General features: G+C 36.6%; 3 protein-coding genes and 1 long non-coding RNA gene across 4 annotated transcripts; 3 read left to right on the top strand and 1 right to left on the bottom strand.

The window, feature by feature from the left end:
- Positions 1 to 42,398: 42,398 nt before the first annotated feature.
- LOC141640430 (uncharacterized) lies at positions 42,399 to 47,595 on the top strand. Its single transcript, XM_074449234.1, has 8 exons — positions 42,399 to 42,462; positions 44,478 to 44,579; positions 44,676 to 44,798; positions 44,988 to 45,185; positions 45,643 to 45,733; positions 45,862 to 46,182; positions 46,418 to 46,787; positions 46,909 to 47,595. Exons 1-8 carry the CDS (start codon positions 42,399 to 42,401, stop codon positions 47,593 to 47,595), a joined length of 1,956 nt encoding a protein of 651 aa, XP_074305335.1.
- A 768-nt stretch (positions 47,596 to 48,363) lies between these two features.
- LOC141640429 (uncharacterized) lies at positions 48,364 to 49,809 on the top strand. The gene is made up of 4 exons (XM_074449233.1): positions 48,364 to 48,529; positions 48,617 to 48,981; positions 49,081 to 49,218; positions 49,321 to 49,809. The coding sequence occupies exons 1-4, from the start codon at positions 48,364 to 48,366 to the stop codon at positions 49,807 to 49,809; spliced, it is 1,158 nt and encodes a 385-aa protein (XP_074305334.1).
- A 3,123-nt stretch (positions 49,810 to 52,932) lies between these two features.
- Positions 52,933 to 54,908, top strand: LOC141640428 (uncharacterized protein At4g26485-like). Its single transcript, XM_074449232.1, has 3 exons — positions 52,933 to 53,428; positions 54,162 to 54,354; positions 54,611 to 54,908. Exons 1-3 carry the CDS (start codon positions 52,933 to 52,935, stop codon positions 54,882 to 54,884), a joined length of 963 nt encoding a protein of 320 aa, XP_074305333.1. The 3' UTR covers positions 54,885 to 54,908.
- Positions 54,909 to 55,831: 923 nt separating this feature from the next.
- LOC141640398 (uncharacterized) lies at positions 55,832 to 57,860 on the bottom strand. The gene is made up of 3 exons (XR_012542986.1): positions 57,676 to 57,860; positions 56,454 to 56,574; positions 55,832 to 56,039 (listed from the first exon to the last, which is right to left on the bottom strand). It is a non-coding gene; the product is annotated as an uncharacterized LOC141640398 (long non-coding RNA).
- Positions 57,861 to 72,089: the final 14,229 nt, after the last annotated feature.

Raw genomic sequence — 72,089 nt, 5'->3', positions numbered from 1 at the left:
AGTTGGAATAGGGATCGTAGTATAGGGGTGTCAATTCGCTTTCTATGACACTTATGCTTTGGAAGCCCTCAAGCTCATATACTGGATCCGCAAGGACTTGATTGTTTGACTTCTTTTCGATTATTGCCTTGATGGGTGATGAAGTGATCGTCACCACTTTGCCATTTAGTGGGATCTTGATCTTTTGATGAAGGGTGGATGTTACCGCTTTGGAAGCGTGAATCCAAGGTCTTCCTAGAAGTATGTTGAAGGAAGCTTCAATGTCCACTATTTGGAAGTTAACCTTTCGCTCAATTGGCCCTTTGGCTATGGTTAGGTTAACGAGTCCTACTACCTTTCGTCGTGTACCATCATATGCGCGAACACCTTGATTGGTAGGGGTCCAATCCGACTCTTTCATGCCTAATTTGTATGCCGTTTTGAGGGGTATGACGTTGACCGCGGAGCCATCATCTACCAAGGTCATTGGCACATTCTTCTTTAGACAAATGACGGTGATGTAAAGAGCCAAGTTGTGACTAGCGCCAAAGGGTGGCAAATCTTCGTCTGAAAAAGTAATAGGATTACATAGCTTCGGTGATTCTTGGAAGACCAAGTTGACTACATCTTCGGGTGTGGAGTTATGTGCTACATTTAGTTTGGCCAAAGCTTGCAGTAAAGCTTGGCGATGTGGGAATGAGCTTGCTACTAGTTGCCAGACTGAAAAATCAGCCTTGGTCTTCTGTAATTGCTTGAGAAAATGATCAGTGGTGTCATCTTCGTTATCATTTGGTGTGACAACGTTGGTTGGACCATTTTGAGTAGTACTTTGATATGGAGGCCCCGAACGAGCTAGGTGGTCCACATCTTAGTCTTCACCATTTTGGACTATTTCCTTGACTAGGGTGTGTTCAATGAGATACTCGTCTTCATCATCATCGGCCCATACTCCATTGATTGTAGCTAGTTCCCTCATTCTCATGATTCCGTCTTCTAGTCGTGTGATTTGGTCGACTAGTTTATCAACTATGGCGACTATTTCTTGCATAGTGGCATTTTGAGAAAAGATTAATGGCGCATGTTCTTTGGGTGTCGCATTGGGGTTATGTAGAGTTGTCACCATGTTTTCCAATTCCCAAACTTGCCTATCCACACTCCTTGTCCATGTGAGAAATGAGGTGTGAACAATCTAAGGTAGATTCTTCACTTGTGATCACTAGAATCCCAAGAGGGTTCTGAGTGTGGTTGGGTTTGCCTCCCGGCGGTATTGGTAGTCGACCATCCTCTATCATGTCTTGAAGCACATTTTTCAATTTGTAGCATTTTTCTGTGTCATGCCCCTTACCCCTATGGTATTCACAGTACGAGTTTTCGTCCCAGAATTTGGATTTCTTTTCGGGTTCGGGAGTAGGTCCTATGAGTTGGAGTTTACCTTGCTTCATTAACCTCTTTAGAGCGTTGCAGTAAGTGTCTCCAAGATTTGTGAATTTCCTTGGTGAGGTACTCTTCTTGGATGGCTCGAGAAGGTTAACTTCATCGGTCTTGCTAGTGGAGCCGTATGAACGACTTGTTGAGCCTTGATATCCTCGACCTACCGTTTTGGATAAGTGTCCTTTACGGATGTCATCTTTAATTCTCGTCCCTAGTACGGTTAAATCCTTGAAAGTTTTGATGTTTTGGTACCTCAAATGATTGGCATAGATGGGTTTGAGGTTGTCCACGAATTTATCCACAAGGGTAGCCTCATCGGGGCGTTCAACTAGTTGGGTACTAGTCTTCCTCCACCTACTTAGGAAGTCGGTGAATCCTTCTTTGTCGTTTTGGGTAAGAACCTCTAAAGTGCGCATGTTAACTTGGATCTCGGCATTATCCGCATATTCCTTAGAAAACTCGATTGCGGCATCTTCCCAAGTGGCGATCTTCTTGTGTTCTAAAGAGTAGAACCATTGCTTTGGGATGGTGTCAAGAGATGAAGGAAAGATCCTTAAGAACATATCGGGTTTGATGCCTTTGATAGACATGTAATCCTTGAAGGCACGAATGTGGTTCAAAGGGTTTTCGTGCCCCTTGAATTTAGGGATATCCGTCATATTGAAGTTGGTTGGCAATTTGGAATTGACGGCCTCATACTTGCGATTATTCTCCCTATAAATGTCATCCCTTTTAAGGTACATCAATTGCTCCTCTAAGTATTGGAGTCGTTTTTCAGCTGCAGTCACACCCATGGGAGAGCTTTCTTCCCTGAAGTCATCAACGACTTCACTTTCTCGAGGAGGAATCCTCGTTTCTACGGCGTAGATCCGGCCTTCGATGGTGTCAAGGCGATCATACACTTGGTCTTGGGTAACTTGGATTTGAGCTAGGGCGGCTAGGATTCGATCATTACCATCTTGAAGTTGATTGAAGTTCACGTCACTTGTTTCAGGCATCTTGAAAACTGGATAAGAGATCGACGACGAATCAAAACACGATCGACCATCCTAACACACTTACTAAAAGAATAAATGTTTTGACTTGTGAAGTGGGTGTGTGCCACTTGTGTTAGTGAGCTTTGAAGAAAAGACACAAGTTTGAAAATGTGTATCCTAGTCAACTATAGTGTAGTTGTAGGAGTGGACTTGAAGTGAGGTTTAGAAATGGGCTTGGGCCCGAATTTTGACTCGACAAACGGACAGAGTTTCGACTCGGTTTTGAGCTAATTAATGGCCTTTTTCGAAATTTTCATTTAAAAAAGGGGTTTTGATTTTTTTACAAAAATTGTCATGATTTCGTTTAGAAATGGCGATCATGTAAGGTACAAACATTTATACAAGCATTATAACGGGATGCTGAGTGCATTTTAAAAGGGTTTTGGTTTAAAGGGTGGGTTGCCATACCGAACAATCAAACCCGAAGTCTGTGGAGAGGCTCGTACCGAACAAGAGTAAGGCCGATTCCTAGTCCATTTCCTCAAGTAGTGAAGGTCCTTGATACAAACAAGAGTAAGCATCATGGTATGGATGACGTCAATCGCTATCCATCCTTAGGCCCAAATAAGAATTAGGACCGTTTAGACGGGACGATTGGTCGAATGGGTTGGGTTGGGCCTAGGAAGGCCGAATGAAATGATCTAGGAAGACCGAGTTATGAAAACCGACAATTGTCGTGCACAAACTATTACCTAACCTTGTTCAAGTTTCACCCTTTTGGCTACATGTAAGTGTATTATCCCCAGCGGAGTCGCCAAACTGTGGACAATGGGGGCCACGGGGGCGCTTGGGAAACAAGCGTTTGCATTTGTGGAGTCGCCACCAATTTTTATGGGAAATTGGAACCGTTCGAATACCTCGTGTCATGTCAAGACACAAAGTAGTGACATAGACACCAAGAACTCGTTACCCTTAGCATTCTATGTCTAGAATGACTCTCGTGGATGCCAATGAACACGGATGTTCACAGAGATCTGGAGTAAGGGGTGAGGGTACGTATTAAGAAGCTCTTTTGATCGAACACCTAATCCCGCCCGCCTCGATAGCGGCCTCTACTAATGATTAGGGAAATCGTCTATACTTGATATATCGTCGATTGTATGCATGCAATGCAACATCCAAGTTTTAATCCTAACATGTGAAGAATTAGACTAAGTCGGTGAAACATGTAGTTTAATCATACAATTGGGTCAAAGTTGGAATTAGGTTGATTACATGTGAAAACATACAAATGATACAAAATACAATGATAAATACAATAAAGAAAATTACAATAATGAAAATTACAATAATTACAATGGGTTTGGCGATTTATGTCGAAAATACCTTTAAAACGGATAATTTGAGAAAACGAAAGAATAAAGGAATTAACGAACAGAACAGTAGGCGATAATACGGTTAATAGTTAATTATACTTAATTAATAAACTAGGTCAAGGCAACACGGGAGTTCAGAGACAGAAATCAACCTGGAACAAAGCGCAGATCGCGCCCTTTGGAAGAGGCGCAGATTCTTTAAAGGCGTCTGTTCCAAGGGTGAGTTCTGGCTGTGAAGCCGGAACTGCAAATCGTTAATATTCGTTAGTGAATTTAAGGATTGATTAATATATTTAATTGGATAGAAGTGATTTAATGGATTAATTACACATGAATAAGGGTCATAAAAGCAATAAAACACGGATGAAACGGAATTAAGATGAATTATTTACATGAATGAACGATTGATTAGTGACATAGGTGAACTAATTAGGTTAGACATAACGAATTAATGAAAAACTAACGACGAATATGCGATGAACATGACAATCGACAGATGAAAATATATCGAAAGGTCGAATTCCAGAAACTCAATATGAACGAATTGAATTTCTACAACTAGGATTGAATTTAATGACGAAAACCCGCAAATATTGGATTATAAGGGATTCAAGTCGGATTTAATGACGAATTACATGCTAATGAATGATAAATAATATACATGTGAAATCATTATGGTATGTATGTCAAAGAATTAGCAAAAACAAACGAAACAAATAAAGAAGACGAATTACAGAGGACGAAGGAAGAAGAAAGGAAGCAGGAACTGCGGCAGCCTCACGAAGAGGCGCAGCGAGACATCAAGCGCTCCTTCAAGAGGCGCGATTCTTTGCGTCCTTTCTCGACGGTTATCTTCTGGCAATCCGTATAAAGGGTTTAAAACGAGGTTTTATAAATCATTTTTAAGAGATGTTTTCGACATAAATCTTACAATATTAATTACGATAATAAAGAACAATAAACAAAAGAATGATTTACACCCTCAGACTTACATGTTTGACGAAACGAGATGAACTAAGTTAACGATTAGTGATGCTCGACTCGAATGTAACGAAAGTGCCCTCGTAAGAGGAAAACGATTAAGACTAATTAAGTTGTGGAGTTGTGGAGTTGGTCAAATTGGTCGGTCATGCAAACGAGGCTGGTACTCAGAAGGATCCGAGCTTACGTGGTCGAATGTTCAAGCACGTAGACGCCAAAAAGTAAGAACGTGGTCTAGAATGCAAAGGGAGAAGAGAAGGGCAGACACTCGCGTGAGAAATATGAGGAGCGAAGGCTCCTATTTATACTAATCACGTGAAGGAATAGGGTTTCGGAGAGACTTTGGAAGTGAATCTCGAAAAGATATGAAAAAGATACGAAAAATACGCAGAAAAGAACCTGGGAAAAGACGCAGTAGTCACTCCGTCTCTTGGAAGAGGCGCAACACCTGCTGCGTCTGTTCCCATGTGGTTTCCTCCTGCGGAAGAAAGATTTCCGTGTTTAAGTTATGGAATGACGGAATATTTTGGTTTTCCTTAATATTTTGTATGAATATTACGGGAAATTGTTTACTAAAGAATAAAAGATTGTGAAATATTTATAAAATATGGAATAGAAATATCCGGAACATTCCAGAACATTCTGACTCGGGATTTAACGGTTATCAGAAAATGAAGACGGTTTTAGGCTCGGACTCCAAATGTACTCTAATTACTGTCAAAACGACCGTATCGGCGCGTAGATGACAAATAAGAGGTAGACATTAATGTTTGAGCAATCACTTGACGATAAACTTACGAACTGTCATAAATCGTTCCGCGTACCAAACATGCGGCCCAATCATCACCGGGTGGTTTGCGGGAGGTGCAGAAATGAGGTATCTACAGTGTGGCAAGGAAGATTAACTCTATCCTGTCACATTTTTGGTGGGCCGGATGTAAGACAGGTAAACCTATGCACTGGTGTAGTAATAATTTTCTTAGCCTGCCAAAAAGTAATGTTGGGCTTGGGATCCGGAACATTGAATGTTTAAACTAAGCTCTTCTAGCTAAACATGCATGGAAGGTTGTCTCGAACCATGACTCTCTATTCTGTAAGGTCTACAGAGAAAAATTATTTGGTTTGAATGGTGGGATGAATAGTGTAGTCATAAGAAAAAAAGGCGCCAGTTCATGGAGTATAAGAGGTATTAGGTATGGTCTAAATCTCATAATGGAAAATATAGGTTGGAAACCGGGGATATAGTCAGACTTAAGTTTATGGGACTCACGATGGGTAGATGGAAAAGAGCCAGAACCTAGGGATAAGGTACTTACACAAGCATTCCATAAATTGAAAGACCTTAAGATTAGGGATCTACGTTCGAATACAAGCGAACGGCAGAAAGAAATAATCACCCTAGCTTTTAAAGAAGAATATGCAAAAAGAATCATGGCAATGCCTTTTTGTGAATCGAGTGTGGAGGACGAGATTTTTTGGATTCACATGGGAGTGGAGATCACACTGTCAAGTGTGGATATGGTGTGCTTTTTGAAAAATTTATTGAACTAATGGGATCTTCGAAATATAAATCTAGATTAGGCACTATGGGAAAGGGTTTTGTAAGGCATGGTTATAGCAACTACCAGGACCCAAAGGGTGGAGAGTTTTGTTGTGGAAGATCCTTTCAAAGACTTTACCGACGGGGAGTGAACTGGCTAAGAGAAACCTGGGTACGGATCACTCATGTCAACTCTTTGGGCATGAGGGTACAGCACATCAAGAAACTCTAGAACACTTATTTCGGGACTGTAAAGTAGTTGTTAGGATTTGGGCAGGGACGGATTTAGGTATTAATACGAGCCAAGGGTATCAATCAAATATTGAAACTTGGCTCGTAAACTGGATTATTTACTTAGACAAGCTGCATGAGGGGGAGCTTAGGATCATTCAATTTCTAGCTACTTTATAGAGCATATGGTTTCTACGAAACAATATTATGTTTAGAGGCGAAAGCTTCAACCCACAGGGCTTGTTTAAATGCTGGTCTTACCTGGTGGCTACTACTATAAAGGCGCACAATATTACAAAGGAAAGGAAGGGGGTAACGACTGAAAACATGGATGATACAAAAAATAGTGATCTTGGTAGGATCCGAGATAGTTACCCTTTTTTTCTTGTAGGTAATGCTGGGGATTGTAAGCAACTATGGGTAAAAGTGAATGCGGGCTGGCATAGGAATTATGAAACGGCGTTAGGGTGGGTGGCTTACGATGAAAATGGAGGTAGAATCATCGAAGGAGGATTGAAAATTAAAGCGGAATCTGCCCTTCAAGCTGAGGCTATGGGGATTCGGAAAGTTCTTATGTGGGCATGTGAACGTGATATATTACATCTGGATTTATCCTCGGATTATCTGCAATTGGTAACTCAACTTGCAGGTTTAGCAAGACCTAACCATCTAATAGGAGGTTTAACGGAAGATATTTTCCCAATCGGAGCAAGGTTTCATTGCCTCTGTTTTAGTTACTTACCTAGAAAGCTTAATAAGATAGCTCATAGCCTCGCCTATGAGGCTATGAGATTGTAGTAAACCTATCTTGTCTAGTTGCCAAAAAAAAAATATCTATATTAACTAAACAGGCAAATAAACAAACTAACACTACGCCAAATAAGACCTTCAATAACGGTCAAATAATGCAATTACCGTTATTAAATAGAAACACGGAACCGTTATTGCAACGACTGTAGTTAAATATATACCACGGTTGTATGACCGTTACATAACATCAAGAACGGATCTATAATACCGTTATCACTACTCAAGAACTGTTATAAAACTGTTGTTAATGATGTTTATGGCAACGGGTATACTTTTAAGATACCGTTATTAAATATTAATAACGGTTTCAAACGTGTTGTCCTAGTTTACTATTGACAACGGTTTAGTGGTTCCAAAACCGTTGTTAAATATTATCTACGATAACGGTCCATTTCGTTATCTTATTTAATTAAATGTCAAAATTTAACAACGGTTTTATTGCGTGCTAAACCGTTGTTATATTTATCAATTGATGAAACTTTGACAACGGTTCTTCTTAAATAAACCGTTTTTAACATTTTGAAGTCGATAACGGTTATTGTTCGTTATCTTATATTTTTGGCGGTTTGAATGGGAGGAAAAAGATGTCAACGGTTATTTATCTAAATAAAATCGTTGTCAAATAATTGTTTGCAACGAGTTGTTTTTAACCGTTATCGTTTTATTTTATTTAAAAAAAAAAATGATTTTAGCTTGTTCTAGCAGCTGCTGAAATGCTATTTTTTCAGCAGCGTTTGTAGCAGCTGCTGGAATGCTATTTTTCAGCTACTGCTGAAAATAGCATTCCAGCAGCTGTGCACTGCAAAAATTCAATACTGCATCAAAATATTACACCCCGTGATCAACTAAACCCAGTTTCAAAACAGTACAAACAGGATGATCAAAATCCAAAACACAACTTCCTCAAAAAAACAAAAGAAGCCAATACACAATAGCTCTATGTATATATATACACACATGTACATAAGCATGAGCAAACTATTAAGACTCCGCTAATAAAACAACATAACTGGCCCACATATTTCTCATCTGGTTGGTGTCCTCTGGCGAATATTCTAGGGCTTTGTTGAGTATTAGTGGAAACTACAATTCAAAATATACATAATCAAAATAGATATAATACATGGAAGTATACAGAATTGAACTCAATTTATGTCTGAAATAGTTTTTAAGTCACTCTAACCCGTATCGGAATGGTAGATAGTTTTTTGTTGATAACCTCCCCCATGGACTGACAAACGTAAAAGGCGCATTGTTTGTCGTCTGGTGCTTTAGGAGACTATTATATAAATCACACACAAATCAGCTGAATTAGATAATCAACCTCTCGCATAAACATTGATTAAATGATATGAGTAATTATTAAGAATACACTTACTATTGGCGTGATAAAATTGGGATCAGTGTGTGGCTTTCATATTTCCCAAGTGGACATAATCTTTTTTTTTGCTTCAAAAATACTAATTCATAAATATACACACATGCCATTATTATATATATATATATATAGAATGAGGATCAAATGAGTCCACCATCCTTAGATGAGTCCATAAGTCCTTATCTAAGCCGTTATATTAGAACAAAATCAAAGGTTAAGATTAAATCTAAAAATAAAAGACCTATATAAAACACAAAAAAAAACCCTAATCTAAACCATTGCACATTTCACTGCCTCATCTCACTTCTCTCTCTTCCATCTCTCTCTAACTCAACCCACCACCACCGGCTTCTACAACAGCCCCCCGCCACCTCCTCATTTTCTCTTTTCCTTCCATCTTCTTTTTCAGCCACCACCAACATCAAACACCACCGCTCACACCTCCATCGACGACAACCTGCTACACCGCCTTTCTCCTCTCCTCTTCGACCTCCTCGGCACCACCCGACACTGCCACGCCGCCTCTCTCCTTTTTTTTAATTTTTTTTTTAGATTTGATGGTGGTTGTTAATGGTGCTACCGCGCTTTTTTTTGTTGGTGGCGGTTCTGACTGCCGTCTCTTTTGCTTCTCGGTTCTTTTTTTTTTTTTTTCTGATTACGGCCGTGGTTCTGGTGCGTGGTTGGTGGGTCTTGTGGGGGTGTTGGTGGCGGTTGTGGCAGCCCCTTCTCCTTTCTCCGTTTTTTTTCTTTTTCAACGTGCTTTGGTGAGTTGTGGAGGTGTTGGTGGCGGTTTGGCTGCCGCCTCTCTCCCTTCTCTTTTTTTTTCAGATCTAAAGTGGTTGATGTCGTGGCCGTGGCCTTCTATTTTTTTTTTTTTCTCAGATTGGAGATCAGTCATGTGGCGGTGGTGGTTGGTTTCAGTTTGGTGGGACGTGGTGGCGGTTGTTGCAGGGGGAGGTCATGCTGGTGGTCAGAGGCGGTGGTGGGGTGTCGTGGTGGTCTTGGGGTAATGATGTTGGGATATGGATTAAAGTTTCAAAGATATGGATTAAAGTTTCAAAGATATGGACTAAAGTTTTACTGATAGTGACTAAAGTTTCATTCGTAACTTCGAGAAATAACAAATTTTTACATCATTAAATAAATACACACTAAACCATTAAAGTTTCACTCATCACCATTAAAGTTTCACACTTTTAACATTAAAGTTTCATTCATAAATCACTTAAAATTAAATAAATATTAATTAAAGTTTCACTCGTCAAATGGCCTAAAAAAATTAAAGTTTCATTCGTCACCATTAAAGTTCCACTCGTTTAACATTAAAGTTTCATTCATAAATCAATGAAATTAAATAAATTAAAGTTGAACTCGTATACTATTAAAGTTACATTCAAAAATCAGTTAAATTAAATTAATATTAATCACATCATTTCATAAATTCAAATTTTTATATTAAAAATGGCCTAAAAAAATTAAAGTTTCACTTTTAAGCATTAAAGTTTCACTCGTAAAACATTAAAGTTATATTTAAAAATACAAAAATTTAATTTTTTATTTATAAAATGACTTTAAAAAACTAAAGTTTCAATCCTAAAGAATTAAATTTGCTCTCACAGATTAAAGTTTCACTTTTAAAACATTAAAGTTTCATTTCAAAAATTGATTAGAAGTCTCAAATCTCAACCATCAATCTTAGAAGATCAATGGCTTAGATTAGGACTTAGGGACTCAAATATTTAGGTGGACTCATTTGAACTTGACTCTATAAGCCATTGATCTTCTAAGATTGATGGTTGAGATTTGAGACTTCTAATCAATTTTTGAAATGAAACTTTAATGTTTTAAAAGTGAAACTTTAATCTGTGAGAGCAAATTTAATTCTTTACGATTGAAACTTTAGTTTTTTAAAGTCATTTTGTAAATAAAAAATTAAATTTATGTATTTTTAAATATAACTTTAATGTTTTACGAGTGAAACTTTAATGCTTAAAAGTGAAACTTTAATTTTTTTGGGCCATTTTTAATATAAAAATTTGAATTTATGAAATAATGTGATTGTGATTAATATTAATTTAATTTAACTGATTTTTGAATGTAACTTTAATAGTATACGAGTTCAACTTTAATGCTTAAAAGTGAAACTTCAATTTTTTTAGGCCATTTTAATAAAAAAAATTTTAAATTTATGTTATGATGTAATTGTGACTAAAATTTATTTAATTTCATTGATTTATGAATGAAACTTTAATGTTAAACGAGTGGAACTTTAATGGTGACGAATGAAACTTTAATTTTTTAGGCCATTTGACGAGTGAAACTTTAATTAATATTTATTTAATTTTCAATGATTTATGAATGAAACTTTAATGTTAAACGAGTGAAACTTTAATGGTGATGAGTGAAACTTTAATGGTTTTCAGGCCAGTTTCAATATAAAAGTTTGTATTTATATAACGATGTAAAAATTTGTTATTTCTCGAAGTTACGAATGAAACTTTAGTGGTTTACGAGTGAAACTTTAATGGTAAACGAGTAAAACTTTAATTCTTGCGAGTCGAAACTTTAATACGAGTCCTTTGCACGAGTGAAACTTAAATCTGAGAAAGACCACCAGCCACACACCCACGACATAGATCTGAGAGAAAAAAAAAAAAAAAAAAAAGAGAGACCACCAGCCACACACCCACGACGCCACCAGACCCACACCCACGACGCCACCAGACCCACACCCACGACAGCCCCACTACCTGCACGACATAGAGCTGAAAAAAAAAAAGAGAGAAGGGAGATAGGCGGCACACCTAATAACCACCACGGCACAAATCCAAAAAAAAAAAAACGAGTAGAGGCGGCAACAACCACCCCGACAACACAACACCAAACAAAAAAAATAAAAGAACAACCACCCCGACAACATGCCAACTACCGACAAAACCACAACAAAACAACCATCACCACCCCCTAACTGCCACCGTGACAACAACCAACAAAAAAATGAGAAAAGAAAAAAAAAAGAAAAAGGACAAGTGAGAAAGGCCGTAGCCTTCAACAACCACCACAACACCCACCAACCCGCACCTAACCCACCACCAACACCCACCCAAAACACCACAGCTCCACCAACCCACAACATAGATCTGAAAAAAAGGAAAAAAAAAGAAGGGGAAGAGGCGGTTGAAAGGGTGTTGCTGTGAAGGAGAAGGGGCTCGTGGGTTGTCGACGGGTGAGGGAGTGGTGGCGGCGAGGTGGTCATTGAATGGAGGGTTGTGAATGGCGGGAGCGACGGTGGTTCTGGGATATGAGGAGGCGGGATTTCGAAATTCAAATTCGAAATAAGAGAGGCGGGATTTCAGAGGAGGAAGAGAGGGAGGCGACGAGTGGTTGGCGGCAGTGGGGTACGACGTGGCAGTGGGGGTTGTTGTGGTTGTGTGGCTGTTGTTGTTGTCGTTGCTTGAAAACGGTAAGGGAGGGAGGTCAATGACGGTGGTAATGGTGGCTGGTGGTTGGTGGTGGTGAATCTGGTAAGGAGAGGGGCGGCGGTAGTAGTGGTGTGGGGTGGTGGCGGACGGAGGTAGAAGAGGAGAGAAATGGAGAATATGAGAGAAGATTGAATTAGAGAGAGAGTGAAAAAGATGGAGGCAGGGTGACTGAATGAGAGAGTGTGGGTGAATTAGGGTTTTATGTTGTAAGATTTAATCTTAACCCTTCATTTTATTCTAATCTTGACCATTCATTTTTCTAATCTAATGGCTAAGATGAGGACTCATGGACTCACTATATCTAAGAGGACTCACTTGAACCTAATTCTATATATATATATATATATATATATATATATATATATATATATATATATATATATATATATATATATATATATATATATATATATATATATATATATATATATATATATATATATATATATATATATATATGGCTCAAGTCATACAATAACAAATGACATTATTGAAGGTTGTAAACTTACTTAGTTATCATCCTTACACAACTGTCAGAGGGTTTGCCTTCGGGAGAGTCTAACCAGTATACTGTTTTTGTTTCCACTTGGAATGCCAGTAGCACCCAATGCTTCCTATTCATTTTGAGACATTGAACTGCTAGTTCATTTACACGCATTTAAGTATGTTAATAATAAATTTTTAGAACCGTGATTCATTACAATAATCACGTACTATACATACATATTCTCATTGTAGGGGGCAAGCCATAGTTTTTTAGACGACATCAACCGACGAGCGATACTATTGATTTGATCTTTGTATGAAATTCTGTGCACAAAGAACGCCTTAGGACTCAAGAATCCGTAGGCGTGACTAGAGACCTTCCACTCAGCGAACTGATTATTGAGGTACCTATTACGCCATATGGAATGAAGATTGTTATTGTAATTGATAATTTTAACAAGCATCAGTATTCGTAAATAGAAATGACTAAATAGTTATATTAATAAAATTTACTTCATCCAAATCAAAATGTGAACAACATCTAAATTGTCAAGGTCGACAAATTCCATCAGTTGCTTCGGGTTCGGTATGGCTATATCAGCTGCGCCCATAACTTCCTTTTAAATGTTAATCATGACTACATCACCTGTAGGTGACCTCTTTACAGCCAGGATGTGCAAAGCCTTCAGCGAAGCAGTTTTCATCTTTCACTTATATTCACACGATTCATAATAAGAATCATAAGCATGCTTGCCTGCAACAACTTTCGTTAACGTAGTAGTAATTCCTTTAGCTGCCATCATGGCTTTGCTTAAGTTCTACAAATGTAAAGAATAAAGTACTTACGATATGTTAATATTCGTACCCTAATATATTTAAAGAACAAGTAATAATTAACGTCTGCATATAGGTACCTCAGGGATGACAACATTGATGAGTTCGTCAGGCCATTACACATAAGAGCTCAGGGCTTCTTTCAAATAAGTGACCTCCTCAGTAGGAAATGGTACTTTCACTTCCCCATACTCGTCTTTATATAATTGGGACACTTTCACTTTCCTGTAATTGTGACGAAGGGGTATACCATGAACCTTAACTTGCTGAAGTCGATCGTAATTGAACATGTATCCCTTGGCAACAACAACTTTCTGTTTCCCCTCTAAATAGGACAGACGACAAGCCACCTTGTAATCGCCCTTCACGTCCGCTTTAATCAATTAGTTCATATACATTCACTACCTTTAATAAATTTCCTAAGTAAAAAACGTGTATGATATGAATAATTATAAACTAGCAGCTATTACCTTTTTAGATGTTGAGAAGAACATCTGATCATCAACTACCTCCACTTCATCCTGTGTCACGGCCTTCTGTGGACATGGCCCACCTTCACGCCAGGCCAAACTGTGGACATGCAGCGGTCTCTTGAAAGCCACGCTCAACGGCGTAAAAATGCTTTCGACCGGATCTCTATAGATCGGTCGGTTTCGTCTCGGCAAGGGCCGCGAAACGATGCAGAGATGATCGGAGTCGCCACCAAGCATTTGTGGGATGCTTGGAACCCGTTCGAATCCACTTTATACCTCGGTCAAACGAAGCACAAAGCAGTGTTTGACATAGGTACTAAAGATAAGGACTCGTCCCCCTTTTAACATTCTATGCCTAAAATGACTCTCGTGCGCCCTGGATAAGGCCATCCACTATCCAAAGGTTCTGAGTAAGGGGTGAGGGTACGTATTGGGAAGCCCTTTAATCGGACACCCAATCCCGACCGCGTTAGCGGCCTCTACTGATCGATCGTGGTTGTTTAACTGCAAGAGTTGATAAAACGGTGTAAATACATGAATGCACATCCAAAAGTGTTAACCTAACATGTGAGCTTTCAAAGTCAGTTTGTTAATCCAAATATCAAGCATAAGATGTCAAGTTGGATTTATGGTTGATTTGCATGTGAGAACGGAAATTAAACATCCATTTACCAAATTCGGGTTATGATGCTTAACACAATCCATTTATTGAAAAAGGGTGTCAAATGACAAAGTGTAAAAAACGTAAGCTGTCAATCTGATCCGTCACTTATACGGATGAACCGTAATCGGGATAGTCCTAGACAAGTGCTAAAAACGAGGCAGAACAGCGTCGGGCAGCCCCTTTGGGGCGCGAGCCTATTGGCGATGGAAGGGGCTCTGCCCTGGTTTTGAAATGTGAAAACAGGCGGTCCCTTGGGGCGCGAGCCATGAGCCGACCCAAGGGGGGCGTCTCCTGGTTTTTGAAAAGGTTGTTTAAAACCGTATTTATGATGAAAGATTTGCAAATATGATTTCCATGATTCGGAATAATTACTATTATGTTAGTAATATTCGTTGTCGGATTTGCATGTTTGAAAAGCATAATTTACAAATAAAAATGTAAAATGTGTAAAAGGAAAGTATTTGATTTGAACTAATTATGTTAAGTTCAATTATTTGTAATTAGTCAAGTTTGTCATCGTACTCGGATTAAACCGACATGGTATAAATAACCAAGGATGATTATGAATTATGACTAATATAGTTACAAATGTAAACAAATGAGAAAAATGGTAAGTAAAATAAAAGGGTGTTAAAGTACTCATTAAAATGTAATTAACCAATAATATCATCGGGTCACGGAATAAACCGTCATGGTATAAGGAACCAAGGATGATTTTTGTAATGGTAAAAAAGTTTGTCATAAAAATGAATTAAAACATTTGAAATGGTAAAAACCGATTACAAATAAAAAAATGAAGTAAAGGGGAAAGACGAGAACAATCACGGTTGAGTTCTGACCTGGGCACCTAATTGAGGCACGAGCCTGTGTGCACCATAAGGGGCTTCTACCTCAGGCCAAAACTCAGTTTTGGCTCGTCTAACCCATGTTTTGGATCGTGTTATGCATTGTTCATGCATGTAAACTCATGAAAACAGTAAGGACATGAAATAAAGTGAGATATTTACACCCTCAAACTTACGTGTATTGATGTTTGCGACGTAGACGACTTTAGAGACGGTTTGCTCGTTGCGACTACTCACGATCAAAGAAGTTTAAAAAGAGTGCCTTAAAAAAGGATTTTGTTTTGAAAATACGTTGAAAGTATGTTAATTAAAACATGTTGATTAATGTTGATTTGGTCGAATGAGTCGGTCGAATGCACGGCGACGGTACCAAACAATATGTGTAAGGCTTGTGTTTACGATCGGTAGGTCGTAAACACGTGTCGATTTTGTGACTTAGGAAGTCGAGTATAGAAGTTTAAGGGAGATGTGAGGGGGCGGACTCTCGCGTGAGTATTATGGTGTGTGATGGTGGGTATTTATAGAGAAATGTGGGATGGTAGGTCGGTTGTGTTTGCTTAGAGGCTGAGCAGACAGCCTAAAGAGGCGTGAGCCAGCCCGTGACTCAATGGGGTGTGTTGTCGCTTTCGCAAATTTGGATTTTGCATTTGTTCTAACCAATGTTTTGTTGGTTGTGATTTGTGGTCTTTGAGGTTTGCTTAGCCGTGTAAGCTTCCTCTTAGGTGATATTTGGGGTAGGTATTTTGTCTCTTTGACTCGGGTTTGACCCGTGTGAGTCGGGATTTGAATTTCGAGTCGGTTTTTGGCTCGGTGTCGGTTTTGACTCTAATTAGGGTCATTTTAATGGAAATGACATGATGAAAACATTCATGGCATTATTTTTGACATTCGAGATTTGGGTTGACTCGGGTTGACTCAGGTTGACTCGAGTTGCGGGTTTCTGAGTCGGTTTTTGGCTCGGTGTCGGTTTAGACTCTAAGTAGGGTCATTTTAAAGGAAATGACATGATGAAAACATTCATGGCATTATTTTTGACATTCAAGATTTGGGTTGACTCAGGTTGACTCGAGTTGCGGGTTTCTGAGTCGGTTTTTGGCTCGGTGTCGGTTTAGACTCTAAGTAGGGTCATTTTAATGGAAATGACATGATGAAAACATTCATGGCATTATTTTTGACATTCGAGATTTGGTTTGACTCGGTTTGACTCAGGTTGACTCGAGTTGCGGGTTTCTGAGTCAGTTTTGGGTCCGAAGACGGTTTTAACTCTAAATAGTGTTATTTTAATGCAAATGAAGTTAGAAAACTTTTGAAATCATTTTTCATATCCGAGTAGTGCATTAAACCGTCTCATATATAGCCAATCCACGCACGCATATCAAAAACACGTTATAGTCCGATCATCATCGGGTGGTTTTGGAAGGTGCGAATCTGGTATCTCTGAGCCCCCACTTTGACTGAGGCTTGGACAGGGCGAAAGTCAAAGTATGATCTCCAGGTCAATCGAAGATTACAACCTGAAGACCATTACGACGTCGAGGCGACTCAAAAGGGTTTGAGCCAAGGACCTGCCGTCGGGAACATTTTAGAGTCTGTCGACTTCTGATTCGGGTCGTTAAAAGTCCATTAGACTACGTATAAAGGCTCGCCAGCCATAAGAAGGAATCATACCTGAGGCATCTTCGGGATACGTCCTTCAATCATTTGCGCGCAAAGGCTCGCCAGCCGGTGTTGAAGGTGGTGCATTTTGAAGCTCGCCAGCCATAGGAAGGAGTCATACCTGAGGCATCTTCGGGATATGTCCTTGAGTCGTATCTCGTGTGCGTACAAAAGGCTCGCCAGGCTGATAAGGAGTTGTACCCGAGGCATCTTCGGGATACGTCCTTGAGTTGTACCTTGTTTGCGGACAAAGGCTCGCCAGCTTGTGAAAAGGAGTCGTACCTGAGGCATCTTCGGGATACGTCCTTGAGTTGTATCTTGTTTGCGGACAAAGGCTCGCCAGCCATGGTGGTCGAAAGATCGACTGTGGGAAATAGCATGTGTGACGTCCATTTGAAAATCGGCACTCGCCGGGGAGTTAGAAACTTCTCAGGACTCGCCGGGGATATGAGTTACTGCTCGCTGGGAGTTAGCGTATGCCATGTAATCGACGAGGTTAAAGCCCTTGGACTTGATGGGTCGCCGTTTGTTGGGAAGAACCTAGTACTCAATTGGAGTGAGTTTGTCTTCTCAAGTTATCTGTATGGTTAGTGACCACACAAATCCACAGTCGCATAGACACGCACGTTGAATGCAAGCATATAAGCACGTACGCACATAAGCATGTGAGCATGTGAGCAGTGAGCATATAAGCAACTATCATGTAAGAATATAAGCATATGATCACATAAGCATGTAAGCAATTAGCACGTAATATCTCGCATGAGAGGAGATATGAGTTTTGAAAGTTGTGAAGCTTAAAGACGAGTCTTATTACTCGTAGATCTGTGATTTAATAGATTGGAGACACGTAGCCGTTGGGACATGGACTCACACAGACGCATACTGACAGACTGACAAATGGGCAATCGTGAACGTGATGCTAACTCAGTATTGACACGACACGGGGGTAACTCTGACAGACTTTGCACATGTAAGTGCAACTCCTAGCCAAGAAAGGGTGTCAACGCGCATCAGATCATCGGAGTAGAAGATTCGCTCGGCTGGGGAATAAGAATTGATTATCTTCTCCAGATATCCTCACCACCATTTGCTTGTTTGAGATCTCTTCTCGAGTTTTGATGATTCGGAGAGTGGAACCAAGATCTTGTCATTGTCCGAACCGAGCACTAGGCTATGGGCGGTTTTATTTTGGACTGTAGTTGAGACTCAAAAGATGTTTGAGGATAAAGGATGGGTGGCGTCTTGAAAGAGAAGCCCCCAGAGTGAGAAGGTGGGAACTTGAGAACAAGGAATGGGCGACGTCTTAAGGAAGAAACCCCCAGTAAAGAGGTATAAGATTAATTTTTGCGGCTAGGTGGGCTGCTTTTGAGGATTGATGTTGATGGTTGAGATCGAAAGGGGTATGCGGTTGTGAAAGGAGTATGTGGTTGTGCCCTTGTAATAGGACTGCCTACGTATTCGCGTGTTTGCGAAATCAAACCAGATCGTAGTTCTGAGCTGTGTGTGCAATGGGTTGCAAATTGAAGGTGTGAAAATTGAATGTGTGTGGGGGTGTGGTTGTGTCCTTGTAATAGGACTGCCTACGTATTCGCGTGTTTGCGAAATCAAACCAGATCGTAGTTCTGAATGTGTGCATAAGCGAGATGTTAGGACCTTGAAGTGATTTTGAGGTGTATGGTTGTGTCCATGAAGGACTGCCTACGTATTCACGTGAAGTGAAATCAAACCAGATCGTAGTTCTGAATGTGTTTATGCGCCTAAGCGAGATGTTAGGACCTTTAAGTGTGGAGGTCACGACGGTAAAAGCCGTTTGGTGACTCGAGAAATTGATTTGAGATAAATCCCCTTGATCATGAATCGAAGAGGTGTAATTTGTAAAAATGTTCCTTATCATGTGAGCACACTAAAAAGTGGACCCTAAGGGTAGATTGGGTATGTCCCGTTCTCGGTAGCAAAGCATCCGAAGACTCCGTATCTGGGTCAGGGTGAAAAAGGCTTCGACATTATGGAATGTGGAGCTTGGTAATAATGGTTTGTTTGACAGATAAAAATCTGGAGTTGAGCATCACGACGGAAAATTCCGTTTGGTGACTTGAAGGTTGATTGGAGATAAATACCTCTTGATCATGAATCGAAGAGGTGTAATTTGTGAAAATGTTCCTTATCATTTGAGCACACTAAAAAGTGGACTCTAAGGGTAGATTAGGTATGTCCCGTTCTCAATAGCAAAGCATTCGCGGACTCCGTGGGGTTTGTGGTGAAAAATGGCTTCAACATTAGGGAATGTGGAGCTTGGTAATAATGGGTTTTCTTAACAGATAAAAATCTGGAGCAAGAATTTTGTGGTGTTTAGGCCGAAGGGTAACGGCTTGTAGTGTGGTGCGGAATGGGGTCTCCGGCTTGATGTGGCCTGAGCACGAAATGGTTGGTAAATAAAATGGGATCAGATTTCCATGTCTGGACCTTAATGGTTAAGGTGTGATATTACGAGCTTGAGGGGGAATCCTCAGAAGCCTAGATAGGTCTCCCTGCAATAGTCTCTAGAAGGACTTAGGGGTGAAGCGGTTTGGGCTATGATCTTGAGGGAGTCCCCGGGATCCTAGATAGGTTTCCACTATGTGATCAGTAGAAGGACTTAGGGGTGAAGGAGTTTTGGTTGAGGTTTTAGTGTTTGGTGTTTTGGACTTGTGGGTCCGGGATTTGATGTGTTGGACTCGTTGGTCCAGGCTTTGGACTTGTTGGTCCTGGTCTTGGTATTTTGGACTCACTTGTCCAGGATTTTGTGTGTTGGATGCTTTCTTTGGATTTTGGCCTTTTTGGGAAAAGGGTTTCAATCTTGTTTTGTTTTGATTTTGGCTTGAGTCTTAGCCTTGACGTTGGGTGAGTAGCCTTTGGCTTTGGTTTTTTTTGCTTTTAGCGAATTGATTCCGGCTTCGGTTCTTGCTTTGGCCTTGAACTTTTGGCTTTGGGCGAATGGATATTGTCTTGGGCCTTTGATTTTGGCCTTTCGCTTTGACTTTGGGTGAATGGATATTGGCTTGGGCCTTTGATTTTGGCCTTTCGCTTTGGCTTTGGGTGAATGGATATTGGCTTGGGCCTTTGATTTTGGCCTTTCGCTTTGGCTTTGGGTGAATGGCTGCATTGTTTTTGCCATCCTTCGTTCGAGGAAGATAGAAGTGCAGACGGGGATGTACCCGTTGGTGAGAGGTTGATTCTTCGTGATGGGAAGTTTTTGTGGGGAATGGGCTTGCCTTCTGTCATTGACATGAACAAGGAGACGTTCTTGCTTGTTATCTAGGTTCCCTTTGATCGAGAGCTCGTTCTTAGATCGGGTGCTAATGAAAGGTTTCTATTTCCAGACATGGAATAGGTAAATAAAATGGACACGGAGTTTCGAGTCCTCTGCTTACTCGGTACGGAACGTCACTCGAGTGTACTCACATTGAATTGGGACATGTTGTTCGTTTTAAATCAATTCTCAAATCAATTCTCGTTGTCAACGGGAAATGGTAAAGAGGAGAATATATGATAGCTGGAAATTGTGCTTTTATTTAGATAAATAAGAGGTTAGCACAAACTCGATGGATACATGTGACTCATGGGGACAGCCCCCAGTTGTCATTTAGGGATAAAAGGACAGACGCTAGGATAGATATGAGAAAGCCTAAGACTCGGACTCGGACTCGGACTCAATCGTAGATACGAACTCCTAATCATCATGTTCCTCCTTGAAGGTCTCTTTCGCAGCATCCAGCGGCTTGAATGTCTTGTTTTGAGCATTGACCCACTTGAGCACTTCACTCTCATTTTTTGGCACGCCAGAAAGATGAGGTCCTAGAAGGTTGTCCTGTTTTTGAGGAGTAAGGCGTCCATGGGGACTATTCTTTTCCATTAAATGATTCAGGGTTAATAAAGACAGCCTGCCACCATCGAGCATGTTTTGGATGATATGTTTGAGCTTCCAGCACATCTCTATGTTGTGCCCATTACCCCTATGGAATAGGCAATATTGGGAACCGTCCCAAAACCGGCCTCTTCTCTTGGGTGTAAGATATGGAGTGGGGCCAATCGGTTGGATTAGTCCTTCAGAGACAAGCACTCTAAAAGCAATGGCATAAGGCACGCCTAAGTCTGAAAATTGTCTTTGCGGGTGTGTGGCTCTTTCTGGCAAAGGCTCCACATATTTTACTTCGGTAATGCGGAAGGTTTTATTTTCGAGAGGAGTCGCAGATGTTGAGCCTCCTTTAATGATTTCATCGATGCGAGAAATTTCTGTTGATAGGTCCTCGACGCTTTTGATGTTACAACCCTTCAAACGGGATGCATAATTTGGCTGAAAGCAGTCAATGACATGTTTAACTAAAGCCTCATCTCCTTGCTGATAGAATGGCGTTGAGTCTACCTTTGTCCTTTTTACCAAATGATTAGTTGAATACTCATCTTCTCGATCACTCAAATCGATGAACTTCTTATTAGGCCGCCCAGGTTCTTTATCTGGAGAGGTTAAGAGTAAGGTGGAAAACCTGTCACCCTCAATTCCATCTTGTATGGCGTGCTTGAGCTCATAGCACATTTCAGTTTTATGCCCCTTGCCTCTGTGATATCGACAATATGCGTAGCCATTCCAAAATTGGGTCATGTTTTCTGGTTCTGGATCCGGAGTGGGACCAATAGGTTGTAGTAATCCTTCTGAATAAAGTATCCTCAGAGCGGTGCCATATGTTATTCCCAGATCTGTGAATACCCTTTGATGTTTTCCCCTGATTCCAACATTGGTGTTTTTTGGGATGTTTTTGTGAGTTTTGTTTTTTTTTTGTCAATCCTGGGTGGAAGCAGGATTTGGTCGTTGTCAATGGCCAGTTTTGAGGAAATTGCTTGGTATTTTGAAGGGGAGTTTGGTGAGGGAATTTTATGTTCTTTGTTTGTGGGTTCATGGATGTGGGAACCATCAGATGACTCCTTATTTTCAGCATTTGTTTGTTGGTGAAGGGAGGGTTGGTTTTCTCCATGGTGGTCAGGTTCATTTTCTGTACTACCAAACCTCTTCTCCAAATTAGCTACCCGGGTGTTCAAATCATCGATAGCCACTTGCAGCTTTGAGAATATGTTGTTGATAGAGACGGAGATCATGGGTACATCACTTTGTAGTCCATCTTCATTAATTGTACGAATTTTCTCATCGTCGGGAGGGATGGGATGAGAGCAATCCAAGGAAAGTTCCTGACTGTGCCCCCATAAGGTTTTTTGGAGGGTTGTTTTTGTTGTTGGCAAATAGTCGGCTTTCAAGGAGCTTAACCCTTTGCTCAATATCAGAAGAGGGAAAATTCCCGGTTATCATTTTGTCCTCAACTTGAGAGAGACGAGTGCTCAAGTTTTCCACGGTAGCTAGGAGTCGAAGGACCATGTTGTTGATTTCAGCAGAAGTCATGGCGGATGCAGATTGATCGGCTTCTTGAGTTCATGGTTGGCAATCGATGGCAACCAAGGGATTCCTATTTGACATAACGATAGGCGTTATAACTTGTCTTGGCAAGGAATCGCACAAACAAAGGCAAGTACGACACGTATGTATAAAAGACAAATACGTCGTGAAGACGCAACGGTGTGACTAAGTTATGAGTTCATTAAAGATCGTGAATGACCTCTCGTGTTTGAACTCTTGATGCATGACGCTGAACTTAGACTCGAGTGTCAACTTTGGCATAGTGATACCCAGAGAGACGACTCTTGACTTAGTTTCGATGTGCGTTGATGGCGTGACGTCATTGGACGAGACATGTACACATGCTTGACCTTTGACCCGTAATGTAGGGGAAATGCGGGTTTAAAACCCGTCAGGTTTTGACTCTGCTAAGGCCATTGAGAATGTCGTTTACAATTAGGCGACATGACCTAGACCAGAAGGTAGGTACTGACTTTGGCGGAGACTCGACGCTATCAAGACGACTTGACTTGAAATCGACTGGACTCTAATCGACTCGAGGCTGAATCAGAAAGGTGGACAGAAATTTTCAAAAATAGAAATTTTAAAAAATATTCATTTGTCATTTTATGGACAACTTCCGAAGAGCAGAGATCTCCGAAAGTCGATCAGTTGAAGAGTTGTCTTAAGTTTGTTTTCAAAAGACGGTTTGAGTTGAAATTGCGGCGGCTCTGAAAACAAAGTGTTGTTTCCGAAGACGGTTTTTGAAATTCCGAATCACGGATTTGAAAATCGAGAATCGAAGAATTTGGAATCGTCATCACAATGGCCATGAAAACGGTTAAATTTGTTTTCAAAGGATTTAGAATTGGGTTTAAAATTTGAAAACGGTTAAATTCGTTTTCAAAGATTTGATTTTAGATTGAAATTTGAAAACGGTTAAACTGGTTTTGAAAGATTTGATTTTGAATTGAAATTTGAAAACGGTTAAATTAGTTTTCAAATGATTTGAAATTGGATTTGAAATTTGAAAACGGTTAAATTTGTTTTCAAAGATTTGAGTTTTGATTTGTAATCAAAAACTTGATTAAATTTGTTTTCAAAGATTTGAGTTTTGATTTGAAATCTGAAAACGGTTAAATTCGTTTTCAAATGATTTGAAGTTGAATTTGAAATTTGAAAACGGTTAAATTAGTTTTCAAAGATTTGATTTTGAATTGAAATTTGAAAACGGTTAAATTAGTTTTCAAATATTTGAAATTGGAAATTGTGAGGATTGAATTCGTCATTACGACGGGTTAGAAAACCGTTTTAACCTTTGAAAGACGGTATGCAAATCGAAAATTGTGAGAATTGAAATCGTCATTACGACGGCTTAGAAAAGCCAAATTTGATTTTGAAAACGACATTTGAAATTTTGGAAAGTTGCACGGGTTGAAATCGTCATTACAACGGTTTGAAAAAAAACGTTTTTGTTTAAAAACTGATTTCGAATTTTGAAAACTCGAGGGTAGAATTCGTCATTATGACGGCATAAAAAGGCGCTTTGAGAATGCAACGGTTGGCGGCAGACCGAGTTTTGAAACGGCCATTATGACGACGTAAAAGGGTATTTTGAAATGGTTTGTGAAAACCAAAGTTTGAAATCGTCATTACGACGGTATAAAAAGGTGCATTTGAAATGGTTATAAAAAAAACGGTTCGAAAATCGTCATTACGACGGCCTAGAAAGGCGTGTTGAAATGGTTATAAAAACCGGGTTTTAAAATCGTCATTATGACGGCCTAGAAAGGCGTGTTGAAATGGTTATAAAAACCGGGTTTGATAATCGTCATTACGATGGCCTAGAAAGGCGTGTTGAAATGGTTATAAAAACCGAGTTTTAAAATCGTCATTATGACGGCCTAGAAAGGCGTGTTGAAATGGTTATAAAAAACCGGGTTTGGAAATCGTCATTACGACGGCCTAGAAAGGCGTGCATCGGTCGGCGAAAGACCGAGGTTTGAAATGGCCATTATAACGGCGCAAAAAGGTGATTTTGGAAGTTTGAAAATGACACGGAAGGACTTATGATCAAGTAGCACATAAGCATTCGCAGTTCATTATATTATGCATTATGCTGACACGGGTTTTGGCTTAAAGGGTGGGTTACACACCAAGCAATCAAACCCCGATTTGCGAGAGGGATACCAATCCAAACAAAATTTGTAAGGAGGGTGCCCTAGCCTCGTGCTCGAAGGTGATGAAAGCTCTTTGACGAAACAGAAATGTGTAACGTCAACGGTATGCTTGACTCAATCGGGATTCGAAACGCGGGGATGAAAAAAAACTCACGCCGACGAGACGAGCCAATTGGTCGATAAAGGTTAGGTTGTGGGCCCGGACAAGGAACCCGACTTATGACCGTAATATCAATTAATGCACTTTAACCACGACCTCGTTCGAGTTTCACCTCTAAGGATCACAAAGACACAAGTGTCCTAGTTTTCCCCAGCGGAGTCGCCAAACTGTGGACATGGCCCACCTGCACGCCAGGCCAAACTGTGGACATGCAGCGGTCTCTTGAAAGCCACGCTCGGCGGCGTAAAAATGCTTTCGACCGGATCGCTTTAGATCGGTCGGTTTCGTCTCGGCAAGGGCCGCGAAACGATGCAGAGATGTTCGGAGTCGCCACCAAGCATTTGTGGGATGCTTGGAACCCGTTCGAATCCACTTTATACCTCGGTCAAACGAAGCACAAAGCAGTGTTTGACATAGGTATTAAAGATAAGGACTCGTCCCCCTTTTAGCATTCTATGCCTAAAATGACTCTCGTGCGCCCTGGATAAGGCCATCCACTATCCAAAGGTTCTGAGTAAAGGGTGAGGGTACGTATTGGGAAGCCCTTTAATCGGACACCCAATCCCGCCCGCGTTAGCGGCCTCTACTGATCGATCATGGTTGTTTAAGTGCAAGAGTTGATAAAACGGTGTAAATGCATGAATGCACATCCAAAAGTGTTAACCTAACATGTGAGATTTCTAAGTCAGTTTGCTAATCCAAATATCAAGCATAATATGTCAAGTTGGATTTATGGTTGATTTGCATGTGAGAACGGAAATTAAACATCCATTTACCAAATTCGGGTTATGATGCTTAACACAATCCATTTATTGAAAAAGGGTGTCAAATGACAAAGTGTAAAAAACGTATGCTGTCAATCTGATCCGTCACGTATACAGATGAACCGTAATCGGGATAGTCCTAGACAAGTGCTAAAAACGAGGCAGAACAGCGCCGGGAAGCCCCTTTGGGGCGCGATATTGGCGATGGAAGGGGCTCTGCCCTGGTTTTGAAATGTGAAAACAGGCGATCCCTTGGGGCGCGAGCCATGAGCCGACCCAAGGGGGGCGTCTCATGGTTTTTGAAAAGGTTGTTTAAAACCGTATTTATGATGAAAGATTTGCAAATATGATTTCCATGACTCGGAATAATTATTATTATGTTAGTAATATTCGTTGTCGGATTTGCATGTTTGAAAAGCATAATTTACAAATAAAAATGTAAAATGTGTAAAAGGAAAGTATTTGATTTGAACTAATTATGTTAAGTTCAATTATTTGTAATTAGTCAAGTTTGTCATCGTACTCGGATTAAACCGACATGGTATAAATAACCAAGGATGATTATGAATTATGACTAATATAGTTACAAATGTAAACAAATGAGAAAAATGGTAAGTAAAATAAAAGGGTGTTAAAGTACTCATTAAAATGTAATTAACCAATAATATCATCGGGTCACGGAATAAACCGTCATGGTATAAGGAACCAAGGATGATTTTTGTAATGGTAAAAAAGTTTGTCATAAAAATGAATTAAAACATTTGAAATGGTAAAAACCGATTACAAATAAGAAAATGAATTAAAGGGGAAAGACGAGAACAATCACGGTTGAGTTCTGACCTGGGCACCCCATTGAGGCGCGAGCCTGTGTGCACCATAAGGGGCTTCTACCTCAGGCCAAAACTCAGTTTTGGCTCGTCTAACCCATGTTTTGGATCGTGTTATGCATTGTTCATGCATGTAAACTCATGAAAACAGTAAGGACATGAAATAAAGTGAGATATTTACACCCTCAAACTTACGTGTATTGATGTTTGCGACGTAGACGACTTTAGAGACGCTTTGCTCGTTGCGACTACTCACGATCAAAGAAGTTTAAAAAGAGTGCCTTAAAAAAGGATTTTGTTTTGAAAATATGTTGAAAGTATGTTAATTAAAACATGTTGATTAATGTTGAGTTGGTCGAATGCACGGCGACGGTACCAAACAATATGTGTAAGGCTTGTGTTTACGATCGGTAGGTCGTAAACACGTGTCGATTTTGTGACTTAGGAAGTCGAGTATAGAAGTTTAAGGGAGATGTGAGGGGGCGGACTCTCGCGTGAGTATTATGGTGTTTGATGGTGGGTATTTATAGAGAAATGTGGGATGGTAGGTTGGTTGTGTTTGCTTAGAGGCTAAGCAGACAGCCTAAAGAGGCGCGAGCCAGCCCGTGACTCAATGGGGTGTGTTGCCGCTTTCGCAAATTTGGATTTTGCATTTGTTCTAACCAATGTTTTGTTGGTTGTGATTTGTGGTCTTTGAGGTCTGCTTAGCCATGTAAGCTTCCTCTTAGGTGATATTTGGGGTAGGTATTTTGTGTCTTTGACTCGGGTTTGACCCGTGTGAGTCGGGATTTGAATTTCGAGTCGGTTTTTGGCTCGGTGTCGGTTTTGACTCTAATTAGGGTCATTTTAATGGAAATGACATGATGAAAACATTCATGGTATTATTTTTGACATTCGAGATTTGGGTTGACTCGGGTTGACTCAGGTTGACTCGAGTTGCGGGTTTCTGAGTCGGTTTTTGGCTCGGTGTCGGTTTAGACTCTAAGTAGGGTCATTTTAATGGAAATGACATGATGAAAAAATTCATGGCATTATTTTTGACATTCGAGATTTGGGTTGACTCAGGTTGACTCGAGTTGCGGGTTTCTAAGTCGGTTTTTGACTCGGTGTCGGTTTAGACTCTAAGTAGGGTCATTTTAATGGAAATGACATGATGAAAATATTCATGGCATTATTTTTGACATTCGAGATTTTGTTTGACTCGGTTTGACTCAGGTTGACTCGAGTTGCTGGTTTCTGAGTCGGTTTTGGGTCCGAAGACGGTTTTAACTCTAAATAGTGTTATTTTAATGCAAATGAAGTTAGAAAACTTTTGAAATCATTTTTCATATCCGAGTAGTGCATTAAACCGTCTCATATATAGCCAATCCACGCACGCATATCAAAAACACGTTATAGTCCGATCATCATCGGATGGTTTTTGGAAGGTGCAGATACTGGGTATCTACACCTTCCTGGCATCCTCTTCCTCTTCAACTGCCTGATATCGATCCTCGGCTCCCACTTCAGTCTCCTTTCCCATTTCCTTATCCCTTGTCATGTCATCCTCGGCTTCCTTCTGTACATTAACACTTGTCCATATAACACATACTGATTTTTCAAATCATATAACACACTATATATAAGACAAATATTATTACCTCTTTTTCCTCCTCCTCCTCCTCCTCCTCCTTCTCCTCCTCTGCTTCCTTTATGACTTCTTGAACCATATCCAACTCCTTTTATGATGGCTTTTCCCCAGTTTCCAACATTTTCATCATCAACCTGGCTATTTTATGTAGTTGTGTAGTAGAAATGAATGTCAGCATATATAGTTGTAAATTAATTACGTTGGTTCAAATACAGTATTTATAGATTACCTTCTTGGAAATATCACCACGTCGAGTGGTTTTTCCAAAATACTTAGTGATACCAACATGCGTTCCTACCCCTCTCACACGATCTGGATGCTCTACTTTGCCGATTGCCCTAACAAGAATGTCATCATGTCCATTAAGCAACTCACAATTATATAACTCCGACTACCAGTGGTAGGAGTGACATATTTATTCAAACTTAAAATTCTCTCTTTGATGTCCTTATCATATTCAGTTTTCGTTTCATTCTTAGGAGTGTGACCTTCCACCCAAGCGTCGTGACGACTGAATTTTCCAAGCTTCGCCTACAATTCATTCATCACATTGATATCCTCTCAAAATATATATGATTACTATGAACATATATAACATCCGACTAAAACACCTAATAGTCTAATACTATAACAATTATATACTTACAAGTTTCTTCTTAATCAATCTATAACCACCTCGGGAGCCGTAAAAGACGGTCTTTTTCTTTGAAATGTTCGCCTTGTTCCTCTCACTCATAGCCTTCATCAAATAAATTGAATCAAGAAACGTAAGCATGACCAAACACTAAACTAAGTATACTTCTTTACTTATTATTATTAAGTTACCTTAAACTTGTCAGACTGCCTATAAGCGATATAGCTATCCCAATGGTCCTAACTGACATACGGATACTTATTTTTTGGTGGGTTCTTGTTCATCTCCCCGGTTTCCTTGTTGAACAAGTGGTTCTCAGCAATCTTTAACTTCCAAGATCTGAGGGCTTCCCCTGTCTTTTTTTAGGTACTTTTCATACATTTCGGGGACAACGTAAGCTAACTGCATATATGATGAGCATAGTTGATACAAGTGTTTCGGCTAATACACATATCAAGTAGTAACTTAATTTCAGCTAAAACATTTATTATTGTATATACATACCTTTATTCTGTTTATTAGCATGGTGTTCCGTATTTTACTCAGTTCACTGATACGCGGCGTACCGAGAGGCACATATTGTCTTACACAACAACCAATCCAACTCGCAAAATACCCAGTATACTCACCATATGGCAGCTCCGTATCTTTATCCCATTGTAAAGAATTATGTATCTTTGAATTTATTGCTTCTAGGGAAACACTGTGGCGCATTCGACCCGCAGTGTGTTGCAAATTATTCTCATCACCTGAGTCGTCGCCTGACGCATTTCCATCGTTTCTTTTGCGCTTTTCGATCATATCTAAAGCAGAAATTAATAAACAAATAATAACAGTGCATACTTATAATAACAAACAAATCTCTAGAAAGGAGGGTTTATTACTTCTTTAAAGAAGAGAATCTGGATTGATCTGGCGGCGACAATGGCGATGATGACGATGACTGCGACGGCGATGGGGTAGGCTAGTGGTTGAGGGGAAGCTCAATATTTAAGAATATTATGTGGGGGAGGGAAAGCTCAGAGTATATATGTGTGAATAATACAACACTTGCAAGACCTTGTTTATTGGAAAGTAATAAACACGGTATAAGAAAAACCATTTTATTTTGTTTCCAAACAGACAACGGTTTTATTTGAAACCGTAATTGATTAGTAATATCTACAATGGGTTAGAAATAACCGTTGTCTGAAATATTATCATTTTGTTTGATTTTCCCACCAAGAAATAAAACAACATTTTTATATACATAACAACGGCCTCAACCGTTATAACTGTACACGTCCTAAACAACTGTTTGGGTATATCCGTTTTACTTTATATTTCATTTTGTTTGATTTTATCGCCAAGAAATAAAGCATCATTTTCATATAGATAACAACGGCCTGAACCGTTATAACTGTACACGTCCTGGACAACGAATTAGGTATAACCATTTTATTTAATACGATTTTTCCCTAATAAAGCATCATTTTCATATAGAAAAAGGATCATTTTGTTTGATACGATTTTTCTCTAACCTGCCCGCTGCAACAGCAAAAAAAGTTTACAACAACAGTTTGATATATATAACACCAAGACAATAATTATACATAACGTACGATATCTTGATTGGATTGCTGATATTTTCACGGCCGCCGGGAACGTTTTTTGGATTTGCTAGTCTCTTCATTAACCCAAATACCTTAATCTTGCTCATCCCGTGTATATATGTTTGGAATGTTAACATTTTTCAACATCATTACCAAATTGCGACATAGCACTATGATCAAGTCCTTCAAATTCGACGTCTTCATCATCTGGAATTCGGCGATGGCAAGATAGAACAACCGACCACTTCTTATCCATAGGATCGGTAACATAAAAAACTTGTTTTGCTTGAGACGCTAATATAAAAGGATCGTCCTTGTTTCCAACCTTGTCAAAATTTACCAATGTGAATCCTAAATCATCCTTTCTAACACCATTGTTGTTGTCAACCCACTTGCACCGGAATAGAGGCATCTCAAAATCCATGTAGTCTAAAACCAATATCTCTTCAATAACTCCGTAATATTGCATTGTACCCAAAATATGATTTTTATCCTTTGAACTATCAAAGTATATTGCCTCAGAATCTACGCAAACTCCACTATTTTGCATTGTGCTCGCGTTATCTTGAACGCGGGTGTATAAAGTGTACGCATTGATCGCATACCCGCTATAAAAAGTTGCACGAGCATCAGGACCGAAAGCGAGATGTCGTAGGCTGGTTGAGCAATCATCAATTGGGTTATCATCATCGTAAATAGTATCCTTAAATCAGTCAATAAATTGCTTTTAATGCTCATTTGCATACCACCTTTCGTTCTTATGAGGGTGTTTTCCCTTAAGGTAACTCTGGTGTTCCATACTGTAAGGCTGGACATGATCATCGTTAAATAGAATGTATGTATGAGCTCTATATCGCGTGTCAGATGACATATCCTTGGAAACACGACCCCTTACACCTTTTCCATTCATCCAGTCACTATGACGATTCGTAGGAGCTCCAATTAACTCATTCAAGGTGAGGTACGCGTAACAATACGAAAGAGCTTCATCGATAATTGCTCGCTCAGCAATACACCCCTCTGGACTAGGGGTGTTAATGAGACGAGACAGCTCGCGAGCTACTCGAGATCGGCTCGGTCAAAGCTCGGCTCGTGTGAGCTCGACTCGGGCTCGGGCTCGACTCGAGAGCTTATCGAGTCAAGCCGAGCAAAAGCTGGCTCGACATGAAAAGCTCGCGAGCGGCTCGAACTTGTGTGATTACATAAGATATTGCTATTATTTTATAAAAATATGTTATCATGATTATATTTTTGTATCACACATATCAAATGTCTCAATGATTTGCTAAATATTTTTACATATAACCTTCGAGCCTTGTTATTGGAAATATCGAAAGAAAAAAATAAAAAATAAATAAACAGTTTTATATAGGCTCGATTTGGGCTCGAGTTTGGCTCGAGCTCGCGTTAAAGCTCGTAAGCTTTATAACGAGCACATTTTTTTCAAGCTCGAGATCGGCTCGAACTCGAGTTTTGGTTCTTGAGCACAAGTCGAGCAAGGCCAAGCTCACGCTCGGCTCGACTCGTTAACACCCCTACTCTGGACGATACCTATTAGATGTGTAATCCTTGTAAACTTTCATCAATCATTCGAATGGGTACTGATATCTCAAATACACTGGCCCGAGATACAAAACCTCCCGGACTAGGTGGAAAGTCAAATGAACCATGATAGTGAAAAATGAGGGAGGAAAATACATTTCAAACTGACAAAGACTGGTGACGAGGATCTCCTGCAAAGTTTCCGTTTCATTGGGATCAATGACTTTACTGTTGATTTATTTGAAGAAATAGAAAAATCTAATTATAGCATGTTGAACCTTTGGAGGTAGAATGGAACGAACGGACACAGCTAGTAGTTGTTGCATCAATATATGACAGTCATGTGACTTTAAACCAGTAAGTTTTAGGTCCTGCAATGAAACAAGGCTTCTAATATTAGATTAATAGCCCTCTGGAACCTTAATACCATGCAAGCATTCGCAAAACTCTTTTTTATCCTTTTTTGAAAGAGTATGAGCTACAGGCGGCAAAAAAGTCCGATTTCCTTTTGGCTGCCAGCTCAGGCCTAATACCCATCTCAACCATATCATCCCCAGCTGCCTTATTGTCTTTTGTCCTACCCGGGACATTCAGCAGAGTATTGATTATGTTATCACAAACGTTCTTTTCAATGTGCATAAAATCTAGGCAATATCTAACCGGGAGGTCACGCTAGTACGGAAATTTGGTAAAAAATATGGTTTTTTTTATTACCACGAGTAGACAACTTAGGTACCTTCTTCCCATACATTATCTCAATATCTTTCACTTTCTCATACACTTCATGACTATTCAAAATCTGAGGACTCCCACTTTGCTCAGGACACCCATTAAACGCGTTGTGAAGCTTACGATAATGATGATCAGAGCATAACCACCTACGATTTCCCTTGTACACATACTTACGAGAATGTTTCAAATATTCGATTCAACATCCCCCCCCCCCACACACACACACTCACTCACAATTGGCAAGCCTCTTTCCCATGTACAGTTGTGGACATGGGCCACAGGCCGGTCTACGGACGAGAGCCGCCTACCGGTCCGTAGTCACGGGCCGCCTGCAGCCCAAGCCAAATTGTGGACATGTAGCGGTCTGAAAGCCACGCTCGGTGACGTAAAAATGCTTTCAACCGTATCGCTTTAGATTGGTCAGTTTCGTCTCGGCAAAGATCTCGAAACGATTAGAGATGTTCGGAGTCGCCATCAAGCATTTGTGGGATGCTTGGAACTCGTTCGAATCCACTTTATACCTAGGTCAATCAAGGCAAAAAGCGGTGCTTGACATAGGTACTAAAGATAAAGACTCGTCCCCTTTTTAGCATTCTATGTCTAAAATGACTCTCGTACGCCCTGGATAAGGCCATCCACTATCCAAAATTTCTGAGTAAGGGGTGAGGGTATGTATTGGGAAGCCCTTTAATCGGACACCTAATCCCGCCCGCGTTAGCGGCCTCTACTGATCGATCGTGGTTTTTTAAGTGCAAGAGTTGATAAAACGGTTTAAATGCGATATAGCAGTTTCAGTGCAGAAATTTTAGGCTTATGAAATTTACTCGCTCCATCCCATTCATGTGTTTGTTTACCTTTGATTAAAATACTCCTCAGAAAGGATAAAAAAGATAAACAAATAATTGAGATGGAAAGAGTATATTGTTACATATGGTTCATAGATGCTCCCTTCGTTCACTTGGACTCGCTGTATTGTTTTGCACTCACACAGTCAACAGACTGTGGCGGCCTTTGCGAGCATACTTGTTGGACTTGAGGTTTTATAATCGGAGTAAAATGTTCAAAGTAGTGGGGATAAGGTCTTAGTTAACTTCCTTAGTTACCTTATCATTGAGCTTGAATTTCGAATAGGTATTCATCGATCAAAGCTATTGAAAGCAAGTCTCCTGTTGATGATCATCAATGGCTTACCTACTGGATTATGTACTCTCTTATCACTCTGTTTGAGGCTTTGAGCTAACCTTTGCAAAATTAATTGATGGTAAGATTCCTTGTATGTTTCCTTTTTCTTTTTCTACGCTTCATTCCGCCGGCTTTTTCATGCAGATGTTGTTATCATATCTGACATACCGCCGCAAGATAGCAATTTGGTACCCATTTAATGTCAGAAACTTGAGGCCTTAGTTTAAAAAAGCAAGCCTCGAATGCACCTAAGGCAAGCCTTAGGTGAGACGCTAGCCAAAAAGTCTCGGGGGCATCTTAGGAGGCGCCTTTAATATAAGGCTCACTTATCAAGGGTCGCTAGAACTTTCCATATTTTTTCCTTCGAGATCTTTAGTTGAATAGTTTTGTCATTTCTTTTCCGTGTTGTTCCCAACTTTTACTCCTCTACATGTTAGCCAACTTGAAAATTACTAGAAAGGATATTGTTGTCCAAAATTTTATTTGGAAAATACAAATTTGTTACTAAAAATAGAGTGATCACGTTCTCGCGTCCAAAGGCACGCTCCTTGCTCCTTGGTGCCTCGTCCCCTTAGCGCCTTTCAAACTAACATTAGTTATTTTTCTGTGGGAACTATCATTTTATTTGTTATTTTGATCATCAAATTCTGGTAGACAGTAGATTATGGTCGTACACTCGTACTCACATTGTAAACTTAAAGAACTATAGCCAGTAAACAAGAAATTGAGAAATGCTTTTAAATAGGCATCATTATGTACTAATAACTACGGAGTATGATTTTTCCTACAGCCCCTTGATTATCAACTTCAGTTATGAAAGAGATAATGTCGTAATCCTAAGGATATTATCCGGTGCAGGAATTATGGAACATCTTAATGATATTGTTCCCATACTGCCATGGTTTTAGTGAAAATACCTATACCATTTATATCATCGTAGATTCTTAGCCCTTGGTTTATGGAGCTTGATAAAATCTATATGCCGAAGCAGTATTGATTATAGTTCCATGTATAGGTTTCTCCGACTTTCTCGTATTTCCCATTTCCAACGGAACCAAAGTCACTTCATTTCCTTTTGGTGTGAATTTAATAGTTTGAAAAAACTCATAATTCACTTGTTGATACTATTGAAAGTAATTCTAATTGTGTAGGATCCCAATCTGGTCCTATGCCAAGCTAATCGCAACATGTTGGCTGGTCATACCATATTTCAGTGGAGCTGCGTATGTTTATGAGCATTTTGTGAGACCGACCTTTGTTAGCGCACAAAATCAATCCGTGAATGTGTGGTATGTCCCAAGGAAGAAGGAAGTATCCAGTAAAAAGGAGGACATCATAACAGCCGCGGAGAAATACATACGGGAAAATGGAACAGGCGCTTTTCGGGAAATCATCAACAAGGTAATTGGACTTTATGCTAATCGCGTTGTTTACCCTGAACACCGTCATTTTTACAATCCCCTTCTCTAGGCATCCATGTGCTATTTGGATGCAGAGTGGAAACGCCAACTTTCATCTCAGACCCAAATTCTCATTTGTGACGGACAAAATCCGTCACTTTGAAGAAACGTGAGACCAAGGGGCAAATGGGAGGGCAAGTGGGGAGGGGCTGTGAGAGGTCTCTTTGAAGAGACCCGTCACAAACAAAGACTCTTTGCATCTCAGATCTTAAAAAAAAGTCGTTTTAAGTTTTTTAATGCGTTCAGAAAACCTTTTCAAATTACAGCCACATTGGCAAATACATGTGAAGTTACTTCCGCAACATCCCAATACCAATATTCATGACCATTACTGCAAATTTTACCACACGGCATTCTAATTCCGTGATTCTATAGAATTGAATGAGCGCGTTTTTTTGTTTCCTTTGATACCACTCCCGAGCCATTGCCGTATGCTGTTCGAATATACTTATCCAACCATACTTGTTTCTTTTCCGTTTATCTGTAGGCTGAACACAGCGGAACCAAACCAAGGGAGGAGTATGGAATATTCGAGAATGACTATCAGTGGTAGCATCAGAGTCTTTTGCCGTTGCAGTTTCTTGTGATGTATCCACATGATGATGTAATTATGACAACCTTGTTGTAGTTGGTCACTGCACCTACTTGGTCTTACTTAGGTTAGCTGTTTTACTGTTTAGGGTTAGTTTACAGTGTGTATCTGTACTTTTGTGGCAAATACCAAGCATGTGTTTACTTATTTGGAACTCCTCCTTCTCCTTTTTAACTCTTCTAGCTTAAAGGCTGGTAAGAGTGACAAGGCAAATACAACATGTATTGGGTTTTAAAATCGCGTACAACAGCATCAGTTTCGTGAAAGGAAGATATTGGCGAGGGAGATCTCATTTGCTGCAGCAAGAGTTATTTTGGAGGCAACGGTCAAGGGCTTTGTGGCTTCGGGATGGTGACATGAATACCAAAAATTTCCATAGAAAAATCATATTGATGACTTAGGTTTTCAATCTAGTAATAGGTTAAATGTTCAAATAATTAAAAAATAATCATAATAAAAATGTACCACGAAAAAAGGAAGTCCGCAAACCCTAATGTAATTATGCTTAAATTATTTGTCAATTTTTTTTGTTTTTTTTTTCCAAAAACGGTATATGCCCGATTTTGTTCGCGAAAGTGGTAATTGAGCCCCTTAACTTAGTCTAATCGTGAGATTCAATTCTTTAAGTTTAAATTTGGGTAATTTAGGCCGCTTAACTTTTTTAAAAAGTGAAATTAAGCCCCATAACAAAATCTCATGAGAACTTCATTTTCTCAAACCGTAAAAACATAAATTAGTTATGTTTTATTTTAAAAAAAATCGGATTTTTTAAATGTAAATAAAATTTTGTTTTTAAAATATGGAAAAAAAAAAGAAAAAAAATTATTTAATTTTATATTTAAACATTTTTTTTTTACCAAAGAAAGCGCTAGGCAATTAAAATCAGGTACATATATTTTTAGAATATTCAACTTTTTTTGAAAAAAGAAATATGTACTGTATATTTTTTTTAAAGAATTGTTAACAATTTTAAAAAAAATATTTAATTCTTTTATAAAATTTAATATTTTTTTTATAAAAAAATTTAAACTCTTCTCTAATTAATGTTAAATCATCTTAGACTATGATTTCATTTATTATTATTTTTTAAAAAATTTATTGTATATTTGTAAAAAATATAATCAATTTCACATTTTATATATGATATATTAAATTTCTCATGAGATTTTGGGTAAAAGGTTTAAGTTCTCTTTTTATATAACTTATGGGGCCTAATCACTATAATCTAAACAGGGTTACCAAAGTTGGTTAGTGTGAGTGGTAATGACTTTCATCTCTTAAACAAGTGGTCAGAGGTTCGATTCCTAACTCTTGCGAATGAAAAAGTCAAACTTGAGAGGAGTCAACCCATTAAATTGCCTAAATTGCCTTCAGTACTCCGAAGGAGATTGCCCCAGCTGTCGGTAGGGGGATACTCTTGGTCAATACCAAAAAACAATCTAAACGGGGTTTAATTTCGTAATTAGGCTAGGTAATGGGGGACTCAATTACCACTTTTGCGCAATTTTATTTTTGTCCAATCCGAACATAAGGTTTTCTAAAAGTCATTCATATATGTGGAACTTTGTGTAATCTACCTAGTATAAAAGCTGAGTTCTTTCCTAGATTTCTATTGGTTGCTTAAAATCAGCATTGGTGGGCCCTTACTAAATTTTTGGGAATTAATTACTCTCTCTCCACATTTGCTTATATTTTGCTGTTAATTTCCGTCTTCAACAATAGTTGTTATTTATTCCGTGTAAATATTCTGACTAAAAAAAACTACATCCAAAAACGATTTACAAAACAAAATTACAATAATTTTCTATGATAGTTTGACAAAAGATTAGAAATTATAAGTAATGTCGACCCCTACCAAAATTTCATGAATTAATCGCTCTCAAAAATAGAGAAATCCATATATTTGGTGTTGATCGGTCTAAATAAAGTCGAATGATTCTGGCTGCTAATACAAAAACGATATTGACTCTAAAATTGAAAAATAAAATAAAATTACATTATTACGAAATAAAATATTACAAATTAGATAAATAAAATCTAAAAATCATAAAGTAAATTAGAGGAAGATATACAAATTACAATCCGCTATATTCATCAAATGTTGGACGACCTTTGCTTCCAATTTGTTTTGCTTTACATCAAAACGAGAGGAAAAAAACAATAATGTAAAAAATAATTAAAAAAAACAAATAATTTAAACAAAAATGAAAAAATATGAAAGATCTCTCAGATCGGTATCATACCACTCATCAGCGAGATTTAATGAAAACTCGGTAACAATAACTAAATGCCGCCATACCACTTTTTGTGGGGTGGCATTTTAGTTAGCTGCCAATAGTAATCATACCTACCTCAAGGCTTCCATCTTTTATAAAATCTCATAATGTCCCCCATTCATCATCGATATAAACCTTTATAAAATCTCAGAATGTCCACAACTGTAACACAATAAAAATCGGAATATATTAATATTAATACTGTAATTCAGTGAAAATACATATACAATAATGATATTAATCATCAACATTAATTATTAATTAAATTTAAGTAAATTAAAATTACAGATTATGTCCACAACTGTAACACAATAAGAATAACTGTAACACAATAAGAATCAGAATATTCAGAATATTAATACTGTAGTTCATTGAAAATACATACACAATAATGATTTTAATTATTAACATTAATTATTAATTAAATAAAAATTAAAATTATAGATTATTAGTTAAGTTATTAAATTAAAATTACAAATTATCAAATAATTTCCCACTCATCACACCAAATTACCACTACTACCTCCACAATCCACAATCCACAATCTCCCATTATCAATTAACTACCCCCACACTACCCAAAACCCAGATTAAACTCCCTCCATATAATCTTCAGAACTTTCCAGCCACTTATTTCAAAACAAACAACACATTAACAAACTACATTCAACAATGGAACAACCGACCCAAAAAACGATTGCTGAAATTCAAGAAGGAGACTTTAATATATATACATAGAAGCAAGGGTGATAAGGAAATGGAAAAAAAAGACGAATGGAACAATAATCATGGAAAAGGGAATTTTCAGAAAGTTGAATTCTTATTGGTTGATGAAGAGAAAAATGTTATTCAAGGATTAATCACAAAATCACTTATCAAGAAATACGATGGAAAAATTCAAGAAGGGAAGACATACAAAATAGGGAGATTCAAACAGTCTGTAACCACGGATTCAACATTGCAACAACACACAAGTGTCGGATCAGATTTGGTACGCGGACAACCATTGATGAAATAGAGTGTGGCTCAATTCCAAAGCATGGTTTTAAGTTTGTCTCTTTTGAAGATATCATTAGTAACAAACTAGAAGGAAGGCAACTAATAGGTATCATCATTAACAACTAAATTTTTTAAATTTCGTTTAATCTCATATTGAATGCTTATCACAATGAATTTAATATTTTATGTGCAATTTACTAAATAAATTTTATATTATTATAGATGTCATAGGAGGAGTAGAGGACTACAAAGCTGTCTTTGTACATAACAACTCCAAAAGAATGGCACTAGACTTGGCAAACCAAGAGTAAGACTCAATTATTTTTGATGTCAAAGTTGATTATTATAGATGTCAAAGTTGATTTCAAAAAAATGTCACATTACTTATCAAAACCATCCTTACCAAATTGCAGCGATACTCAATTATCATTTTGGATGTGGGGACCATACACTAAAGACGGTGAACATATAGCAACAAATCTTCGCTACAAGCCGGAGAAACCAATTATTGTTTTGCAATGAGTGGAAAGGGTAGTCACAAAAGGTAACGTCTACAATGCCAGTTCATTAAAATAAACATTATTTTCCAGATTACTTCAATTTAAATTCACGCTAAATATTTGCTTATTTCTTTCGAATTATAGGAGGACATATACGTCTATCAACTGTAGACAATGTGAGCAAGATTTATGTTAATCCGGAAATACCAGAGGCACATTATATTAGGACAAGGTGGGCACATGCAAAAAAAAAAAAACAGATTTTTTTTAAACATAAAAACTACATAAACAAGTTTACCTCATCTAACACACCAAATAATGCAGATTAAGAGCAAGGCCTGGTAGAAGTAAATGAGTTGTTGAAAGCAAGAACAAGACAATATTGGATGAAAGTTGCAAGACACTACACGAAATCATGTGTACTGAATTGGTTAGCATTTACATGATTCACGAAAATATATTAATCATTATAATTAGTTTCTTTAGTTTTTGAATACTTACTCAAATGTACAAAACAGGCTGGCAAATATGTGACAGTAGCATACTTGAATGAAATAGACGACACTTTTGGATGGTACCGTAATATATGCCAAAAGTGTACAAGTCCAGTTGGGAAGAGACATGGCAAATGGTACTGCTCATACGAAAATTGTATAGCACATGAAGAGGGCTGCGAAAATAGAGCAACAAGGTAAAATCCCGTGTATTTTGATTCTACGATATCATTATGTATACATAAATATCTTACAACATAATAATATTTTATACATGCAGATTTAAGGTGAGATTTATAATTAGCGATGATAATGGAGCAAAAGAAAATTTAATCATGTATGATAAACAAATCAAAAAAAAGGTTGCAAAGTCTCCTTTGGAATGTTTAGACAAACTACACCAGGTATGATCACTAAATTACATTACACACTAATACTTTTTGTTTCATATAATAATCTTAATCATACCATCAAAAGTTCTCTAAATATAAAATATACACAGGTAGGAGATGTCCGAGGAGTGCCACAAGAACTAACTTCAATGTTACGAAAGAAGTATGTACTCAAGTTAATAGTTGACAAAAGGTACAATCTGGAATTAAATTCAAGGTGCTACACGGCTGTGGACTACAGTGATGAGTTGAGACATATAGAAGCATGGACTGAACAATACAAAATGATACAGGTAATAAAGCAATTTAAATTGTTTATTAAATTTTACCAAATATCAATAATCGTTTAGCAAACATTTTTAGCATTTTAAAACCAGTAAATGAGTGCTGCCACAAGTGAAATACCAGACTCAATGGGATATCTTTTGGTAGTGAATTTAAAATTTTTTACATTTAGGAAATACAATCTACTTAAAAGAAGTTAAAATATTAACATGATATGTGCAGGAGAAAATTCAATACGAGAATGAAGTCTTAGCCGCCAGCATTGCAGAGGTAAAACATAATTATCCCTTCAAAGATTAATCGGAAAAAATTAATTATACACACTTTTAAGCGATTGTAAAAAATCTGTGAACCATTACAGGATGATAATGTTGTCAACGGAATACATAACGATGAATCTGTGGAAAAGCTTTCAACAATAAATATGACACAGGTAAAACAACACTTCTATACTATCTTTGACAGATTTTCCTTAACAATTCCTTGATTTAAAACAATCATTATTTAAAGTATATATAACAATTGGCCGCAGGAAAATGTCATCACAAGTGAAACACAATCAGATTCTTTGCTGGTATGAAATACAATCCAAATATAGTAATTAAACGCAAAATTAACACAAATTATTATGATCTATTAGAACTTAAACTTATGCAAACAGAAACAAATGCAGGATGCAGAAAATGAAACTGGAAGTAACACGGAGTCATTGACACCGTCAATCAAGAGGGCATTATTTGAGACAGACAAGGACGGAGATGTGCAAGACGAAGCATCAGCAAAAAAAGGGAAATCGGCGAAGAATTGAATGGCATAAGAAGCATTAAAGTGCATTATATTTTATTATAGTCCGACGTAATTCAATAGTAGTTTGGAAATTATTTTTCAACTTTCAAGTTAGTTTACCGTAATTTGGCAGTAATTCGGATATTATTTTTTAATTTTCAAGCATGGCTGTTTTTTTTTAACACGGAACTATAGTTGTAATTTCTCTTTTCAAAGAAGGACGACACAAGTTTATTTCAGAATTATTTTCCTAATAATTGGTGAATTAGTCAATATCAAAAAAATGAGACCAAAAAAAAACAATCAGAAACAGTGACAAAATAAAGGCAGTCGTGTTCCAAAATAGATGACAAAAATATTAAGTGACAAAATAAATAGGAGTGTGGGGTTAAAAATGACATTATTCAATTAACAAAAAACTTTTGCAAAATGAAATTTAAATATCTTTAAAATTTTCACCCGCAAAATTTCGAAAAAAGGCGCCAAAAAAAATTATTCACTACCTCCATTAACATGATCCCACTAACAAGAAGTTAAGTTGCTCATGATGAACAAAGTCATTAACTACCCCTTTAACATATCCCCACTAACAGTGGTTATTTCCACTTATTTATATACCAAAAACACAACTTCACAATCATTCACTAATTTCCTAAGCTCCTTAAAGATTTCAGAGAAAAGCTCAAGTAATCCTCTTAATTAATAGTACAACAAAACAGAAATCAGCAAAGAGAGAATAACAAATAAAAGAAGAAGCGAGGACTCAGGAAGATAACGACATTAGATGTGCAAAAGTTTAAGCAATGGAAAAAGGAAACAACACAAACTCAACACAGAAGCGGAAGAACTTCAATGGAAAAGAAACAAGTAAGCATTCATAAGAAGTTTTATATACTTATCTTTCCAGGCCTCGAAAATTATATCTCAAACACAGAGCTTCTGTGTTCAGCCATCATCCAAACATAACAAAATAAATATAAAGCAGAACCTGAAAATTCAATAAAATAGAATACTTAGTTTGGCAAATTCTTTTAATTAACAATAATATATACAAATAAATAATTAATAAAAATAGATAAAAAAGATGAAAAAGATGAAAATTGGTGACTTAACTTTTGTGAAAATATCCCAAATAAATCATCATTAATCCCTATTCTCTTTATGATGTAGATGAGGCATTGAAATAAAAATGCTTAGTATGAGTGAATCAGAATATTACGTCAACTATAAAAAAAAAATGAAATTCAACAATTGTTCAATGTAAATGACAGTAATTGTACTTATCTCAATAAGTGTAGGCATACTCTGATTGCTTACCATTTAAAACAACCTAAGAGAAATCAAAACATAATCGTTAGAACAGAAGTTTTAAAAATAATTACACAGAATTGGGTATGTTTTCAAATTATTTAGGATTATGGTTTTGGTCAGTTAAAGTTTGAGTTGTATATCTGGGTATTAAGTTCCATATCTGGGTATTGGGTATTAAGTTGCATATCTGGGTATTATGTTGCATATCTGGGTATTATGGTGCATATCTGGGTATTAACTCGGTTGACTCGGGTTCAGACTCGGTTGACTCGGGTTCAGACTTGGTTGACTAGGGTTCAGACTCGGTTGACTAGGGTTCAGACTCGGGTTCAGACTCTGGTTCATACTCGGGTTCAGACTCAGGTTCAGACTCAGGTTCAGACTCCGGTTCAGACTCGGGTTGGTGATTTCATCATTTGGGGTTGAATTTATGGGTTTCAAACCCAGAAATTAGTGTATCAAATTGAGATGAACCCAGAAATTCAATTGTTAACCCATGAATTTTCACTTGTTAACCCAGAAATTCAATTGTTAACCCAATCAATTATTAACCCAAACCCAGAAAATTCAATTGTTAATCCATAAATTCAATAGTTAACAATGAACACGAAAATTTTGATTATCATTTTCGAATTAACAATGAACATGAAATAACAAATAAATCACATAAACTAAACATGCACAAAATTTTCGACTGATGCAACAATTTTTTTAGGAAAATCAAGATCCATAATCAATTAAACCATGATGGCTAAATCAATAAAACCATTACCTTAAATTAAGCGAAAATATTGATAGTAAAAACTATAAATTCATAGATGAGTTTTAAGATAAAAATGGTCAGATCTACCAAAGCCTTCAACAAAAATCAAGCTATAATTTGAAAAAGTATCAAGAAAAATTATAATTACAATGAAATCAACATAAACTTGAATAGTTAAATGGATATGAAGTTTACATACCGAGTTAAGCGAACTGACAATGGCAATAAACGACGGGAAACCAACGAACATAAAAAAATTTCATAATCAGTGATGAACGATCATAGACGGCGCAGATCTTCAAATTAAAAGTGTGGAGATTGATGTGTTTTTTTCTGGGTTAAGGCAGATCTAAACGAGTAATTCAAAGTTTAGATCTATACTTTCAATAAGTTGCATATGAAGAGTTTAGTGAGAGGGGAGAGTGACGGCCGAAGAAATAGAAGTGTGGTAATAAGAGGGTTGGTAGGTTATTGCGAGTATATAAGGGACGAGTTATTAGGGTTTCAGTTATGGATCTAAATAATAGTTGGACCATTGTCACCTATATTATTGCATTGGGTTGGGCTTTGTTTTATACTTATCAAAAATATGGCTCAATATTTTTCGGATGCCATCGGATATCGGACCCGTACATATATGATTTACATAAATACGACTATTTTTGTCTTATTTATATTTTTAATTATTATTCGTAATTAAAATATTAAATAACTTTCATTTTGTGTATTAGTTATTAACATGGAAAAAATTTATTAATGGCTATAACAAAAAAAAAAACTAATCTAATAGCCATTTCGTATATATTAGCTTCGACTAGACGACAAGCAAGACGAGTGACATCAGCTGTATCTGTGCAAATAGATCCTCAATATTCTACTCCAACCACGCCACTTACTTCCACCACCACAGGTATATAAAATGTCGTCTATTATAAATAAAATATTTAACAAATCGAGTATAAGTTTTATTACTCTCTAAACTGGTGTTTATTGCATTACTTCACAGGTATCGATAGTCCACCAGATGTAGTTGAACGATTAGTAAGAGACTTATGTTCAACCTTTGGTGAATCATACGACGAATGTAGACCTTCAATACCAGAAAGTCAAGTAGCTGTCACCGGACATGGTAGGTGGTCATTTGCTTTACGCGGAGAATATTCCTTCGGCCAAGAAAATTAATCCTCCCAATTCATTAACGATGGTTATTTTGTTTTAAATTATTATTGAATACTATCTTAACAATTTGTATATAACAATCGTTATTGTTATTACGTGCTTTTATCCTAACTCCGTTGTTTATAACATGACTACTTAGGTATCGATAGTCCACCAGATGTGATGGAGCGATTAGTAAGAGATTTATGTTCAGCCTTTGATGAATCTTATGATGACTTTAGTGGTTTAGTTTCTGAAAACCAAGAAGTATTCACTGGACGTGAAACGAGCTCATTTCGCTCACACGGAGAATGTTCCCGAAGTCAACCAAATCAATCTTCCCAAGGGAACGACGGAGGTCATTTTATTTTTTGCTAATGATCGATGTATTATAACTTGATTTAAATAGCTATATAAATCAAACTATTTAACTTTTCCATATTATTGTGACATTTAATGTTTCAGTACTCGAAGGATATTGGGATATTGGTGACCTAGAATACGAGTGCACAAAATGTAGAGCACAAATGTGGTTTCAAGAAAGGAAAAAGAAAAAAAGGGTACTCGATGCCCTAAGTTCTCATTGTGTTGCTCTGATGGCAAAGTTAAGCTTCCATGGTTAAAAGAACCGCCTCAACTCCTAAAGTCTCTACTAAGTAGACAACATCCATTTAGTAAGCATTTTATTGAGAATATCCGGGCTTATAACGGGATGTTTTCTTTCACATCCATGGGTGGAAAGATTGATCATTCCGTCAATCAAGGTCGAGGTCCCTACACATTCAGGATGGGAGGCCAAAATATTCACTGAATAGGAAGTTTGTTGCCGTCAACCGGAGCAACTCCTAAATTTTGTCAGTTATATGACACAGAAGAAGAAGTTGAAAATCGGAAAAAAGCAATCAGGTATGTCATATACAAGACAAATACGTTAGAATATTAGTTTAACACATTATTTGTAAAGATCGATCTTTTGGTATTTAGTTACCCAATATAAATAAACACAACTTATTATTAATTACCTATGAATGCAGCCACGATACTCCGGAGAGATTTAACGATGAGCTGATTGAATTACTGCAAAAGATGGTCGACTCACATAATCCTGTTGCAAAGACATTTAGGATGGCTAGGGACAGATTGTCTTCCGATGAAAACGTCGACGTGAGTATCAGACTCATCTGTAGAAGAGACAGAGATGGGAGAATGTATAATCGTCCAACGGTTTCAGTGGTAGCAGCATTGACTGAGGGTGATTTAGGTCCAAACATGGATAAACGAGATATTATTGTACAAAAGTCATGCGGAAGTTTACAACGTATATCTGAGTTACACCCATTATTCATGGTGCTCCAGTATCCTTTATTATTTCCGTGCGGGGAAGACGGTTACCGATTGGGAATTTCTCACTCTGAAAATTCTCTTCGAAATAGCAATTATGAAAATCCGAGTGATAAATTAACACTTAGAGAGTGGTATGCATTCCGTATTCGGATAGACCACTATCGCTTGAATTTCCAACTCATTACAATCCGGTAAAGCCTATCACCAGTTTTTAGTTGACGGATTTGCATCGGTTGAATCTCATAGACTAAAGTTTATACGCTACAACCAAGATCTTCTTCGCGTGGACAATTACAATAATCTTAGAAGAGCTGTTGAACGATGGGATGTTGAGCCGTCTTCCGCCGGTAGTCGTCTTATTGTTCCTTATTCTTTGGTGGGAGGTGGCCCATATATGAGAGTAAACTACCTTGATACTATGACCATTTGTAGGTGGTTCGGTTATCCTTATCTATTTATCACATTTACGTGCAATCCTAAGTGGCCGGAAATCACCCGGTTTGTTAGAAATAGGGGACTTAATCCCGAGGATCGTCCTGATATTTTGTCTCGCATATTCAAGATTAAGCTCGAAGAGTTGATGATTGATTTAAAAGAGCGCCATATCTTTGGTAAGGTTAGAGCAGTCGCATCTTTCATCTCGGGTTTAATATTTGGACATATTTTATCGAGCCGTAATATATAATCTAATATGTTTGCGTAATTCTATCACAGTTGTATATACTATTGAATTTCAGAAGCGTGGTCTTCCACATGCTCATATCCTTTTGTTCTTACATCGAGAAGACAAGTTCCCTGAAGCTGCGGATATCGATAAAATCATTTCAGCGGAGATCCCCGATCCGGTTGAGAATCCTGTGTTACATGCCGTCGTTTGTACACACATGATTCACGGACCGTGTGGAACAGCAAAACCACGATCACCGTGTATGGTTGGGTCTACATGCTCAAAACATTTCCCCAAAAAGTGTACCGAAAGAACAACTATCGGCAAACACGGTTATCCTATTTATAAGAGAAGTAAAACAGGACCAAAAATATATAAGGACAAAGTGGCACTTGACAATGGATCTGTCATGCCAAATAACCCGTACTTATTGCTGAAATATCGTGCACATATCAATGTGGAGTGGTGTAACCAGTCTAAAGCGATCAAGTATCTTTTCAAGTATATAAATAAGGGATCTGATCGAGTGACAATGCAGTCCTCTTATCAACGCCGCAACGACCAATTTTCTGAACAGGTGGACGAGATTAAACGATACTACGATTGTAGGTACCTTTCAGCATGTGAGGCTGTTTGGAGGATATTCGTGTTTGACATTCACTACAGGACTCCCGCAGTAGAAAGGCTGCAGTTTCACCTTCCTGGCGAACAGAGCGTTGTGTTTGATGATGAAGATCCTATTGACGAGGTCTTATAGAAATCATCGATGGGAGTGTCAAAGTTTCTATCTTGGATGAAAGTTAACAGTAGTGAAGAAGAAGAGTTGCAGATAGCGAAGGGCTTATTGTATTGTCAATTCCCAACTAAATTTGTGTGGAATAAAGATCAGCGAGAGTGGACCCTTAGAAAACAGAATTTTAAGATAGGCAGGTTGCAACATGTGCCGCCGACTTGCGGTGAATTATATTTCATGAGAACCATGTTGAACCATGTAAAGGGACCCAAAAGTTACGAGGACATAAGAAGGGTTAACGGCACTCTCTATGACACGTATAGGGAAGTATGTTATGCATATGGCTTGATCGGTGACGACAAAGAGTACATTGATGCGATAGAACAAGCAAGCGAATGGGCCTCTGGATTTTATCTTAGAAACCTTTTTGCGACTTTATTGTTATCTGGGACGTTGTCCATGCCAAAAAGAGTTTGGGAGGCAACATGGAGTCTTCTAGCGGATGATATCCTTCACATGCAACGTAATATTCTTCAAAACCGAGGTACTACTTTAATATATTGCTTTCTATTTAGTTCATCTAATTTACATTCTTTGCACATATAATAGTTATCAATACGTTATGATGACACTGCAAACATCATCATAGGTTTGGAACTAACTGATTAGGAATTGAAAAATTATGCTTTGATCGACATAAAAGCATCACTCCAATTAAATGGGAGTAGTTTAGCAAGATTTGAAGGGATGCCCCTACCCGATACATCGTCAACAACACATCACGCGAACACGATGATTATGGATGAGTTGTCTTATGACAAAGAATCGCTCCAGGCAGAACATGCATCTCAACTATCTTCAATGACTGATGAGCAGACGACGGTCTATAATAAAATTATGGAAGCTATTGCATCTAATCAAGGAGGGGTGTTTTTTGTGTATGGCTATGGGGGGACTGGTAAAACATTCATCTAGCGAACTTTATGTGCTGCCCTCAGAAGCAAGGGTGAAATTGTTTTGTCTGTTGCATCTAGCGGAATTGCAGCAACGTTGATACCTGGTGGTAGAATAGCGCACGCGAGACTTCGCATTCCAATCAATCTCACCGAGAACTCCACTTTCCCCAGAATTAAACCTGGTAGTGATTTAGCGGAATTGCTGATCAGAGCGAAGCTCATTATATGGGACGAAGCGCCGATGACCCATAACCATGGTTTCGAGGCTGTTGATAGAAGTTTGAAAGACGTCATGCGTGTTGTAGATGCGCGTAATGCAACACTACCATTTGGCGGGAAAGTGGTAGTTTTTGGTGGCGATTTTCGCCAAACATTACCGGTTGTTTCCAAAGGGAGCAGGGCTGGTGTTGTGCATGCTTCTCTTTGTTCGTCGTATTTGTGGAGTTCATGTAAGGTATGTTCAAAACTTAGTTTCCAAATGGGTACTAAAACGCTATTCAATTAATTTATATTTTCTTTCAATGTTTTAAGATGTGTATGTCTTAAATTTCAGGTGCTTACATTGACTAAAAATATGCGCTTACAAGCCGGAAGTGAAGACACTAATGTAGATGAGATAAGGAAATTCTCGGAGTGGATTCTGAAAATTGGAGATGAGTTGGTCGGGGATCCAAATGATGGTGATGCTGAGGTTGACATAGAGTTCCCCGACGATTTACTTATTCAACACGTGACTAATCCCATTGCCTCCTTAGTAGATATCACTTATCCTGATCTTCAAAATCGGTTATAGGACCCAAATTATCTTCAAGAAAGGGCAATTCTTGCACCCACTCACGAAATAGTTGAAGATGTAAATGATTATGTGTTATCTCTTATCCATGAGGAAGAGAGAATTTACTTAAGCTCTGATGACGTAAGTAGAGATGATAGAACTATGGGCGAGCCCGCCCTTTACTCCACAGAATTCTTGAACAGTATTAAATGTTCTGGCCTCCCAAACCATGAATTGAGATTGAAAGTCAGTGCTATGGTTATACTCCTTAGAAATATTGATCAATCGCGTGGGTTGTGCAATGGTACCAGAATAATAGTGACAGATTTAGGGAGACGCGTAATTAGCTGTACAGTGTTGACTGGTAGTCATAAATGCGATAGAGTGCACATTGCCCGCATTACACTCACTCCTTCAGATTCCAGTAAATTTCCAGTCCGGTTTAGTAGAAGACAATTTCCCATTGATGTTTGTTTTGCCATGACAATAAACAAAAGCCAGGGCTAGTCCTTATCTCAAGTGAGCATTTATCTTCCAAGACCGGTCTTCAGTCATGGACAACTTTATGTCGCGATCTCGAGGGTTACAAGCAAACAAGGCCTTAAACTATTAATCTGCGGTAGTAACAAGCGTACATCGAATATTACAGCCAACGTAGTTTACCAAGAAATTTTTGAGTATTTGTAAAGTTCATATTACTTTTACATTTGTTGGACAATTTGTATCGTATGGTAGTGATTAGCGTAGTAACAATCGTAATAACATATACGTCGAATATTCAATTGTGAATTTTTTAAATTGTCACGAGTTTGGAAATTTAATCATGCTCATTTATATGCTTACGAATCTAATTTTAGCGATTGTTACTACGTCCCGTGCATTTTTTGCACGGGTTTAACACTAGTTACAATTGTATTTCGTATCATATCCTTATATTAAAATCAATCAGTTTCATTGTAGACGATCACTATTCATTTAAAGTTGTAAACGGATAGTGACTCTCTTATAAAATGTAAGTAAAAGGGCAGGTGGGTATCTATTTTTCACCCATTTACACTATCCATTTTTTTTTATGAGAGAAACACTATCTATTTGCAGCTTTAGACGGATAATGTATATCTAGAGTGAGAATTTGATTATATTTGTGTAATAAAATTGAGATAATTCTCCAGTTTTCCTAGTGCTTCACCATTGATAGCATGCGCAGAGAGAAGTGCAACGTGCCTGGGTCCTCCTGGAAAAAAAAAATAGGGATGTATTTTGATTGATTGAAATAAATTGCAGTAAGTGGATTATACATCCGATGTATTACCACCAATTGCTCAGTTTTTGAGCATTACAATAAAGTTTTCGAGTTTTGTTTTAAAGTTCAAAAAATTAAGCTCAAAAAATTATAATATAACTCAAAAACATTACATATAAGCTCAGTTAAATTTGAGTTTTGACGGCAAAAAATTAAAAGGTAACTTATAAACTTTAAAAAGCTCAGAAAAAATACACATAAGCTCAAAAACTAATGAGGTCGGAGGTAGTACATCCGATGTATGTTCCTATTTCTCAATAAATTGGCATGTATTGATTGATTGTGGACAAGTCATTTAACTGTCTCTTCGGCAACTACATCAAGTTCACCAATTCCAATACACCGTAGCCAATTTAAATGAGGCGTAACCAGTACGACTTAAGTTTTTCCCAAATTCTCTTTAAAAATGGGTGTATTTATTGTTGGTTAAATAATACTTCCTCCATTCAATTCTACTCTACCATTTTATTTTTTTATGTTTACTAACGCGTGTTTTATACGGTAAATATCGTTAGCTATGTATTTGCAAAAATTATAAAAAGATATTTTTAATGTACTCGTAAAGACGAATCAAACAAAACCCCACATAAATATATTTTCACTTATTTATTGAAAGAAACTTAAAATTGAATGTTTAATTGTGAATAGTGTAGAATATTGAAAGTGGTAGAGTGGAGTTGAATGAAGGAAGTAAATACTACTTCCTCCATTCAATTTCACAAGACCCTTTTTTATTTACGTATTACTCCCTCCATTCAACTCCATTTTACAAGTTTCTTTTATCACGTTTGTCAACGCAGCTTTTACATGATAAATATCATTAGCTGCGTATTTGCAAAAATTATAAAAGTTAGATATTTTTAATATACTCTTATAGACAAATTAAATAAGATCCCATATCAATATATTTTCACTTATGTATCGAGAGAAAATTGAAGTTGAATGTTCGCTTGTAAATAGTGCGCAAAATAGAAAGTTGCAAAGTGAAGTTGAATGGAGGGAGTATTTACAAGTGAGCATTCACTATCAATTTTCTCTCAATACGTAAATGAAAATATATTCATGTCAGATCTTTTGATTCGTCTTTACGAGTACATTAAAAATATCTAACTTTTATAATTTTTTTCAAATACGTGCTAACGATATTTACCGCGTAAAATACGCGTTGGCAAACGTGAAAAAAGAAAAGGGTCTTATGGAGTTGAATGGAGGAAGTACTTCACAAATTCTCATTTGTGACGATTAATATCAATCCGTCATAATTTTATGACGGGTTAAATAAAACTCACATGGAGGATATAAAGACAAGTCGCTTGTGGTTTCCTATGCATTATACTTTTTGTCTTATCTACTCATGTGACCATTTGAGTGATACTTAACCCGTCACAAGCTTTTGACCCATCACAAACTTTTAACGGATATGTTTGTCATAAGTAAGACCTATTGATGACCTGATCCAAGTAATTTAACCCACACTCAAATCTGATTCATTAGGTGAATTAAATTTAATTCGAAATTTGAATTCACCCAATCCTTTTTCGAACATACAAGAATTTTTATTGCTAAATATGAAACATTATCTCAACTATGTTGTTATTTAATAGTATAATTCGCTTATTTTTTATCGTTGTGAAAATTCTGAAATAATATATTTTTAAACCGAATTTATAATAACTTATACACTGATTGACAAGGCCTTATACACCGAATTTATAATAACATTATATAGGTTTGGACAGAGTTATGGTTATCAGGTTATAGGGGTTACCGGTTAAGTTAAATACAGCCATACAGGTCAATGTTAGAGCACATAGTATATGATAATAATATTTTCATCATATTCTTGACTTAGTAGTTAGTACAGTATATACATCGAAATAATTATTTATAATAAAAAAAACTTTATTTTTATTAATATTTTATTTATTATTAAAAGATACAAATTTTGTATAAAGTTAGATTTTTAATCGTGTTTGTAATTTACTTCACATATACTTGGTAATATATAAATATAAATATTTAATATTTTAAATATAAATATGATATACTTCGTATAACTTATATTCGACCCATTGGATCGAGCGAATTAAGTCGAATTCCGGCCGTAAGTTCAGTGACTATTTTGGATTCGGGTTATATTTTACCTTTATTCAAACAATTTTTTAAACGTGTGCCTTAAAAAAGGGTTATGCACTAGCATAACTTGCAAGGGCATAACTTTGAACCAATGTTTCTAGCCATCTAGGTTATTGAAAAGGGCTAATAATTAATATAAATAGCCAAGCCAACATCTTGCTCTTCTTTTCATAATAACAAACATAGAGAAAATGGGTCAAGTATTTTCTTACATATGGAAATGGTTTCGCCCAAAACAAGAAGGTGAGAAACCTGAGAGTAGGAAAACCCACCATGGCTACCAAGAAGATGATCAACTTAGCCACTACATTACCATTCCTGAAATCGAAACCCAATACGTCTCAAGTTCGAACTCCAGTAATGTCAATGACGACAACCCTCAAGCTCAATCGTCCGTCATGGTTGATTTGAGCGCAGTGCAACCGAAAGTTGCAAAGAAAAAGGGGAAAAAACAAGTACAAGTACAAGTTTCTGACAAAAATGTGGTACTTGTTAAGAAAGAGATGATTAACAAGGTTTGTAACAATGTGTCGTCTAAAGATACATCAATTAAGAGGATAGGACCGTATACAAGTAAACACAAGATTTTGTTAGTTGGTGAAGGCGATTTTTCCTTTTCCGCTTGTTTGGCTGTGGCTTTCGGTTCTAATGCTTCCAACATCATTGCCACTTCTCTCAACTCTCAAGGTATATATATATATAATATTTCCGTTTTAAGAAAGACGGGTTAATTGTTTATTCCATGCCCATTGCGCTTCATTTTTGATTTATTTGCCTGCATGCATGATGCATGTAGCTGCTTAATGACCAATTTTGATATTGTTTATTTCCTTCCATTTCCGCTCAACAGTCCAATTTTGTTGAAAGAAGATTTAAAAGTTAACGGAAATTTTTCATGCTACTCTTTAATTTTGTCATTTCTCATGCTACCCTATTTTTAAGAATCTCTCTATAGCCCCTGATGTTCCGATTTAGTGTCCATAGGACCCCTAATGTAACGATCGTTAAATGGACTTTAAGTTTTGATGAAGTGATAATAAATTAGTAATTAAAAATCTCGAAAATTTCCAATGGTACCCCTACTTTTAATTTTTATTTCATATTTATTAATAATTTTGTTAGATTCTTAAAAGTTAGGGGTATTATGCAAAATCTGACAAAATTAAGGGATACCGTAGGAAATTTCCGATTGTTTTATTAATTAGTTATAGTAAATTTTGGGAAATGGAGAGAAAAATAAATCGTACTCTTTAACTTTATTTTGGGCTAAAAAAATACTAGTATGTATCTTTTTTCTCCGTAAAAAATGAAATAGATTGTGCATTATTTACACTAGTGTACTTAATTTGTGAACTTTAGACGACATGCATTATGCATACATTGTTATGTCACTTATGTGATCCATTACTTGAATACACAGAATTTTTGATTGAAAATTATGGCAAGTTCTTGAACAACAAAATGGAGGTGGAGAACAGAGGTGGCATGATCATCCATGGCATCAATGCGAGGACAATGGTTAAAGATCTTGCACTTGGCATCCTAAAATTTGATCGCATCATTTTCAATTTCCCGCATTGTGGCAAATTTGGTAGAACTGATGCTGATATGCGGTAAGCTAATTTCTTTTCCTTTCCGCTTTTAGCAAAGTATACGAAATAATATGCAGACTACACATTATCATATTTTTGCACGTTATATTGTGCCGCGTTCACCTGTTTGCCCTTGACATTCTTTATGGCATGAGGGGGTGAACGCGGCACAATATGAGGCCACCTTACCTGTTTACTACTGCTTAATACTTGATTGTTGTATGTCAAAATTCTGATGATAAATCAAGTTAATTACAATTTGATTTATTTTTTGAAGAGCAAACAAGGAGCTGATAAGAGGGTTCTTAAGAAACGCGAAGAAGATGATAAATGAAGATGGTGAAATACACATTACTCAAAAATCTAATGGATATTTCCTGCAATGGGACATTCCGAAAATAGGGTCAGATCAAGGCCTAAGACTAATTCAGGAAGTCAAATTCAAACCTAGCAAGTATCCTGGATACAACACCAAGTTTGGGTTTGGGGGCGACAAGAACTTCGATTGCACTCCCTCTAAAACCTACAAATTTGGGCTGTACTTGGAATAGATGGTGCTTCGTTTCGTTCTCTTTATTATGCTCTTATGTGTATGTAAATGTGTAGTAGCTTTGCATGTAGAAATCATTTTGGGCCTCTTTTTGGTTTTGGCTTATGAACGGTACCCAAAGTAAGCTTGATTTTGTTGTGGGTGCATGGGGTTGAATGTCCAGACGATGTTGATGATTATAAGATGACGATGAACGGTTATGTATTCAATCGTACTAAATATTTTACAGCTTTTCTTCTGCGACCGTATCTATCTATAATAAAACTAGTTTAGAACCCGTGCAAAGTTGCACGGGCATAGATAAATAACATGTATAATTAACTTTTAAAATTTTGTGGTTATACCATTGTACTCCCTCTGTTTTTAGTAATGTTTTCATTTCTTGAATATATGTGAGGAGTATATTTTAATAAAGTGGGAACATCACAAAGATATGGAGGGAGAGCTCGATACAAAAGCAATGTAATAGAATACGTTTGGTAAATGTGAGGGCAACATTAAATAAATTCAAGGTCATGTAATAGAAGACGGTTTTCCCCGGCTCAATGTGAGAGTAACAATGTAATATTGCATAATAATAGGAGAAAGTACATATTTGGTGAGTATTTAAGAAGTATTCCAAAGATTGGTCGTACATATTTGCCCTCAAAGCACATATATGACGAGTCAAAATCCTCTTCATTTCCTCAAAAGAAATGGAGAGGCCATTTTCTTTCGACGGACGAGATTGTATTCTATCAACATCAAACGGTTCACGATTTATGCATAAAAATATAAGGTTAATAGAGTATAGAGAGGATAATATTATTAAATAGGTTTGTGAGAGGAAATGGAGAGAGAGGAAATGAAGAGGATCATAATTGATATATGACGATAAGTATAGTTTGACATAATCAATAACAATAACAATAATGTCTATTTATTACATAGAGAGGAGTTAAACTTCCATTACCATGTCAATCTCAATGTAGTAACTTCCGTGACATTACGCATGTACACAAATGTGAGGTAATATGAACTATATACTGCCTTGCACAGTTGCGCTTGGGCTGCACATATATTGTCTTCTTTTAATTTGCTTCATATCCTTCCAATCCTAATCCTTTTATTTATCCAAAAAGTCCATTTGTAAGTTAACTTGCCACACTATAAAATTCTGAACATAAATAACACAACTGTAAGTACAAACATTCATAAACAAATACGACAAATAGATAAAGCCATAATAAAAGCGTAAAACTAATAAAAAAAATAGGATCATCCATATGACCCATGTACAATTGGATACAAAGCATCAGAGTTAGAACCCGGTCCGTCACCCAAACTCGTTAAAGTAGAAGATATCAGTTATTGAATTGGTACAACAGTAGAATGTGCAAATAATGCGGATATCAGCTAATGAACTCTACATAATAATGGTAGTGGGAGTTTTATTTACACCTCAATTCTTAAAATTCACCTACTTCTAGAACAGGCATAACAAAAAAATTAACGCCTATCGACAAAAAAATATGAAAAGCTACAAAAATGATCACAAGTAAGAACGTAAGATGAAAATCAAGATACCCACATTTGTTGGAAGATTTATTGCTCGGGCTTGATCTTATATTTCCTTATAAATGGCTACATTTGATTGAAATTTGCTCCTCTCGACTGAGAAATAAGTTGCTCGGCATCAAAAGCATACTATCCTGAAAGACAATTGATGAATATAGAGCATTACTAATGTGTCTTCAGTGCAACAATTCGACCTCGCATATCAGTAGAAACAATTTATCAACTTCTCTAAAACCTTCATTGATCTTGAGGATACAGATTAATATACAGCAATACTTCATTGATCTTTCAAATTTTTATCAACTTCTCTAAAGCCTCCCGGTTTTATTTATTTGATATGGATTACGGACCTAAAGCTAAATCAAGTACTCCGTACTTTATTATTTGGTTAGATGTTATGTAAGACAACCCGGTTTTAAAAACCCCTTGTTTGTTTTAAAGAGTATAGCTCATGTAGGTCGTATAACACCATGACGGAATTTTGCAAATGAAATCAATTCACAAGCAAGCAAATTGCAGGAAAAATCAACAACTATTAAAACTAATTTGTCACAAGCAAGCCTAACATCCATTACAATATTGTAAATGAAATTAAGTCTACACACTATCAAACATAGCAGGTAGTCGGATATTGATCAATATTCCAAACTGTGAAATTACAGGGTCTAAAATTTAACAACGGTATGGGATGTTGAATTTACCAAATGCGTAGAAGGTTCGAAGGCCAACCTCAAGAACATCGTCAGTTAGAAGCCAAAGTCTTATCGTGGCAATTTATCAAACAATTAGAATGCACAAAAATGTATTCAAGTAAAGTAATAGTGGGTGTCGGGACTACACCACGACACAAGTTCGTTTTGTTGGTGTGTGTATAAAAGATAAAAGTGTATTCAAGTAAATGAATAGAAATAGATAAGAAAATAGTAGAGCAATTAATAAAAAATAGTTACTTGTGAATATACAACTACGGAGTAAATGAGTAATTAATAATCATGATGAGCCGAGAATGAATAGCTTGATGGAAATTCGCTCTTTGATGACGAATCTTCAATCATGTCTGATTTATATATAGAGTAATTCAATATTTGCCCTAATGATGAAAAAATGAGCGTATGGAATAATTTGCTTAGTTTGGTTTACACACAGTACATGAAAAGTCGATCAGAACAACAAATTATCTACCTTGCCCGATGAAGCTATTAACCATAAAAGATATCAGGATGCTAATTAATTACCTCTTTAATTGTAAATTGTGATCTATAGAAACATGGTGAACTGTTGCAAATTGCTTCATCAACCGATATAAACCATGGTAAAAATGTAGAACATGAAGAGTGTAGATGATAGAGAGGCAGAATATGAAGAGAAGTGAACGGTGGAGCAGTGGAGCAGTGGAGGATAATAGGAAAATAGGAGGGATGAGGGTAAACAGGGGATGAGAAGAGGAAGAGAGAGAAAGATATAAGAAAGGTTGCAGTATTAGAATTAGGGTTAGAATTAAGAAATTTTAAAAAAAAAAAAAAAAAAAAAAAAAGGAAGTGTTAGGCGGGAAATCGTTGCATAATAATGCGACACGTATACAGTAAAATATCTAGTGGTTCTTCTATTATATATTTATATAATAATATAATATAATATAATATATAATATATAGATATATAGATATAGATAGATATAGATATAGATTAGAAACATCTCTTGAATATAGTATAGGAAAATATATATTATAGTAACTAAATGATTCCCCACTTTATTTTTTATATTAAAAATACTCACTTCTAGTCCCTCATTTATTCCCTCTTTCCTTTCTCATGGTAGTCGGATTTTCCCCCCTTTTCTTTTTTGGATAGTTTTGTGTGGTCTAAATTCATTTGCATGTGGGTTAGGGTGTTTTATGTGTTTCAAAACCATTTCCGTATTTTTTGTGCAAAATGAAAGGGGAAGAAATGAGCGACTAGCTAGGAGGGAGTATTATTTATAACACTTTTCTAAATTAATTTTTGATGATGTGGACGCTAAAAAAAACTCTTTCATGTATACTCCCTCCTAATCTCTATTTTATTCTCCTTGTTTATGACCACCAGATTTAAGGAAAAGAATAAAATAGGAGTAAAAGGGTAGTGTGGGGTTTGGTGATAGGAAAGAAAAATGAATAATTAAGAGTTAAATAAGGAATTGTGGGGTCCAAAACATTAAGGAAAGTAATAAAATATGAGTAAATGAGTTGGGTGGCGTTTGGTGATAGGAGAGAGGGATAAATAAAATAAGAGTACAAATTTCCAAAATAAGAAAGGAGAAGAAAACCTGAAAAATCCGTTTAAGAAAATATGGAAGAAAAAAGTGAATAGGAGGGAGTATAAATATATATGACCATTTCTTATTAATAAAAAATGACCATTTTTTCCTTATGTTTTCAAAATGGTCACTATTAACCAAAATGTGGTCATTTTTTGCCAACAAAACACATAAAAGATTGTCGTATAGAATTTATGTTTTCTCTAAACTGATTTCTCTTCGTTATTCTTGAGCGATTCTTTCCTCAAATTTTTCAAATTATTTACACATGTGACTTTATTATTAAAATCTCTATTTTACTTTTCTCCGTGAAGCGCTCATTTTCAATAAAAAAGGTCTCTATATTGATTTTTTTAACAATTTTTTTTAATTTTTTTTTCTTTTCTTATCGATTTGTTGGAGATCATTTTTTTTACTTTTATTTTTTAGCGTACTAATTTTATTTATCATTTTTTTAATCTAACTGTCTTTTTTTTTAATCCTAAAAAAATCTCCAAAATGTATTTTTTAACAAGTTAAACTTTATCTCAAATTCAAGTTTTTCTATATATATTTTGTAAATCAATTTATAAATCAATTTTTGAATGAAACAGTTTAACAATATATTAATTTTAAACTTTTCAATGATTGGTGAAAAATAAGTTACTTATTGTATTTGATATACTATGTCTTTAAATGTGATACGGTCTTTTAAGAATGTTATTCAAGATTATAAATTTTTAACAAAAAAATAAAATAAAGCAATTTAAGAGAAATTCACGACTTTAAAACATAGAATTATATGTTCAAATTCATTTATTAAATTATCGTTGTTATGAATAAACCACAAACAAAATTCAGGTTTGTAAAAAAAACAATCAAAAACTTAGATGATAAAAATTTTCTTTAGTTGTGTATGATATTATAAAAGTTTAAAATTTCTTACTAAACTAAATAAAAGAATACCAAATATTTATTAAATTATTCAAAATATTTTATAAATTTTATATTTAAAATTATTTTCATATTATCTACTTTTAGTTAAATTTCATTCAAATTTTGTATTTTGTTTTTCAAAAAAAAAAAATAATTTTTACGCTTGCCTTAAGATGAACATATCTTTATTTAAGTCTAAGGAGATTTCCACCACGATTGATTGTTGGAAGCTTCGTGGTTAAAGAAATATGTTGCCTTGGACAAGATGTAAAGTCGTGGCTAAAAAAAATATTTAGCACGGCATAATATGTGGCTAAATATAATTTCGCCACGAGTATGTCATAATTCATGACAATAATGATTATTGGTCGTGGTTGTAACCTAAATCATGGCGCAAGTGACGTTTTGCCAAGAGAAAAATTGTCTTGCGTCATAAAATATTTGTTACGTTCTTTAAGTATTTTGTTATTTTATCGTTTTCTTGTTTCCGGTAGTTTTTCATTGGTTTGTTTGCAAGCCCTTCTATATATGGCGCCCAAGTTGAGGTATAGAAGTAAAAACAAAATAGATAGACTTCTTGATGAAATTCTTCCGAGAATTTGTGTATATTTGACTTGAGGATGTACTATGTGTATATTGCCTTAAGTTTTATGCGTTTTATTATGAAATTAAGAAATCATATTAGTTTAATCTTAAAGTTTAGTCCAACTAACGCCGAGCACAGAGCAATTGGTTGGACAGCTCCTCTGGCGAACTCCAAATACTTTTGTCTCGGGCCTAACATGTGTATAAATCCGTTTATGGTTGTTTGTTTAAAATTTGACGGCATATTTAAGGTTAGTTTACTAATATTCACGCCCTAATGTCTATTGTGTGGGGATTACGCAAAGGTAAGAACAAGTGGTGTGTAGTTGATGATTTTAAGATGTTACAAAATTTCCGATGCCAAAAAATGTTGTCACACCCACTTTTCGCTCGAGATACAACTCTTTACCCGCAATTTTTGGCTTTCTCTATTTAGAAATGCTATAAACACACTGTACTAGACAACTCTGGGATCAGCAGCCAGCGGAGTTTTTCATTTCCTCTGTGTTATCATATGTGAGTCAATCCGGTTCACTCTATACTTGATGAGGTATGTAGTTGTCTAAGATTGAAAAATCGTTTGATTGAAAAAAATAGTGGTCAACTGTCAGAAAATGGCTCACTTCACATTCTAAATTGGTAAAAGATGTGTACGTCATGTTTTGTTTGGGTTATTTATAGACAACAATTGAAAAAATGAAATATAATGAAATATCAAAAATTTAGGGTTACTGATGCGGTGGAGTGTGACTACAGCCTAGGGAGGTTGATATTCCAAACGGAAAAAGACAAGAATAAGGAACTTGGCAAGGCTATAAGCCCGACGAATGATAAGATTTAAAAATCGTAATAAAGTAATTGTTTTTTTGGTCGAGTTTTTTTAACCCTCCTTATTCTATCTATGAATAAATATATTTGTAGTCAAGTATTACATCTGTTAACAAGAAAAAAAAGGGTTCTAATCTAGGAGTTCATTGTATCCAAAGCATCTCGTTAAGGCATGATTGAAATTAAATAAAAGGATAAAACAGTAAGAGAAATGGAATAGTCGACTATCGCTGAATATATCAAGACCCATTCATAACACAATGGTTTCTTTTCCTACTCGGTAAAGCTTGCTCTTATGCTAGATCGATATTTGAGTTGGTTTTTGGAATCAAATATTTTGTTTTAGATTTATGCAGCAAATGAGAAATCATATAAAAAAATATTTATATACTTGGTTTCATTACGCCAAATAATAGGTGCAACAACGGTTAGATAAGGTGATATACCGTTGTAGTACAAAACACAGAACCGTTATTACATCGACCGTTGTAATTTTCTGACCACGGTTGTTAAAAAGGCGGAACTTTTATGAAATGTAAATAAAGGGTTCAAATAACCGTAATACAATATTAAGGACGGTTTAAAAACCGTTGAATATAATATTGAAATCGTGGTAGTATTAGTTGGAATGCTCTACGGAAACCTATGACAACGGTTTTACTGAAACAAAACCGTTGTAAAATATTAAATATGACAACAGTTTATGCTTATTAAACCATTTTAAATGCCATGAATTCGACAAAGGTTTTATTTCGTTATATTATATTTTTGGCCGTGGCATTATGGATGAATATGTCAATGGGTGTCTATTTAAATGCGACCATTGTCAATATATTTATTGACTACGGTTTTAGTTTTAACCATAATCAAATTTATAAATATTTTTTTTTTAAATTGTTTTAGCAGGTTCCAGCAGCTGCTGAAATGCTAATTTTTTAAGTAGCAGGTTCCACTGAAATGCTACTGCAAAATAGCATTTCAACAGCTGCGCATTGAAAAAATTCAATCCTGCATCATCAAAATATTACACAGATTGATCTATTCAATATAATAAATAGGGTGATCAGAAATAAATACACATGACTCTATATACACACATACATAATGAGCGGACTATTGACCATCTGTTAATGAAAGAAAATAAGTGGCCCACTTATTTCTCATGTCGGCGATGTCTTCTTTCGAATAGGTTGGGTCTTTGTTGTTGATTGAAGGTGGGAAATAAAATTAAAATATACTTAATCAAAATAAACAGAATAAGTGGAATATTACATCGAATTAAAACCAAGTTACGTTTGAAATAGTTATTAAAACACACTAACCGGTGACTCTATGTTGATATACTTTCGAGTGATAATCTCCCACATCGACCGACAACAGAAAAAGGCGCATTGTTTGCTGTCTGGTTGTAGAGGAGACTATTATATAAATCACATACAAATAAGCTAAATTAGATCAACCTCTCGCATAAACATAAATTAAATGATAGGAGTAATTATTAAGAATACACTTACTATTATCCGGACAATAGTTGGACATGATGCTCCAATTACTTGAAACACACTAATTTATAAATATATACAGGAAATTATAATTAGCATTTGACTCAGTAATATTGATGAGACATTAAAAGGAGCCTAGTCTTCCAAGGTCATATAATAACAAATGACATTATAATGAAGGTTGTAAACTTACTCAGTTATCATCTTTACAAATTTCTCAGTGGGACTATGTCCACAAGAGTCAATCCAGTACACTATGTTTTTCTCACATTGATTGACATTAGCAGCCAATGCTTGTTATAAAATATTGAAAATTGAACTATTAGTTCGTATACATGCATGTAAGCGTGTTAATAAATGAATAGAATCGTGATTCATTACAATAAAGTACTATACATACCGATTTTCATTGTATGGGCCAAACCATAGGGTTTTGGGCGTCCTCAACCGTTGAGCAATTTTATCAATGTGATCTCCGTATGTGTATCCAAGCACCTTTTAAGAGAACACTTCAGGTGACAAAAATCCGTAGTCATGAGAAACGTAGTTTCCCTTAGCGATATGAGTACACAGGTACCTATTACGTCAAATGGAACGAAGAATGTTATTTTCATTGATGATTTAAATAAACATCACTATTCGTAAAACCAAATGACAAATTTTATTAATGAACTTACTTCATCCAAATTATAATGTGTATAGCATCTAACTCGTCAAGGTTGAGAAACTGACACAGTGATTCCCATCCATCATAACAATTGTACCTTCGCCCAAAACATCCTCTTCAATCTCAATAATGAGTACAGACTCGGTAGCTGCCTTCCTTTCAGCCAGTTGGTGCAAAGCTACGAGCGTTGGAGTATTAAATTTTTGCTTATAATCATCGCTCTGATATTTAGCTTTAAGAGGAACAGCAGGGTTGTGTGCAGCAAAAGGAGATGGTTTATAATCTACGTCGTTTTATTTAATCTCGGTCTACAAATTAGAATACACACACACACACACACACACACACACACACACACACACAAAATACACGAGACGTCATATATAATTTAAATAACCAAAAAAACAGGAAAAACTCACAATCTACTTTTCAAATTATTACTACATCTTGAATTTTGGGTGGAGAGGCAGTCGAATCGGTGACTTTGGGTGTTGACGTAGTAGTTCTAATTTCATCTATAATGACTTCCTGTAACTCCTACAAATGTAAAAAATGAAATACTTACTATTTGTTAGATAAGGTTACCCTAATAAATTTAAAGGCGTTCATTATATAAAATGCGTTAGCTTTAGTATAACTACCCTGGAGATGTCAACACTAATGAATGCTTCAATCCATTGCATAATAGAACCCACGACATCTTGCAAACGCCAATTATCACTAAGTGGTACCAATAGAGTACCATACTTCTTAAGATATAAATCGGTCACTTCCCCTTCCCTCCAATTTTGACGGAGGGCAATGCCTTGAACCTCACTTTCTTGAATCCGGTCGTAATAGAACACTGCTGCCCTAGCAACAAGAATTTTGCCGGATGGTACTGTGCGGCCATTGTAGTAAAGAACACAAGGCTTTTTGTAATTGCCCTTCACATTTTTAATTAATTAGTATATATATATATATGCACTACTTTAATTAATAAATTTAACTAATTAGTATATATACAACAGTTATAAACTAATCGTAGTAGCTAATACCTCGTCAAAAGCCGGATTTGGAGATGATAAAACGTGTCATCATCAACTACCTCCACCTCCTCTCTCACGGCCTTCATGGCTTCCTCTTCAACTACCCGATCTTGATCCTTTGACATGTCTTCGGCTCCCATCAACCTGGCAATTGTTTGTAGCTATGTAGTAGAAATGAATATGACTAAGACAAGTAGTATAATTTCAACATATATATATATATATATATATATATATATATATATATATATATATAGAGAGAGAGAGAGAGAGAGAGAGAGAGAGAGAGAGAGAGAGAGAGAGAGAGAGAGAGAGAGAGAGAGAGAGAGAGAGAGAGAGAGAGAGAGAAGAGATCAAGTGAGTCCACCCTTTTACATTGAGTCAATAAGTCCTCTTAAGGGCCATTGAAAAGATGAGATGGAAGGCTGAGATTGAAGGAGAAAAAGGAGGGATTAATGTTAAATGGAGGGGATTGATATTAATTAATCACTTTCCCTCACTACCATTACTAATCACCCCCTAATTTCACTATATAACCCTTCTTTTTCCACTCACTTCTCTCTCCTATCCCACAAAATATCATTCCTCTCATCTCTCTAAAACCAAAAAATTAATAAAACCAAAAAACTACAAAAAAATTCAAAAAAACCCCAAAAAAAATTTCCCTCCTCTCATACTCACCACCACCGACCACCACCCACCCAACCCCAAAAAATTCAAAAAAACCCCTGTCAGCCGCCACCAACACCCTCCCCGCAAAACCAACCCACCAACAAACCCACGCACCCCAACAACCACACCCACCCAGTTCTGCCATCACCGTCACCCCCAACAACCACCACTGCCTCACCAACAACACCCACGACAACCGCTACTTCCTCCTCTCTTTTTTCAGATCTGAGCACCATCCACGCGGCTGCTACTGTCGCCCACAACCGCCACCTTTCTCTCCTCCTCTACCATCACTAGTGTCGTCCTCCCTCACTATCAACACCTCCAACAACCCCACCATCGACAACCAACACCACCACCTTCCTTGCACTGCCCTCGACGACCACCACCAAGCCACCACCCTTTTTTGTTCAGATCTGTCGCACACCACCCCTACACAACCACCTTGCTCCGTCGCCGACTCTCTCTCCTTGCCGCGCGCCTCTCTCTCCTCTGACCCACGTCGGGTCTTGCTTATGTTTTTTGCTTTGTTTGTGTTGTGTTGTTTTGTCCTCTGTCTACCATTTTGTTTTAATGTGTTTGTTGTTTCAATGTGTCGTGTCTGTCTTTCAATCTTTCCTTTTTTTTTCTTTTTTTTATTTTGTTTTAATGTGTTTGTTCTTTCACTGTGTCGTGTATGTCTTTCAATCTTTCCTTTTTTTTTTTTTTTTTTTTTTTTTTTTAATTTAATAGGTTATTGTTTGTTGTGGGGGTTATATATTTTTTTTTGTTAAAGTTACAGATCTACTTTTTTTTTTTGTAGATCTATATTATTTTACATTTACACTCGTATTTCCTTACAATTACACTCGTATTATTTTACATTTACACTTGTATTATTTTACATTTACACTCGTATTTCTTTACAATTACACTCTTTTTTTTTTTTTTTTCAGATTTACACTTAGTGCTATATTAAAATTACACTCATTTTCAGATTTACACTTAAAGATTCATATTTTATTAAATTTACACTCATATTTCTTTAGAGTTACACTCGTACTTCTTTACATTTACACTCGTCAATTATCTCTTTTTTTGTTTCCAAATCTACTCATATTTCTTTACTTTTACACTCATAATTCTTTACATTTACACTTGTAAGTCATTACATTTACACTCATATTTCCTCACATTTACACTCATATTTCTTTAAATTTACACTCATATTTTCTCACATTTACACTCATATTTCTTTAAATTTACACTTGTATTTCCTCACATTTACACTCATATTTCTTTAAATTTACACTTGTATTTTCTCACATTTACACTTTTTACATTTACACTCGTTAATATATAAATTTGCATTCATAGTTTTTGTGGATATGAATTGGTGGTGGAGGACGACGTTGGTGGTGTTTGTTGGTAGTCGGACTAAAGTTTTACTCGTAAAGGACCAAAGTTACACTAAAAGGACCAAAGTTACACTCTTAAGCCTTCAAATTTACACTCGCAGACCTTCAAATTTACACTTAAAATACTACATTTACACTCGTAAAACCTCACATTTACACTTGTAAAATGTTAAAATTATATAAATTCAAAATTTCCGTCACAAAAAAAATCAAATTTACACTCTTAAAATGTTACATTTACACTCGTAAAACCTCACATTTACACTTGTAAAATGTTAAAATTATATAAATTCAAAATTTCCGTCACAAAAAAACAAATTTACACTCTTAAAATGTTACATTTACACTCGTAAAACCTCACATTTACACTTGTAAAATGTTAAAATTATATAAATTCAAAATTTCCGTCACAAAAAAAAATCAAATTTACACTCTTAAAATGTTACATTTACACTCGTAAAACCTCACATTTACACTTGTAAAATGTTAAAATTATATAAATTCAAAATTTCCGTCACAAAAAAATCAAATTTACACTCTTAAAATGTTACATTTACACTCGTAAAACCTCACATTTACACTTGTAAAACTCATACAACATTACATTTACACTTCTGAAATCTAAAACTCAAAACTGATTAATTAGGAGCTAGAGAGAGAAAGAAAAATTAATTAGTGTATAGAAATTTGATTAGTGGTAATTTTTTTTGGTAATTTTCAATCTCAACCACCCATCTCAATCCAACCATCCACATTTTTTTCCTTTTCTTTTTAATAGCCCTTAATCAAATGCATCTCAACCATTCATTGAGTCCATCCAATGGCCCTTAGAGGGACTTATGGACTCAATTTGAGAGGAGGACTCATTAGATCTTACCCTCTCTCTCTCTCTCTCTCTCTCTATATATATATATATATATATATATATATATATATATATATATATATATATATATATAGGAGTGAGATCTAATGAGTCCACCTTATTTCATTGAGTTCATAAGTCCCATTAAGAGCCCTTAGATTGTGAGTATGAATGGCTAAGATTACACCAAAAAGCAACTTATAAGATTATAATATTGGGTAGAGTATTTACCTCTCTCCTTTAGGGAGGTAGACCTACTGTACAAACTGCATATATGTTTAGTCCATCAGTCATTTGCACGTTATTCCATATCCCCCCATTCTCTCATGCAACTCCTTCTCTAACCATTTCAAAACCCGTCCAAATTTCTGTCTTTGATTTCCACATTTCTTCATCCTTTTTTTCCACATTTCCACAAAGCCATTTCTACTCTTCTTTTATTCTCAATCAAACCGTCCTAATTCCTCACTGTTTTTCTACACCACATTTTCTTCATCAGTCACTTTGAAGGTAACTCTTTTGATCATTCTTGACTCCTTTCTTTGTTTTCTTTTTTAAATATGTAAATTTTCTTTGATTCTTAATTGTTATATACAGGTTTCATTCCTTTGTTATCATTTCATTGTTCTATTTTGTTATTTCTGAGATTATGATTTTATTAGCATGCTTAAATTTAATTCATTTTGATTCTATTGATTATCCATAAACATGTTAATTCATTAGCATGCTTGAATTTAATTTGAAGTGGTTCAGATTTATTTTAAAAAGTATCAATTACTAATTAAATTGATAGTGTAAATCTGAACTAATGGGTAGTGTAAATGTAATTGTTAGGGTTTTAAGAAGTTAGGGTTTTCGCTGTAAGTGTAATTGTTAATGATATAAGTGTAAATGTGAACAAATGGGGAGTGTAAATGTGTAAGTCTATAAGTGTAAATGTGAACAAATGGGGAGTGTCAATGTAAAACATTAATAAGACTATTGAGTCTGTTTATGGGGAGTGTAAATGTGATGTAATTGAGACTGTAAATGTAAATGTGATGAAACCCAAAGTGTAAATGTGACGATAGGAGAAGTGTAAATGCAATAGTGTAAATATGAATAAATTGTAAGTCTAAGTCTGATAAGACTATAACTGTAAATTTTAAATATAAATGTGATGAAACCCAAAGTGTAAATGTGAACAAATGAAAAGTGTGAATCTGAATAAATTGGAAGTGTAAATTTGATGAAGCTGCAAATGTAAATGTGAACATATGAAAAGTGTAAATCTGAATAAATTGGAATTGTAAATTTGTGGAAGCTGCAAGTGTAAATGTGAACAAATGAAAAGTATAAGTTTGAATAAATTGGAAGTGTAAATGTGAAGATTCTGAAAGTGTAAATGTGAATAAATTGGGAGTGTAAATGTGAATAAATGAAAAGTGTATATGTGAATATAGGGGAAGTGTAAATGTGAAGAATCTGATAGTGTAAATGTGAATATATATATTGGGAGTGTAAGTGTGATAAGACTATAACTGTTTAAGTGTGACAGATATTCTGTATAACTTCTGTATTTTTGACCTGATTCAGATGGCATTCGATGAACAACAACCCGAAAATGAAGAACAACCACAAGTTACACCCACTGTTTCCGTTAAGTGTCACTCCAACAGGCTTCACAAGCTTATTAGTAAGCTTAACTACACTCAGCGAGCCGTTGTACAGAGGATTGAGTTTGGGGGGCTGCTTCATCTTAAACTCAGAACTTACCCGCTTTTACATGTTCCTGAATTTCTCGACGCTTTCAGTGATGGGTCTTATGTGTTGAGGGCGTCGGAGCTGAAGGAGTTTTTGGTTACGAAGTATGCTGTCTATGACTATTCCGAAAATAGGGTCAGATCAAGGCCTAAGACTAATTCAGGAAGTCAAATTCAAACCTAGCAAGTATCCTGGATACAACACCAAGTTCGGGTTTGGGGACGACAAGAACTTCGATTGCACTCCCTCTAAAACCTACAAATTTGGGCTGTACTTGGAATAGATGGTGCTTCGTTTCGTTCTCTTTATTATGCTCTTATGTGTATGTAAATGTGTAGTAGCTTTGCATGTAGAAATCATTTTGGGCCTCTTTTTGGTTTTGGCTTATGAACGGTACCCAAAGTAAGCTTGATTTTGTTGTGGGTGCATGGGGTTGAATGTCCAGACGATGTTGATGATTATAAGATGACGATGAACGGTTATGTATTCAATCGTACTAAATATTTTACAGCTTTTCTTCTGCGACCGTATCTATCTATAATAAAAAGGCTAGATTGAGCATAATATTGTGACACGTGATAGCGCTAGATCATTAGAACCTTTCGTGCAGGGGCGAAACTACGTGGTAGCAAGGGGTAACAGTTGCTACCCAAAAAATACCTCGACGAAAAATTGACAGATACCTCGACAAAATTATCAATATAACGTCAAAGTGTCGATCATATAACAGCAAGACAATAATTACACATGACCTACGATATCTTGATTGGATTGCTGATATTTTCACGGCTGCCGGGAACGTTTTTTTGGATTTGCTAGTCTCTTCATTAACCCAAATACCTTTATCTTGATCATCCCGTGTATATATGTTTGGAATGTTAACATTTTCAACATCATTACCAAATTGCGATATAGCACTATGATCAAGTCCTTCAAATTCGACGTCTTCATCATCTGGAATTCGGCGATGGCAAGATAGAGCAACTGACCACTTCTTATCCATAGGATCGGTAACATAAAAAACTTGTTTTGCTTGAGACGCTAATATAAAAGGAGCGTCCTTGTTTCCAACCTTGTCAAAATTTACCAATGTGAATCCTAAATCATCCTTTCTAACACCATTGTTGTTGTCAACCCACTTGCACCGGAATAGAGGCATCTCAAAATCCATGTAGTCTAAAACCAATATCTTTTCAATAACTCCATAATATTGCATTGTACCCAAAATATGATTTTTATCCTTTGAACTAGCAAAGTATATTTGTAATACTACGTATTTATGAGTCTCTGGGTACTCTATCGAGTAGGCCTTACTCTGTCGAGTAAGGGTGAGTTGCAGTTTAAAATAGTTTCTGACCTGTTGGGTACTCGATTGAGTAACGTAAATACTCGATCGAGTAAGGGGGCACTCGATCGAGTACCTTAGCTACTCGATCGAGTAGCCGGTTTACGGGGGATGATTTCTCGGGTTTTGTTAATAATGCGATTAAGTATATAATAACTTCCGTCACTATTCTTTACACACTTTTTAAAACCTAATTACTGAGAAAAGAGAAATCAAACTACGTTCTTCGCATCAATCGCATTGTTAGCAAATCCCGGAGCTTGGAAGGTCGGATTCTACCTTTCTTTATACCGTTGTGATCCTTGCGTCGAGGGTAAGATCTACGTACCGTTTTTATAGTATTTCCTTAAAGTTGGTTAAACCCTAGTATTGGGATTTGGGGGTTTTGTTGTAGTTTATGATTGGTAGTGATTATATGTTTGTATGTTAGGAGGAGGATTTGTAGAAGAAGCATTTTGATATCAGCTGTGAGACCGTCTGATTGTGTTGCTTTCCAGGTAGGGTTTCCCTACTCAGTATTAGTCTCATAGTGTGTTGTTGATGTGTTGCAGTTGTTGAATGTTATCGTAATTGTATTGTGACGGTTGTTGATTGTGATTGTTTGTCTCTGGTTCTCGAGATGCGTTCTCGGCTGAGTGGAGTCACTTGCGGGAGTGGCTTCACGCCCTAGTTTCGCCCTTCGTGGAACCCGCCACGGAAGGGGATGTGCACATTAATGGGACAGGGTTATCGCTCGGTATGATGAGCGGGGCTTACGTGGGAACGGATGCGGTCCCCCACTGGCAGGGCTGGTCCAGTGGACAGTCGGTGACGGAGATTGATGGGAGTGGTGTAATTGTGTGTGTGTGACTGTATGAGTTGCATGTTTACCGTATTGTTGGTTTATATGTTTATTGTGAGATTAGTACTGACCCCGTGTTATTGTTTTTAAAACCTGCGGTGATCCATTCGGGGATGGTGAGCAGTTATTGAACAGGTATGAATCGAGTTACTGGGATAGCTGGGATGTGCCACCGTCTGATGATAGAAGTCTTCCGATGTAGCTTTAGTAGTTTAATAAACATTTTCAGTTAGCTCAGTAGACAGTTGGTTTTGAGTACTTGTATCGTATTTTGGTATTTGGTTTTGGATTGTAACCTTTCACTAAAGTTATACTATTTAAATGTTGTTTCGTTATTGTCTTATGATATTCATTGCCTCGGGTAACCGAGATGGTAGTATCCTTATACCTGAGTGGTCCTGGTAAGGCACTTGGAGTATGGGGGTGTTACAAATGATATTAGAGAGACGATCCTGAAACCTGTAACCAATGAATCTAATGAACATAGGGAGTCAATTAAAATGAACCCGGGGTAAAGGTTGTAGGAGCTAATGCAAAGGCTTGGGGGACGTTCTAAAGTCGCGAACTCGCCCTACAATTTTGAACCGATCACATGGGGGTGTATGTCAAAGTCGTATGTGTTGTTTGTTAGCTTGTGTGTGGATGTGATGAAGTATGCTGTAATTGTTGGATGTTTGGAGTAGAAGTTGAGATTGAGAACGAAAGGTTGGTGAAGTATATAGAACTGTTGTTTGAACAAGAAGCATGTTGGATGTTTACTATGTGGCGTTTGATAACATGATATAATTGTTTTGTTGATCGTATGAGAAGTTTGGTAGAATTGCATGCTTAACTATAGTATAATGTTGGATTTATAAAGTTGTATAGTATGTTGAGATATGATATAGCATGTGGGTAGCATTTTCGAGTTAGCATGACTCGATCGAGTGGGTCTAACTCGATCGAGTGGGTATTTGACGGTTTTTA

Source organism: Silene latifolia, unplaced genomic scaffold (genome assembly GCF_048544455.1).
Source record: "Silene latifolia isolate original U9 population unplaced genomic scaffold, ASM4854445v1 scaffold_79, whole genome shotgun sequence".
In the NCBI taxonomy this organism is placed as follows: Eukaryota; Viridiplantae; Streptophyta; class Magnoliopsida; order Caryophyllales; family Caryophyllaceae; genus Silene; species Silene latifolia.
Note: the sequence above shows the minus strand (reverse complement) of the source record. Positions and strands in the feature narration are given on the sequence as shown.

Bases quoted from the DNA above. Each gene is read 5' to 3' on its own strand.
- LOC141640430 (XM_074449234.1), top strand. From the start codon at position 42,399: ATGGAAAAAGGAAACAACACAAACTCAACACAGAAGCGGAAGAACTTC. The intron at 45,186-45,642 runs GTCATTTTATTT...TTCACTGAATAG, and splicing joins TTCCCAAGGGAACGACGGAG to GAAGTTTGTTGCCGTCAACC. The intron at 45,734-45,861 runs GTATGTCATATA...CTATGAATGCAG, and splicing joins AATCGGAAAAAAGCAATCAG to CCACGATACTCCGGAGAGAT.
- LOC141640428 (XM_074449232.1), top strand. From the start codon at position 52,933: ATGGGTCAAGTATTTTCTTACATATGGAAATGGTTTCGCCCAAAACAA. The intron at 53,429-54,161 runs GTATATATATAT...TTGAATACACAG, and splicing joins CACTTCTCTCAACTCTCAAG to AATTTTTGATTGAAAATTAT. The intron at 54,355-54,610 runs GTAAGCTAATTT...TATTTTTTGAAG, and splicing joins AGAACTGATGCTGATATGCG to AGCAAACAAGGAGCTGATAA.
- LOC141640429 (XM_074449233.1), top strand. From the start codon at position 48,364: ATGATTATGGATGAGTTGTCTTATGACAAAGAATCGCTCCAGGCAGAA. The intron at 48,530-48,616 runs GTAAAACATTCA...GCGGAATTGCAG, and splicing joins GTATGGCTATGGGGGGACTG to CAACGTTGATACCTGGTGGT. The intron at 49,219-49,320 runs GTTGACATAGAG...AATCGGTTATAG, and splicing joins CAAATGATGGTGATGCTGAG to GACCCAAATTATCTTCAAGA.